Source organism: Arvicanthis niloticus, chromosome 15, assembly GCF_011762505.2.
Source record: "Arvicanthis niloticus isolate mArvNil1 chromosome 15, mArvNil1.pat.X, whole genome shotgun sequence".
In the NCBI taxonomy this organism is placed as follows: domain Eukaryota; kingdom Metazoa; phylum Chordata; class Mammalia; order Rodentia; family Muridae; genus Arvicanthis; species Arvicanthis niloticus.
Genome location: NC_047672.1, coordinates 71,552,645 through 71,621,494, shown reverse-complemented (window position 1 = coordinate 71,621,494; position 68,850 = coordinate 71,552,645). Strand labels below are relative to the sequence as shown.

At 41.9% G+C, this 68,850-nt stretch overlaps 1 long non-coding RNA gene across 2 annotated transcripts; it reads left to right on the top strand.

Annotated features, from left to right (window-relative positions):
- The first annotated feature begins 34,106 nt into the window (after window positions 1–34,106).
- Window positions 34,107–44,830, top strand: LOC143434443 (uncharacterized). 2 transcript variants are annotated; one of them, XR_013103915.1, is made up of 4 exons: window positions 34,107–34,337; window positions 34,914–35,102; window positions 35,439–39,989; window positions 40,163–44,830. It is a non-coding gene; the product is annotated as an uncharacterized LOC143434443 (long non-coding RNA). The 2 variants fall into 2 exon arrangements; XR_013103916.1 differs by having other exon boundaries at window positions 35,439–40,241; window positions 42,091–44,830.
- Window positions 44,831–68,850: the final 24,020 nt, after the last annotated feature.

The following is a 68,850-nucleotide window of genomic DNA, read 5'->3' as shown; positions in this document are numbered from 1 at the left end:
TACTTTAGTTTTTTTGTTGTTTTATTTATTTTATTTTATTTTATTTTTGTTTTCAAGACAGGGTTTCTCTGGCTGTCCTGGAACTCATTATGTCCACTAAGGTGGCCTTTAACTTAGAGATCTACCCTGCCTCTCAAGTGCTGGGATTAAAGGTGTGCACCACCATACTTAGTATCTCTGTGTATATTTTAAGGAAAATCACATTGATGGTTTTGATTAATAAAGTGTATATTTCTGTCTTATTTTTCTGTTATGCTAAAATGCTCTGACAAAAGCAACTTAAGAAAGGAAGGATTTATTTTGCCTCACAGTTCCAAGTTCAAATCCATCTTGCCAGGGAAAGTCAGCAGCGGGAAGCACAGAGTGGTGAATGTTTCTGCTCAGCTAGCTCACTCCACCTACAGGTCCAAGACCCTAACCCTAGAAGTGGTGCCACCTGGTGGACAGATGTTCACATTGCAATTAACCTGATCAACATAGTTCCCCACAGATGTGCCCAGAGGCCCAGATGATTTTCGTCCTCCTCAAGTTGACAGCTTGAGTTCGGCACCATAAAGACTCTGTTTTTCATATTACCACAGTACTGATGATGAAGGAGTATAAATATCACCGCCCCCCAGACACTGGGAGACAGGCCTTGAGCATTGGTTTGGTTTGCTCTGCTTTGCTATTCTTCAATAACAACACACACATGTATTGGTTCTCCTTACATAGCTTTGTTGAACTCAACTTGTGGTAATGCTTCCAGAGAGAAAGTCACCCAAGAACTGCTCGTGAAGTTCCGGTGGCAGCTTGCTACTTCTGCGTCCTTGCCTCAGGCTGATTGACAAGCCTGGTGGCTTCTTCAGGATAGGACTACAGCTGCCCGGGGTCTGCCTGCCCAGAGGACTGACCAGTCTGCAGCTGCTGAGTCATGTTTGGTGTTTACTATGGGACTGAGCTGCTGCCAAAGATCAACCTCTCCCCTCAAAGAACTATTGCTGAACAGGTCCACCTCCCCACATCCTAATAACTTTTCTCTTCACCACCTCTGATAGGTAGTGGGCTAGAGGAGAGGTTGAACCCTTATTAAAAGTAGGTTGAACCCTTATTAAAAGTAAGTTGAAAAAAACTCATGCCTACAAACCTCAATTGAGAAAATGCCTCCATAATATTGGGTTGGTGGTCCTGGGATTAACATTAGCTTCCTTTCTAAATTATCGACTCCTTGGAATTGAAAATATTGGTTGCTTATCTCGCCAAGGTTGGCTTAGTTATTATTCTTTTCATCTTCCCAGCATTCCCATGACATCTGTACTATTGTGCCCATTTTCCAGGGGAAGAGAGTGACGTTCAGTCTCAAGCACTCACCTGGAGCTAGACAGTCCCCAGACTCTGCCACCCACGAGCCCTCTCCCTGTTACACTGAGCTACAGGCACCGAGAGGCCATGTTTGATTTGGGGGTTGGGGTGTGAAGGTGCCCACAAAGTCAATGGACAGCAGCAGGGCTCCAATAGTGTGGGGGCAGGGAATGGAGCGTGGGGAGAACATGGCATGGGAGCAGAGCGGCAGGCTGGGGACCCTTTGCTTAGGAAAAGGTAGACAGAAAGCAATGGACACAAGACCTTTATTACTTGATCAGTCAAAGAGGAGGAAGCTAGGGAATTGGCTCAGCAACTCCATGATCTGATTTTTTTTTCCCCTAAATACTCTGTGGTCAGGAACTCCAGGTTGCCCACAGTGTCCTGGTGGCTCATCTCAGCCTCCTCTTCAGTTCAGTTACATGAAGCACCTCATCTCCTCATCCAACTTTCTCTCCAGGGAACTGACCCTACCCACCCCCACACCAGTCCCCACAATGCTCTTCCAGGGTCTTTCTTGGTACACAAACATGGATGTGGTGGGCAGCCTTTGAGGGCACATGTGCTATGTGGCGGATGTCAATTCTTTCATAGACTGGGCTTGGGTGGCACCTGTCCCTGCCTTCTGCACTCACCTTAGTACCTGTTTATCTGATGATGTGGTTTTGAGAGATAGGAACACGAATTTGGTTGATTAAAAAAAGAAGAATGTTTGCAGTTCTGAGGTCCTGACTAGCATTCTCCAGGTGGTCTACTTGCAGGGATGGCTCTGGCTACCGGCAGGAAGTCTCAGTTTATGGATCCAGAGCTTCAGAGTGTTTGCTGCTAAGCCAGAGTTGCTTCAACATTTTCCACTTTCAACAAGTTTCTCGTACGACCTCGGTCTGACATTTACTGTCAGGAAGAAATCAATTTAAAAACAGTTCTTTGAAGAACTGTGTGGTGGTGCACACCTGTACACCTGGAGGTGGGGGCAGAAGAATTAGGAGTTCACTAACATCCTTGGCTGCATGGGGAGGTCAGGGCCAGACTGAGATACAGGACCTGCCCTAGAAAACCAAAGCAAAGCATTACAGTGTTCATTAACAATGAAAGCAAACTTGTGTACTGATGCATATGCATATGCTTGGTAATTTTACCTAAGGAATTAAATGCCAGCTGAATACTTGCTACTGCAAAACACAGTATCTTCTATATTTTTCAGAGTTGGCTGGTATTTTGATTTTATAATGGTCAAAGCTGAGAATGCTACTTTACCAAAAGAAAAGAAAAGAAAAGAAAAGAAAAGAAAAGAAAAGAAAAAGAAAAGCAATACAAAACAGCTGGAGTATGTTTAGAACCATTCCCAGTAATTGAAAATTCTTTTTGCCTTGAGTCAAAAAATTCGCTTACCAATTTTATTTTATTCTTATGGAATTTAAGGCAGCAAATTAAACATTTGGGACTAGGACATAGCTCAATAGTTTAGCACTTGCCCAACCTGTCAAGATACTAAGTTAGATCCTCATCACTGCAGTAACAGGAACAGCATCCAACAAATCTAAACAAAACCGGAAGACTATTTAAAAGAGCAGTGTGGGTTGATCAGTGACTGAGGCCTGGTGTGAGAGAAGCTATAGATTTAATCTCAGCACCAGTGAACAAAACATCAACCCATCATTTACAGCAGGATGTGAATGTGTACACCTGCAAGGAGTGTACACACTTACACTGGAGGGAAGGGGCAGACCAGTAAAATAAATAACTCAATGTATAAAGTAATGAATTCTTTGACTATAATCTAATACACAGGTTTGACTCAAGCTGAGGAATGACAGCAGGAAAACATTGAAAGTCTTTGTTTTCTGTAATTAACCCATTTTATTTCTATATAATAAGCAAATTTATATATGCAGTTAAACACTGCAACTCATTACCTGTAAGTCTGGACTCCGAGCTTTGATTTGAGACAGCATTTGCTGGCACTTTAGGATGTGCTTCATGGGAAGTTAGAGTGTGCCTGTTGTGTGTTCAGAACCAAGGCTGCAGTGAAGTCGGGTGATCCAGCGCTGCCAGAGACACTTTTGATTCACTGAGTGATTCTGAAGATTTTTGCTGTTGTAGGCTCAGAAACTCCACTGTTGCCAAATGGTTTGAGATCACCACATTCTATTAGTAACCTGGGCTCAGGACCTATAGTGGAGTAGCTGTGACCTGGACTTCCAGAACATTGTTATCAGGAGACAGAGAACATCTTTCAGTTATTTTTTTTTTTTTTAAATAAATCAGAAGACGTAAGTAAGGTGGCTGAGAGTTCCTATAAGTCAGTTCAAAAATCAGATTATATGAAATAATCATGGTGTTGTCAGATTTTCAAGAGTCCCTTAATATAGTAACTGACTCTCAATATGCAGAAAGGGTTGTTTTACACATAGAGACTGCTGAACTTATTCAGAATGATTCTGAATTGATCTCACTATTTATTCAACTACAACAAATGATCAGAAATAGGAGTTATGCACTATATATAAAACACATAAGATTCCATACAGGTCTTCCAGGCCCTCTGGTGCAAGGCAATGATGAAATCGACCAGCTATGTATATGAAGCGTACTAGAGGTTTCAGAATTCCATAAAAAACACCATGTTAATGGAAATTGTATTTTGACTTCCACCGAGTGCTGTGCTGTGTACACCACTCTTGTGCAACATAAATAAAAATTTAATAAAAATTTAAAACATAACATGGAAAGCACCTGAGGAATGAGGAATGTGCACATAGTGTGAATAGTGTGCATAATGTACATAGTGTGCATAGTGTTGAGAGTGTGCACAGCATGCATAGTGTACATAGTGTGCATAGTGTACATACTATGTATAGTGTGCAGAGTATACATAGTGTGCATAGTGAGCATAATGTACATAGTGTGCATAGTGTACATATTGTGCATAGTGTACATAGTGAGCATAGTGTACATAGTGAGCATAGTGTGCATAGTGAGCATAGTGTGCATAGTGTGCATAGTGTGCATAGTGAGCATAGTGTGCACAGTGTGCATAGTGTACCTTGTGTGCAGAGTGTACATAATGTATATAGTGTGCATAGTGCACATAATGTACATAGTGTGCATAGTGTGCATAGTGTACATAGTGTGCATAGTGTACCTTGTGTGCAGAGTGTACATAATGTATATAGTGTGCATAGTGCACATAATGTGCATAGTGTGCATAGTGTGCATAGTGTGCATAGTGAGCATAGGTGTACCTAGTGTGCATGGTATGCATGGTGTGCATAGTGTGCATAGTGTGCATAGTGAGCATAGTGTACCTCATGTACATAGTGTACCTAGTGTGCAGAGTGTACATAGTGTGCAGAGTGTACATAGTGGGCATAGTGAGCATAGGTGTACCTAGGTGCAGAGCGTGCATAGTGTACCTAATGTGCAGAGTGTGCATAGAGCACACAGTGTGCAGAATGTGACAGTGTGCATGTACTACATTCTCATTCTGTCACAGGTCATTTAGTTTGTTCCTATCTCCTGGTTATGATGAACAGAGCTGCAATGATCACAACTGAGCATGGATTTGTGGTTAGGACATCAGGGTTCTGGGTCACACAAAGGAATGGTATATCTGAGTCATGTGACATATTTATTTTTAGAATTTTGAGAATTATCTCCACTTCTTTCTAGAGTAGCGGGACCACTTTGCAATTCCAACCACAGTTAGTAAGTGTTCTTCCTTGCTCATTCCCTCTAGTATTTGCTGTAGATTGTTAACTGATTTCTGACTAGAGTAAGATGAAATCTTGAGATCTTTGATTTGCATATGCATCTCCCTAATGATGAACATTTTTTTGAGTTATTTCTTAATCATGTTTTCCTTCTTTTGAGAACTTTGTTACAAGTACCAGCCCTGTTTTATGAATGAGCAATTTTTAAAAAATATTAATTAATTATTTTAGTTTGCATACCAGTCTCAGGTGCCCCTTCCTCTGCTCCTTCCAGTCTTCCCTCCCCCGCCTCCCACCCTCCATCCCATCTACTCCTCTTCTGTTTCTCTTCAGAAAAGGAGAGGCCTTGGATGGGTAATTGTTCATTCATTGTTTATATAGTCCAGATGTTAATCCTCTGCCAGTTAGTAAACGTTCTCCCCGTTGTTCTGTGGCCTTCCTTTTCACCCAGGTGAGTTTCTTACCGGGTCAGAAGCTTTTCAGTTTTATTAAGTCTCTCTTCTCTAATGTTGGCCTTGATTCTTGGGCAGATGGAATCCTATCAGAAAGTGTTTTTCCTATATCTATATTAGGTAGGGTACTGACTATGTTTTCTTCTGTCTTTTTCAGTGCGTCAGGTTTCACATTTACGTTTTTAATCCAATTGAAGTTAGTTTTTGTGTAACATATATGAATCTAATTTCATTTTTCTGCACCCTTTTTAATATATTTTTTATTTTTCTAGCTTATATTTTTTCTAGCACACATTTTTGGCATCTTTGTCAAATATCAAATGTCTGAATTCATATGTACTCTGGGTCTCTGATTTGTGGTCTGTTTGTTTTTGTGCCCATTGCTTATTGTCTTGCTTACAGTGGCGCTGTAAGATCAGGAATTGTAATCCATTCAGCCCTGTTCTTTTTGCTTAGGATTGTCTTGGACTCACAGGGTCTTTTATGGTTGTATATGAATCTTAAGTTAGTGCTTTTCTATTTTTGTAAAGAATGAGGTGGGGATTTTGATTTGAATTGTGTTGAATCTATAAATAGCTTCCAATAGAACAGTCATGTCTATCGTCTTAAATCGACCACTCCCTGACCAGGGATCTGTCTATTCTCTACTGCCTTTCGCTAGCTCTTTCTTTGCTGGCTTAAAGCTTTGGTTGTAGAGGTTCTTTACTTCCGTGGTTAGGTTTATTCTTAGATATATTTCTTTCTTTGAAGCTATAGTTAATAAAAATATGTCACAATTTCTTTTTTTAATATGTATGCTGTTGTATAGAAAAGCTATTGATATGTGCAAGTTGATTCTGTATCCTGCCACACTTAAGTGTAGGATAGTAATGCATTCTGAGTTAACTGTTGCATTGATTAGAATGGAGCGTTCCTTTTTATATTTTCTGATGAGTTTTAGTTTGCTGTCTATTTTGTCAGATGTTAGGATGAAGACACTTTCTAGCTTTCTGGTTTTATTTTATTGGAGTACTTTTCTCCACCCTTATACTCTTAGCTGATACTATCTTTAAAGCTTAGATGTGTTTCTTGTAGCCAATGACAGATAGTATTTGTTTCTTGATCCAGTCACCGGTCCCTTATGACTGGAGAACTGAGGTCATTAACTTTACATTTACTATTAAGATGTGTGCATTGTTACAGTCCTGTTGTTGGGTTGGCTGTTGTCACTTGTGTTTTCTGAGGTATTTTATTCTTTAGGGATTTTGGCTTCATATTTCTTTCTACATTTTCTTGGCTGTGTTCATTTCTTCATTCTGTCCAATATTTTGCTTTCTGTATTCTTTTACATTTTGGTTGAAGTTTTTTGGGGGAGCTGTTTATGTCATGAGAAGCTTTTCTTTCACCTTTAAATATGGTACAAGCTTTACTAGGTATATTAGTCTAAGCTTTTCATGGTCTTTTAGGATGTGGAATGCATTGCTACAGGCTCTTTTGACTTTCAAAGTTCCATTGAGAAATTGTGTGTTTTCCCAAAGGGTGTTTTATATGTGACTTGTATTTTTTTTCTCTTGCAGCTTTCAATACTCAGTATTATAAATACTTAGTGTTTTAATCTTGGTAGTCTGTGCCAATATTTTTTTCGGTCCTGACTATTTGTTGTCCTGTGTGCATTTTGTATCTATATGGGTATGTCTTGCCTTCATTTGGAAATCTGTTTTTCCTATGATCTGTTGAATATCTAGTCTCTTCCTTTCATTTGGGATTCTTCTTCATCTAAGCCTATAATTCTACGTTTTGGTTTTATTAGTAATTTCCTACACACCTCATGTCCTAGCTGTACCATTCCTCTACTTTATTTTTAGGTTCACATATTGACTGCTTGGTGTATTCTACCTGTAAAGCTTTCCTTTAAGATTTTTAGAAATGTTTTTTGTTTTGTCTTTTTTCAAAATTGTATCTTCATCTCAGCTTCAGGCCTCTTTCATGTTTCTATCTCTGTACTGATTTCTGTTTCCAAGTCCTGGATCATCATTTCCTGATGTTTGGTTTTTTGGGTATGACCTGGGCCTTTACATTTCCCTTAAATTGTTTCTTCTTAAGTTCTTGGAGCTGTTTTTCTGTGTCTTTTCTAAGCTCCTTAAATTCTTTGAGGGATTTTATGATTGCTAAATGTAAATTCTTTTGCCGGGGTTCATCTAGATAATTCTCAAGGTAAACATTTCTACAAGGATGACAGGTTTCCCAAGGAGATACTGGCTTTAGTTTTCATGTTGTCTCTTTTGCTGTGATGATATCTATGCATGTAATTTCTTTTACTAGTTTTGTGTCTGATTTGTACAGAAGTTGGAGTAGAAGAGAGAATATGAAGGAAGGTTGGGACTAGAGGTGGACTGAAGAGGTTGGGCTGGTGTGCAGTGTTGGAGGCATGGAGGTTGTCCTGTGCACAGAATAAGCACTGGGGAAACCGGAAATGTTAAACACACAGAGTTGTTCTCTTAGTTAGGGTTTCCATTGTTGTATAGAGACAACATGACCATGGCAACTCTTACAAAGGACAACATTTAATTAGGGCTGGCTTACGTTCAGAGGTTTAGTCCATTATCATGGTGGGAAGCATGGCAGCATGCAGGCTGACTTGGTGCAGAGAGTTCTACATCTGGATCTACAGGCAGCAAAGGGGAAACTGAGCCATGCTGTGTGTAGCTTGAGTGGAAGAGACCTCAAAACCTGCCTCCACAGTGACACACTTTTTCCAATTGGCCCACACCTACTCCAACAAGGCCACACATTCTAATAGTGCCACTCCCTGTAGGACAAGCATTAAAATGCATGAATCTATGGGGGTTGTCTTAGGTAGGGTTTCATTGCCATGAAGAGACACCATGACCACAACAACTCTTACAAAGGAAAACATTTAGTTGGAGCTTACTTACAGGTTCAGAGGTTCAGTCTATTATCATTATGGTGGGAAGCATGGCAACATTTATGCAGGCATACAGCTGGAGGAGCTGAGAGTTCTACATCTTACTCTGAAAAAGCTAGGAGAAGACTGGCTTCCAGGCAGCTAGGATGAGGGTCTTAAAGACCACCCCCACAGTGACACACTTCCTCCAACAAGTCCACACACTTCCTAATAGTTCTACTCCCTGGGCCAAACATATTCATTCCAGCACAGATGGTCACTCCCACAAACTTTACACCTGCATTGCTATAGCATGTCTTGCAGGCAAGATGGTGTGTAGGTGAAAGATTTTGTAACTGGGTTGGATACTTGATATGGAGGGGGAAAAACAACCCACAAAACCCAGGATAGCTAAAACAATCTTGAGTAATACTATAGAACTTCCAGAGGTATCATCATTCCATATTTCAAGTTGTCCTACAAAGCCACAGTGATAAAAAAAAAAAACATCATGAACTTGACATAAAAATAGACATGTCAACCAATGGAACGGAATGGAAAGCCCAAACATAAATCCTCATACCTATGCACATTGATGTTTTATTAAGAAACTAAACATACACACTGGAAAAAAGACACCACTGACAACAAATGGTATCAGTCAAACTGGATGTCTGCATGTAGAAAAACATAGATAGATTCATATCTATCACTCTGCAGAAAACTCAATTCCAAATGGAATAAAGATCTTTAGATAAACCCAGATATACTAAACCTGAAAGAAGTGAAAATAGGGAATAGCCTCTAATTCCTTGGCACAGGAATCAACTTTCTGAACACAGGCACTAAGATCAACAATCTTAATAAATGGGACCTCATGAAACTGCAAAGCTCTGTAAGGGAAAGGACAGCACTGTGCAGATAAAGTGGGAGCCCACAGAATGGAAACAATTTTTATCAACTCGACATTTGACAGAGGACTACTATCCAAAGTATGTAAGGAAATCAAGAAAATATGTATCAAAACAGATAATTCAATTAAAAATAGGGTACAGATCTAAACAGAGGATTCTCTATAGGGGAAACTCAAATTGAAAGCAAGCAAAGAAGAAACAAAGGAAGGAAGAAAGAAAGAAAAAGAAAAGAAAAAAGAGAAACACTTAAAACAATGTTCAGCATCCTTAGTCATCAGGGAAAGGCTGTCGTGAGAATTTGAGTTTCGTAAAAAACCCAGTTACGGGAATATGCTTTTGTTTTCATCTCAGCTGTGGGGTATGGAGCTGCTTCAGGTTGTCCACAGCTATTAACTATGATTGTCTTGTACTCTAAGAGGAGTGTGATTTTTTTTTTTTTTGCCACCTGAAAAAATCATTTACATTTGGAATTCTGGGGACTCTTGAGAGGGTATAAATTTGTGAGACCCAAGAGGGCCTGTGGAGGCTGCTGCTGCTGGCTCTTGTTGTTGCTTTTGCTATTGCCGGATTGCCGGATTGCTGAATTGCTGGTTGCTGGCTGTAGATAGTTCAATGACAAAGATTGGATTTGCCCCAAGGAACTCAATGCCCTAATCAGCAGGAAGTAGTCTGAAGAGACCTGTGCTCCCTTTCCCCTCTAACCTTCTTTTTCACCAACCTAGTATTGTGGGGTTTGAAGGGACTGGGGTAGTGAAAGGTGGTAGGTAAAAGAACCCAATAAAGTAGCCCCAAAAATATGCCTACAAAAGAAAATGAAAACTCCTTTGAGATTCAGTCTTACACCTGTCAGACTGGCTAAGATCAATAACATAAGTGACAGCTCATGCTAGTGAGAATGTGGAGAAGGGGAAGACTTCCCCTCCATTGCTGGTGGGAGTGCAAACTTGTACAGCCACTGTGGAAATCAATGTGGTGTTTTTTCAGAAAGTTAGGAATTGATCTACTTTAAAATCCAGCAATGCCCCAAGAAATGCTACATCATCCCTGAGTTTGACTATTTCCTGGCATCTAGTCCTCTGGGGAGTGTTTGCTTCTTTTTTGTTTTAGAGCTTTCAGCTGTGCAGTTAAATCGCTAGTTTGAGGTCTCGCTAATTTCTTCATGGAGTCACTTTGTCCTATGAACTTTCTGCTCAGCACTGCTTTCATTGCAGAAGTTTGGGATTACTTTAACTTTCTTGTATCTGTTTAGATTTTCTTTGTGACCAAGTATATGGTCAGTTTTGAAGAAGGTTGCATGAGGTACGGAGCAGAAGGTGCATTCTTCCGTGTTTGGGTGAAATGTCATGTAGATGTCTGTTAGGTCTATTTGAGTCATCATGTCTGTTAGTACTTCTGACTGCTGGGGCCGGTACCTGAGCAGCTGGAGTCTGCCGGAATTGGGGGCAGGGGCCTATCCACAGGGCTGTCAGTGAGGTAGGGGAAGGTAGGGCAGTAGAGTGGTGTGGGACGGTGGGCTATGAGAAGCAGCTGGGTGCTTGATCGAGCATGAGCTTGGAACCCCGGACCCTTATTGGATGGCAGGAGTTCGGCTTTGCTCCCAGGCTCTGGTTCTTTTCATTTGGCTTCAGCCCTCCACAGCCCCTCCCATAGAGAGGTCTATAGCCAACAGTCACAAGGAACAGGCCTCAGGTCCTAGAGAGATTTACATACCAATGAGATGCCTGAAGGCCAAAGGGTGGAGTCAATTAAACATTCTTCCCTAGCCCCTCCCCCTCTCTCCCTCTCTATTTAACTCAGGTCTGCCCTGGGTTTCCAGGGGGTGAACATCCAGATCCATCTACATCCGCCATGAAAATAAAGCCTGTAAAACTCATGTGTTCCGCGCACCTCCCGAGCCGCTTTTCGCCCACGAATAAGGACACGAGAGACAATAATCGGGTATCATTGCAGACGAGGATTTACTTCTTGTAACAGTAAAGCGGAAAGACGGAAAAAGCCGGAAGCAGCACCGCTTAAATACGTGTTCACTTCTGATTGACTGTTCACTCATCACCCAATATTACGCCTCGGGATTGGCCAGTGACTTGGTGGGCTTTCTGCCTCTGCAGCTGCGCAATTAATTGTTTACCAGTGGGAAGACACGAGGCCAGCGCCATCTTGGAATGGAACCACTGACCACGGCTTCCTACATCTCTCCTGTTTAAATTATTAATATGAAACAGCCTTTTGCCCATTAAGCGCAGCACCAACTCAGTGAGGGAAAGCAGAGGCCTGATCCCCTGTGCAAAATGAGATATTGTAATGGATTTAATTCCCATACCCAATCTCAATGCCTTTTGACGGGGAAAGGGAGTGTCCACCCTGGGGCGCCACCAGGGGAGGTTTCTTGGCATCAAACATTTGTGCAATCAGGCATACTTTCGGGAAATCTATCCAAACTCGTGGAATATTCCCTGTCGAGTACCCACTCGCAAACACCTCTAAATGTTCAGGTACTGGTTATTCAGGCAAGGGCTGGCTGGACTTATACCTCTCATCGACCCAGTGCAATGGGCTGAACCCTTGGGGTGCATCGACTGAGGGTCTCAGTCATCGGCTACTTTCTCAGCCTGGATAGTCAAATTTCAGGGAGAGATGCTTGCTCCAAGGCTGTGAGTGCTTGGCCTAAAGCGGCCTTGTCACGTTTTTGTTGGGCTCTGAGCTTACAGACAAACCATACATGAACAATAATCCACAACATAGGGCTGCATCAAACAGGCCTACCCCCACTCTTAAGAAAGAAAGAGGCAGAAGAAATTCAAGAAGTAAAATCTCCAGGGGTAACAGGGTCCACTCATGTTCCATCAAGGCTCGAAATCCGGATCTGCAATTGGTGTTGCACCTGGTCCAACTCCCCATTCCACTTTCCTTTTAAATAAGCAGAAAGATTATGGCTTTGAATAAATGTATCATTCACAAATCTCAGAGGTGTAATAACTGGATGTGGGGTTGCTGACACGCAGCTTATTTGAAACACATCCGTGAGCTGCTCCACATGGGCTTGGAGCAAATTAACTCTCTGATTGACCAACAGGATGCCTGAAACACATCCACTTTCTGTGGGAGGGTCAAAGCCTCAGAGGTCTTTTCTGAAATTTGATTAACAACAGTAGCTGTTGTAACTTGATTAACCATGTCTGTGTCAGCTGTCACAGCTGTAGTTGTAGGGATGATAATAGCAGCGATAAGGGCTGCAGTTATATCAAAATCTCTCTTCTGTCGAAATAAAATCAAGGTCCCAGATGTCTGAACGGGGATAGGGATCAGAGTGGTATACTGGCTATCAGGCCTGCTTATAGAAAAAGCAGACCAGCACTGGGACATAAAGCGAGTTACATTGGTACAAGTTAGCAGAAGCAACGCCTTTTAAGAAGGCAAGGGCATAGGTTTTGGAAAAGTAGATAGGATAGCCATCTAAATTCATTATATATACTAGGAACCCGATTTAGGAGAGTCCAAATGGGAACTGAGAGCGTCTGCAGATGAATCCTTCGAGGGGTCATTTTCAGGAACCTCGAGTCGCCGCGTCAGTCGCTCTGGCAGCCAAAATGGATTGTCTTCTTCCTGTGGAAAAACACAAACCGCTCCCCGGGATCTTATTAAAATAGGATCCGGGCCTTTCCATTGACCAGTCAAAACATCTTTCCATTTTATCATTTCTTTTGGCCTAGTTGGTTCCAGGCAATGGTGATCAGCCTCTGTATTGCCCTGACTGTCCAAATTCAGAAAGTTGAGGGTAAAAAGTGCCAGAGAAACAGTAACTCATGGCACTGTGGGCAGAGCTTCCTCAACTTCTCCTTTTTGTTTTATCAAATAAGTTTTAAGGGTACGATGAGCACGCTCAATGATGCCCTGTCCCTGAGGGTTGTAAGGAAGACCCGTCAGGTGTGTCACCTCCATATGGCGACAAAATTGTCCAAAGTTTTGAGAAGTGTAGGCTGGTCCATTGTCAGTTTTAAGGATTTCAGGCTTTCCCCAGACACTCCAAGCCTCAAGGCAATGTTGAATAACATGGGCCGCCTTTTCTCTGGTCAATGGAGAGGCGAACATAACTCCAGAACAGGTATCAATAGAGACATGCAAATATTGTAATTTGCCAAAGGATGGGATGTGAGTAACATCCATTTGCCAGATCTGTAATGGCCTGATTCCCCAAGGGTTAATTCCTGTATGGGGAACAGGTAGGAATTGACAGCAGTTTTGGCATTGAGTCACGATATCTCTGGCCTCCCTTCTAGAGATGTTAAATCGACATCGTAATATCTCAGCTGTCACATGAAACCTTTTGTGAAAGGCTTTAGCCAAATCCAATTTTGGCGAAAGGGCAATTGCAATCAACTTTGTGGCTCGATCTGCCAGGTCATTTCCACGGGACATAGGTCCCGGTAAGCCTGAGTGAGCCCTAATATGAGTTATAAAGACAGGGAATCTTCGCTTAGCCAGGGTAAGCTGAATCTTTTGAAAAACTTCTACAAGTCTGCTAGATGTCTTAATTAACCCAGCAACTTCTAATGCTTTTACTGCATTAACCACATAGAAGGAATCTGAAACAATATTTAAGGGACCTGGAAAGATTTCCAGAACCTCTGACACCACTAAGCATTCCACAATTTGAGGTGAGGTTTCATGATATTGTTTGGATGTAACCTTATCATTAACCACATAGGCACCCACTCCTGTTTTTGACCCATCCGTATAAACTAGCATTCCATCTGGGAGTGGCTCCTGAGACACAATATGTGGAAATATGATAGCTTGAGTTAAGGCAAATTGTAAGATGGGATGCTTAGGATAATGATTATCTATTTGACCATTGAAGGAAGTAACCAGCACTGCCCAAACATCAGAGGTCGCCGTTAATATCTGGACTTGATGGGCAGTATAAGGCACTATCAAAACCTTAGGCTCTCTTCCAAAATGAGTAATGGCTGCTTTTAGTCCATGAAGGGCAAGTTGAGCAATTGCATCTGGATACCTTTCAATGATCTTTGCGGGAGAAGCATTGGGATGAACCCATAACAAGGGCCCCTCCTGCCATAATACAGCAGTTGGTAAGTGTCTAGTTTTAAAAACACATAAGTCAAAGGTTTTGGTTTCGTCTATGCGTTTCAACTGGGCATCTTGTAAAGCATTTTCTACTACTTGCAGAGCACGGCTCGCAGCTGGTGTTAAGGCCCTCGGTGAGGAAATATGAGCATCCCCTTCTAAAATATCAAATAAAGGTTTCAGCTCGGCCAAGGGAATTTTTAAAAATGGTCTTAACCAATTTATATCACCTAATAATTTCTGAAAATCATTCAAAGTATGTAAATGGTCTCTACAAATCTCTAATTTCTGAGGAATTATCTTTTCTGGATAGATAACTGTCCCTAAAAAGGAACCAATTTCTGAAAATTGAACTTTCTCAGTAGCAACATGTAGACCCCACTGTTCCAAGGTTTTTAATAATAAAGGGTATGAGGTCTGTAAAGTACTTAAATCCTTATGACACATAATAATGTCATCTGTGTAATGGGCCAGGAACAGCGAAGGAAATTGTTTCTTAATTGGCTCGAGGGCCATTTGCACATACAGCTGACATATAGTGGGGCTGTTGGCCATGCCCTGAGGCAGAACTTTCCACTGATATCTCTTATCAGGTTCAAAACGATTAATAGTAGGTAGTGTAAATGCAAATCTTGGTCTATCTTGTGGACACAAAGGAATAGAGAAAAAACAATCTTTAATATCTATAATTATAATTATCCACTGCTTAGGCAAGGCAGAGAGTAAAGGCAAGCCTCGTTGCACAGAGCCAAATAGTTGCATCTGTGCATTGACGGCTCTTAAATCATGTAAAAGCCTCCACTTTCTGGATTTCTTTTTAATGACAAATATGGGTGTATTCCAGGGAGAGGTAGAAGGTTCTAAATGACCGAGCTGCACTTGTTCTTTAATTAGTTTTGTAGCAGCTTTCAATTTTTCAGAGGATAGGGGCCACTGAGGAACCCACACGGCCTCCTCTGTGAGCCAGGGTATGGGCATAGAACCCTCAGTGGCAACTAGGAAAAACCCAGGCCTTGTCTTCCTGTGTTTGATTCTTGTGAGACAGGATCTAACCTTCCTTGTTTGTTCCTGCCAAGACCCTTCCCTTCTTTAAATCCCATCCTCTTCATAATGTTTATAGCTTGTGGGGAGTATTCACTAGTCAGAACTAGCCCTAGGCCTTGTAAAATGTCCTTTCCCCAGAGATTGACAGGGAGAGGAAGCACATAAGGTATAAAACTTCCTGTTTGACCCTCTGGTGCCTGCCAAGTCAGCGATCGAGAACTGACTGCGGGACTGGCCTCGTATCCCAATCCTTGTAGGGAGTGGGACAATCTCTTTACAGGCCATGCCTTAGGCCACCAATTAGAAGAAATAATACTTTTATCTGCTCCTGAGTCCAAAATTCCAGTAAATTTCTTCCCCTCTATTGCTAACTGTAAGGTGGGTCTAGTTTTAAAATCAACCACCAGATGAGCGAAGTCAGTTCCTGAGGAACCAAGCCCTTGAGCACCTCTAAGCTTCTCAGTGGATGGAAAACAATCATGTAAGCTTGGAAGAACAACCAATTGAGCAATCCTGTCCCCAGGGGAGATGGAGAATACACCTTGTGGGCTAGAACAGAGAACTTGAAGTTCTCCGGTATAATCCTGATCTATTACACCGGGGTGTACCACGAGCCCTTTTAAGGTAAGAGAGGAGCGGCCTAAAATAAGCCCAACACTTCTCTCTGGCAGGGGGCCTCTATAATCAACTGGGATCAGCTGCACCCCCATGTGTGGCATTAGTAAGACTCGGGAGATGGAGCGGAGGTCTACTCCTGCAGGAACCCCTTGTGGCTCTGCAGCAAAAAGAGTCCTCTGAGTGTTCCTCAGTGTCCCATATCTTTTGGGGCCCTGGGATCTTGGGCCCGCATATCCATTTTTTGAAAAATTTTCTTCCTTAATGGCTGAGGGATTTGGAGGGAGGATCTGACCTCTTATATCCCTAACAGAGCGGCAATCCTGAGCCAGATGATAGCCCTTTCCGCACCTAGTGCACAGCTTTGATGGTATTTGATTATTTGGGCACTCTTTCTTCATATGTCCCGCCTTCCCACAGGCATAGCATCGGGCCATATGTTTTGAAGGGAATTTTCCACGATTCTGACCCTTAAGCAGGATTGCAGCCATTTCTAAATTCGCCGCTGCGAGTCCGGCATTAGTAAGGGGAACTCCCAAGCCACGGCAGACTCTTAACCAATCTTGTAGCCCCTTGGCTCTCTGAGGAGCAATGGCTGCACGGCATTCAGCTGTGGCATTTTCAAAGATCATCTGTTCTATCAATGGCATCGCGTGCTCTGTTTCCCCAAAGATTCTACCAGCTGCCTCGTTCATTCGAGCCACAAAGTCAGAGAAAGACTCATTAGATGTCTGAATTATCTTGGACAAATAAAGGTTACTGCCTTCCTTCCTAGGGAGGGACTTCCATGCCTTTACTGCAGCTGATGCTATCTGTGCGTAGACCTGCCAAGGATGAGCGGTCTGGTCATTTGCGTGTACGCCAACTCCCGCCAGCATGTCAAAAGTCCATAATTGTTGTCCCTCAGTATTTGCATTAATCCTACCTTGTGCTTGCAATGCCTCATGCCACAAGGCCTTCCACTCTAGGTATTGGCCCATATTGTTAAGTACCGCCTTCACTGTGTCCTGCCAGTCTCCTGGCGTCATAGCAGCTGTACTTAACCTCTCCACTTGGGCTACAGTAAAATTAGCTCCAATTCCATATGCATGCACTGCCTCAGCTAATTCTTTGACCTGTCTATAGTCTACGGGGGCATGAACGCGGGCGCCTTCTGCCGCTTCAAAGACAGGAAATGTGAGCTGTAGCTGTCTCCAATCTCCTGGGCTGAGAAATGAATTAGGGGCACTGCCCGAGGCATAGGCTGGAGGCAAGGGTGGGGCTGAGGAATTCAAAGTCTTTCTTAGTCTTATCTCAGAACAGCTACCCTTTGTATAGGCAGCTGCTTCCTGCCCCAGGCTCTCTTCCTCTCCTTGCGTTAGGTCTTCCTCGGAGCTGCTAAGGTTTATGGAAGCAGGCTCCTTAATTGGGTGTGGGGGGCTCCCCCCAAACTCCCGTTTCTCTTCACCAGCCGGTGAAGATTTCTTAGCTTTAATAGGCCCTGCAGTGGCCCCTATTCCTCCTGAATATTCTTTCCTATAACCAGGCTCTTTGACCTGCCTCTGTTGTCCAGACTTTTTTGCCCGTTTCTCCTTTCTAAGCTCTATGGCTGGATGCAGGTTACCACACCCTGGTTCTGATGGCTTGGAGCAGACCTTTTTTGAAACCTCTTGACTTGCCCTACTAGCTGTGCTTCCGGGCTGGATCCTCACAACACAAGTAGACTAAAAGCGAAAACCACACGAGCAAGAAGCCAGCTGCTGCAGCAGCGGCAGTGAATGAAAATTCGGTCACAACGAAGGTTTCCACCCCAAGCATACCTTCCAGAGATGTACCTCGACTCCTTCAGTCTGTTAACCCGCCCCAAAACTTGGGTGGTCTTCCGCAGCGCCTTGAAATTCCCGGGTTCTCGGCGCCAGATGTTCCGTGCACCTCCCGAGCCCCTTTTTGCCCGCGAATAAGGACACGAGAGACAATAATCGGGTATCACTGCAGACGAGGATTTACTTCTTGTAACAGTAAAGCGGAAAGACGGAAAAAGCCGGAAGCGGCACCACTTAAATACGCCCTAGAGTGACGTGTTCACTTCTGATTGAGTGTTCACTCATCACCCAATATTACGCCTTGGGATTGGCCAGTGACTTGGCGGGCTTTCTGCCTCTGCAGCTGCGCAATTAATTGTTTACCAGTGGGAAGACACGAGGCCAGCGCCATCTTGGAATGGAACCACTGACCACGGCTTCCTACCCTCATGGACTTTCTCGTGTCATTGGGGCCACACCATTAGGAACCATGGAGCCACAGCTTAACTGACTTCCCGCCTGGAGGAACCCTCAGCATTCCCAGCCACCCTACCTGCAGAGTGGTTTTTGGGTAACTGAGTCTAGGGAGTGAGCATAATCAATGTTCTTAATGTGCCTTTTTTTGTATAAAAGAGGAATTCTTTTTTTTCTTTGTCAAATTGTAGTTTTTACTTTTTTACACAGGGGTTATAAACACAAAAAGGCAGGATGTGGGGAATAGGATGGCACAGGAATGTAGTGAAGACCTTCAAACTCGGGAGACCCTTACTCAAGTCTCAGGAAGTCATGGCCACCCAAAAATCTCAAGACACCACACCTGGATGCAATCAGCAGAGGTTTATTAGGGAGAGTTGGCCAGCCAACGGTCAAATTGCTTGCTCATGCAGGAGCTAATTTGACAAAAGACCAGCAAGCTGAGGGGCTTTTTAAAGGGGAAAACTACAAACCAGGGGAGTGTGTGTGTGTGGGTAAGGAGTTGTCAAGGATACATAACATAAAAATAGCGGAACATTCCAGAGGAACCCAACCTAAATGATTCAGGGTCATGTGAAAAACACTCTGCACACCCATTCCTCTCAAAAATGTGGTCTTGCCATGTCACTTGCTCAACTATTTCTCAGTTGCTGCCCTGTCACTTGCTCAACTATTTCTCAGTTGCTGCCCTGTCACTTGCTCAACTATTTCTCGGTTGTTGCCTTGTCATCGTGGTTACTAGTTTCTCAGCCCCACCTAGATGATTTGCATTCCTCTCTTCCAGTTTCTGAAACCAGCCAGTCCACATTTTTTAGCTTGCTTCAGAGAAAAATTTCTATGTCCTTTAAAGAAAAACCTAAAGAAAAGCCTGTATATATTTTATAAAATGATTTTTATAATTTTTCACTCTACATCCCCCACTTCTTCTAATTGACAGTTTTAAAAACTTAGATTTTATAAACCCCGCCCCACTACTCCTAATGTAAGCTTTAATTAGAAAACTTCACAACTTTCATTTTCTTGACCTAATGTTCAATGTTGTTGGCGTAGCATTAAAATCTGAACAGCATTTACTCTTTCTCTAATGAAAGCCACTAATCTATTTAAAATACAAAGACCTATGGTCAAAAGCAAAATTACAAGGGATCCAGCAAGGGAGGATAACAGGGTCGTCATCCAAGGAGACCTATTGAACCAACTCTCAAACCAGTTTTGCTGCGCCTCTCTATCTTTCTGTCTCTGGTCTAACTTCTCTCTGAGTTTATTCATAGAGTCTCTAATCACTCCTGAATGGTCTACATAGAAGCAACGTTCTTCTCTTAGAGCAGCACACAGGCCTCCTTCTTTAAGGAACAGCAAGTCTAATCCTCTTCTGTTCTGCAGAACAACCTCTGAGAGGGAAGTCAATGACTCTTCTAACTTTGATACTGACTGTTCTAGGGCTCTCAAATCTACATCAGTGGCTGCTCTCAACTGATGAAAATAATGAGGTGTCTGTATCAATGCAGTGACACCTGTCCCCACACCTGCAGCTACTCCTAGTCCCAATATAACAGCTAGAGTCAAGGAAATAGGCTCTCTGTGGAAGTGTCTAGGGTGTATCTCAAACTCACATTCAAGAGTACCTGCAGGGTGGTAGTAGACCCGGGGGACCAGCTGGACAAGTATATAATAATCTTTGTTCTCATCAAAAATAGCAGTGGAGACACATGGTGTTAGCCCAGAGCTGCAAGCTCACCATTTATCAATTTCAGGTACTAGAAATCTGTTAACAGAGGTCTTTGGGCTCTTAAGAGTCTGGTTACATAGATGTCTATAAGACTCTGGTGGGTTTCCTATGCAGACCCCTTGTCCTGAAACTTCAGTAAGAGTGAATCTATTTTTACTGTTCCATACACAGGCGTTATGGCTAGTGTTGTTAAAAGTCCCAGTTGCTGCAATGCCTTCATAATAAGGGGGTCCTGAGGAGAGGCAGAGCCAACAAGATTTAGTCATGTTAGGTTGAGATCCATTCAACACAGTAAAAGCTCCTTAAATTAAATTTAACAGTCTCTGTCCAGTGCTTGGGATAGATGTGGCTGAAGTGAGAGGGGAACTCTGGGGACATACAGTGAGGATGCTATCTTCTGTGGGCCTAAAAGGTGCTACCGGGACAGCTGGTGGGAGCGGTTTCTGTTCAGGTAACACTTTATTAGGGCCTATAGGTTGGGCAGGTGGGCTCTCTATCTTTAGCCGAATGGTGAAGGCAGCACCGTAATCTTTTTTGACATTCTATCAGGAAAATACCATCGTAGGCCCCATGTCCTTCCTTTTAACCACTGTGCTGTATTCTCCGCTCATCCCCTATCAGTAAAGGTTATGTTTAGGGGTATGCAGGTGTGGGTTTTGCCACAATACTGTTATCTTTGTCATAATAAATCCCATATCCACACTCTCTGGTCTTGGACATATAGTTCTTATGCACTGTGATCCAATCCCAAGAAGAGCTGGGATTCCAGTAAGCATCTCCTATAGTCTCACATCCCCAAGCCGCACAGTACCAGCTCTCTATGTTCCACAACATCGAGCTGTGGCTTGGTCTCGGCCGTCTCAGGGACAGACATAGAAATCTAGTTTTGCCAACATACACCTGTGCCTTGGATCTCCACATACGATCAGTGCCCTGGGGTCATACATTCTTCCAGCATCTAAGGGCAATTTTAAAGGATCTGCATCAGGGATATCCCAATAGTACATCCCAGCAGCTAGTTGACAGAAGTCGGGAGTGAGAGTGGGCCACTAAGTGTATGGCGGGGCCACTTTGGAGGTGGACCATATTATTTCTCCAGCCTCTGAAAAAACCTGCCAAGTTAGTTTTTGAGGGGTGTGGGGATTATTTCCCATCACCTGAGGGGCACCTGCAATGCAGGCGAAGCTTAAGAGGATTATCAATCTTTTCCAAGGTCCATCCATCTTGTTGAGAATATGGAGGCACCCTTTTTACATGGGAAGTGTAGATCCACGTGGCTATGCTGCCCTCCTTCACTGCCGTAGGGGTGGTCAACAGGACCAGGTACAGGCCTTTCCACCGTGGCTCAAGGGTGCCTGTCCGATGTCTCCTTATCAGCACAGCATCTCCAACCTCAAACTGGTGTGGCACTGGGTCTTTTGGAGTGTAAGAGTTCTTCAAAGCTCCCCAGATCTTCTTTTTTACAGTCTCTAAGGCCTTTAGTTGGGCTAGAACAGGCAGAGGGGGAATATAGCCATCATCAGGGTGTGCTACACTCTCAAGGGTCTCATAGATAGGAGGTAGGGATCCATAAAGAATCTCAAAAGGAGTAAGACTCCGGGCATATTTGGAATTCGGAATATGGCAAGAGGGAGCAGGGCTGTCCAGTCATTCCCGTCAGTCTCTATGGTCAATTTAGTTAGGGCCTCCTTAATGGTTCTATTCATCCTCTCTACCTGTCCTGAATTCTGGGTTCGGTAAGAGCAATGTAATTTCCAATCAAACCCCAATTGTTTGGCCAATCCCTGACTTACCTGGGCGATGAGGGCAGGCCCATTGTCTGACCCAATTACCGTTGGTACTCCAAACCTGGGTAGAATCTCCTCCAGTATCTTCTTGGCCACCACAGTAGCAGTTTCCTTTTTGGTGGGAAAAACCTCAACCCATCCCGAGAAAGTGTCTATAAACACTAAGAGATATTTATTACCATATCTGGCCGGTCTTATTTCAGTGAAATCAACCTCCCAATATGAACCAGGTTGGTCTCCCCACAGCCTGGTTCCTTTTACCTCTTGATGGTTCAAAATCTCTTCTTTGTTCTTAATTTCTTTACCTGCTGAAGTCAATAACCCTCTCTGTTGGTAGATGGCACCATGTACATGAGCAGTAGCAAACGCATATCTGCTGTCTGTGTAGATATTGATTCTCTGTCCCTCTGCCAGTTTCAGGGCTTGGGTCAAAGCCACTAGTTCTGCTTTTTGTGTTGAAGTTCCTTCCAGCAGAGCCAAGGCCCACACTGTCTTTTTCACATCTACCACTGCTGCCCCCTCTTTTCGCTTACCCTCAACCACGAAGCTGCTCCCATCAGTGAACCAGGTCTTCACCCCTGGCCAGGGCTTATCAGTCAAGTCCGGTCTGTTAGACGTTTCTTCAGCCAGTATTTCTTCACACTGCGAATTACAGAGCTATCAGCCTCGGGTAGCAGGGTGGGGGGGAGGTTTAGGATGGCTGGTGGGGTGAAGGTGATACGCTCAGTCAAAAGGAGGCTCTGGTAATGTGTCATTCTGGCATTGGTCATCCAGCAATTGGGAGGTTGTCTGGCTATGCTCTCCAAAGCGTGGTAGGTCACTGTTGACAGTTGTTGGCCCAGGCTTAGTTTACCAGCATCTCTCACTAGTAGAGCCATAACTGCTATGCCCTTAGACAGGCAGGCCAACCACTGGCTACCGGGTCTAGCTTCTTTGAGAGATACGCCACTGGGTGCTTCCATGGTCCCAGAGTCTGAGTCAAAACTCCCCTAGCGACCCCCTTCCTCTCATCTATATAGAGGGTGAAAGGCTTGGTCTAGTCTGGTAAGGCCAAGGCTGGGGTTTCCAGCAGAGCCTTTTTCAAAGCATCAAAGGCTTTTTGATGTTCCTCTGTCCAGACAAACTCCCCTTGTTCTTTAGTCAGGGAGTATAACGGTGCCTCCAAGGTGGCAAACCCTGGGATCCACAGTCTGCAGAACCCAGCCGTCCCGAGAAATTCTCTTACCTGGTGAGGGGTGGTTGAGGTTGGGATCTGCATAACGGTCTGCTTTCTGGCTTCTGTCAGCCAGTGCTGTCCATCTTTCAAGGTGTAGCCCAAGTAGGTCACCCCAGTCCTGCACAGCTGGGCCTTTTTAATAGATGCCCGATACCCCATCTTACCCAACTCAGTCAGGAGGTGTTCTGTACCTCTCTCACACTCTCGAGCATTCTCAGCGGCAATCAGAAGGTCATCTACATAAATTAAGAGAGTCACTTGAGGATTGTTAGCCCTGAAAGGGGCTAGGTCCCAGTGGAGCGCTTCATTGAATAGGGTGGGAGAGTTCTTGAATCCTTGGGGCAGCTGGCGGCTACAATGATCAAGTGATTTTGGAGTCACAGTCTTAGATTTTTATTTTATCATTGAATGAATTTGTTGATTTTGGGCCTGTGAGAAGAAGCACATTATAGAATAAGTGTAACACCCCCACCCAATCTGTTCCATTTATTGTGAGGAATCAAAGAAAGAGCAAGAAAAATTGGAATTCACAGTATCATGAAATAGCAGATAGTTTTGCACAATTGTCTTTACTAGACCTTATTTCTTAATATAACCCCCCCCGATATAATGATGCTGGAAATCTAGGCTCCATGACAGGGTTCTCCATAGAATTGAAAAATTTAACTTGAGTAAATTCCACCTTGGCTATTGAAACAGGAATCCAAGGATAAGAGGGTCCTTATTTAAGTACAAATGGCTTAACAAATTAACAGAAATCGTCCTAGACAACAAAGCTGAAACAACAATGCATATAGGGACTATGGTTAGAAATCTACAGAGTGTCTAAATAAGCCTCCTTCCTTCTCTTCCTTCTGAGAGAAGCTGTACTTCCAAAGTTAAAGATGTTTAACTTAAAAAGTAGGTTTTCCACATTTTTGTCTAATTTCGTGACTAATACAACTGAAAACTACATATCCTATATAGTTATATTTGTTACTCTTCTAACTGATGGGGTATGTAGATGGAAAACTAAAAGAAAGAAGGGGATGTTTAAAGAACAGTTCTAGAAAACAGAGTCCTCAGTGGCAGAATGTGTGGTAGGACCATGAGACAGACTTTCACATTCCATGTGCATTGGGGATGAGATTGAGATGAATGCTGCTGCACACACAGCTTTTCCTGCCTGGTTATTTTGATTGGGTCAGGGAGAGCCGTCAGTACCCACATTCAGGGAGGCTTCCCCTCCATCGTGGCTTCCTTCAAGCATTCTCACAAACACTCTCAGAGATGTGTGACAACTGACACAGATTTGGGAAGTTGAAAATAAGCACTAACCATCACACAGAGAAATTTTCCTGTTACATTTTATTGTTCTGTGTTGACTATACTTTAATATCAGTTCCTCAAATAATTCTAATAACAATCATTTCTAAGAGAAAACTGGTTCATATGTATTTTATACATAAATTTTCTCAGAATTTTTAGTTAGAACTTTTTAACCATTAAAACTCATAAGTAAATGTGATTTATGACCATGCCAAAGAGATTCCCTGTGTTTTCTCCATGACATCATAGGAAAGAGAGCCCTTGTGTTTTCCTCATGTCATCATAGATATCTCTTATACAATAAATCATTGAAAACTATATGAAATATTTGGAGAAGATGTAATTTCATTTGGGGGTAAGAGCTTAATGTCTTGTCTTGACGGTGAGAAGGCTTTGTGTCCTTGAACAATTTAACTGGCTTTGGTAAGATGAGGTGTGTAGAACGTCCGTCACAGTAGCTGTCGCAGTGAGAGGACATGTCCCACAGGCAATGATACACAGCCCAGGAGTCCATTTTCTTCTCCTCACACTGTGGGGCTCATAGGTAAGTAAAGGAGTTGAATAGTCAAATAATGAACTCATGGTAAGATGGGGACCTTGCTTTTAGAATGCTATCAATTCAATCACTGTCATTAAAACCCATCACTTACAACATACAGTTTAAGGGCACTGTGGTGATTTGAATATGCTTGGCCCATGGAAAGTGGCATTATTAGGAGGTGTGGCCTTAATGGAGGAGGTGTGGTCTTGTTAGAGGAAGTGTGTCACTGTAGAGGCGGGGCTTTGAAGTTATACATATGCGCAAGCTCTGCCCAGTGTGAGACAGACTGTCTATCCTGACTTTGGTTGGATCACAATGCAGACTAGCTTCTCCTCCAGGACCATGCCTGTCAGGATGCTGCCATGGTTCTCTTCATGATGATAATGGACTGAACCCTGAACCTGTAAGCCAGCCCCTGTAAAATGTTTTCTTTTTATAAGAGTTACCTAGGTCATGGTGTCTTTTCACAGCAATGGAAACTTAAAGACAAGCACTTTACAAAAAATATTTTGAACTGAATCTTCACCTGTACACATGTGTTCTTCAGTTGAAACCTGTAAGATACTGTCTTTAGTGTTTCATTTCTATATTCCCAGTGGCCCTGAGTTCCTACAAGGAGTAAATCAGAATTTATTAAGTGAGCAAGTAATTAATGATATTTGGAAATGTCACTGTTTTGATATCTAAATTACTTGATACTTGCAATTTAATTAAATATATGTTTATATACTGTCTTAGGGTTTTTAGTGCTGTGAAGTGATACCATGACCACCCCAACTCTTATAAAGAAACCATTTAATTGGGACTTACAGTTCAGAGGTTTAGTTCATCGTTGTCATGGCAGGCAGGCATGCTAGCTGGGAGTCCTGCATCTGGATCATCAGGCAGCATGAAGACAATGAAATACTGGGCCTGAATTGAGGATCTGAGACCTCAAAATCCACCCCCAGTGACATGCTTCCTTCAACAAAGCCACACCTCCTAATAGTGCCACCTTTTTAATGGCCTATGTGAGCTATTTTCATCCAAATCACCATATTCCACTCCCTGGCCCCCATAGGCTCATAGTCATATCATAATGCAAAATGCATTTAGTTCAACTTTAAAAGCCCCCAAAGTCCATCACAGTATCAGCATTGTTTAACAGTTTAAAGTTCAAGAATCTCTCCTGAGACTCAGACAATCTTTTAACTGTAATACTTTGTAAAATCAAAATGAAAAATCAGATCATGCACCTCCAATGTACATGATATACATTACACACAGGATATATATTACCTTTCTAGAAGAAAGTAAAGGGACCACAGTGAGGAAATACTGGAGCAAAGCAAGACCCAAAACAAGCTGAGCAAACTCCAAACTCTACATTTCCATGTCTCATATCAAAACACTCTTCAGATCTCCAATTCCAAGTGAGCTTTGTTAACTACAACACACTTCTCCCTCTTGGTCTGGTTCTACTCCCTGTTAGCAGCTCTCCTTGACAGAGATCCTACTACTCTGATATCTCCAACATTTTGTGAGCCTCTAAGTTAATCCAGGCTTCACCTTTACAGCTTTATGCAATGGCTTCTCTAGGCCTTCATGCAGTGACACCCCTGGCCTCAGTGGCTTTCCTTTGTTGTCGCGGCCCGAGCAAAATGTTGAGGCCCGGACTGCCCCGCATTTGGCGGCCACTGTATCCAGGCCCAAGCTGCTGCTCTGGTCCGCGGGTCAGGGTTCAGCAAGAGAGCGAGTGAGGACGGACTGGAAGAATGGAGACCAGACAGAGTATGTTTCAATCCCATTTATTCTTCAGTCTCTCTTCCTAGTTCAAGTCCCAAGTCTTGAGTTCCTAGTTCCTAGTTCCTAGTTATACTCAATCTGTTCTCTTCCAAGTGTCTAATGTGTACTCCTACTCCTAGTGTCTGAGTCTCTGTTACTTCAAATTGTTCTCCCTAGAGTGTCTGATTCTCTGATCTCTCTGCTGTCTGCCTCTCGCCTTTATATGTCTCACTTCTAAGCCATGCCTTTTGGTCACACCTTTAATCATGCCCTTAGGTCTTGTCTCTAAATCTGATCTCTATACTTCTAAGTCACACTCCAAGTTATACACCTTTAATCTCACTCACCTTTAATCTCACATGCCCAAGGTATCTAAACCAAGATTATCAGAGTGTGCTCAGCTGTTGTAGGCTATTGAAATCCAAGTCTCATGTCAGGGTATATGGCTCAAGATGGCTGCAAAGCTGATAGCCGCTTTCTGCTAAAAGTCGGCCCCCAACACTTTGTTGTAGAGAAGATTCTACAACCCCTTTCTTATATCCTTGTCTTGTAATCCAGAGCCATATGGCTAAAGCTGCCAAGTTTTGCTGCTTGCTGGGACTGGAACATGGCCTCCTTTTGCAAATACATGTTCACTAGCTCTCTGTTTTCAATTGTTTCTTTCACAGCCTTGTTAGGCCCTGCTAACCAAGGTGGAAGTCTACCATTGTCCCGATAGGCTTCTGAGCTCACATAAAATGGGGGACTTCCTTTACCAGCAGGGCTTCCTCTTCTCTGACCTTGTCACTTAGCCTTGGTGAGATTACAGGTTCAGTTTCCTTTCTCCAAAATAGAACCTATCCAGCAAGCACCTGAGTTTCCTGGAATGCCTCCCCATCAAATGAGCTATTCAGAGAACTTTAAACTCTAGCCAATGATTTTCATTTACCCTGAAAACTCCTTCCCACTCTCCAAGGTCCACATATACCCCTGGTACACGCTGAATGAAGTGTATGCATATAAGCCCACCCCAAATAAAATTATGTGCACAAGCTAAGATTGTCTCAGAGAGCTGTTTCATTGAAGATCTGAAGATTGTCAGAGAAAGCTTTCACCTAAAAGAGCTATAACACTAAGATCCTGAGAGAAGTCCTTCTCTCTTCTCTGCCTAGTACTCATTCCCAGCCAGACGGAGATCCTACAGAAATTCACCTGTTCCAGACTCTGGTTTATCTTTCTTTGAAAGGTTACATGACAGATGAGTGGTTTTTTTCCTCTCAAATTTTAAATGTCTTTCAAACCTCAATTGTGTCAAACTACCACATATTATATATGTATTATTATAACCTCCCTTCTTCAGAGTCACAGCTGCTCATCTGTGGAATAGATGTTCAGTCAAGGCTCTGTCATCTGCCAGTCACAGTCCTGTGACTATGTGCACAGGACTCTACCAGCCAAACACAAGTCACTTCTCTGGAAGTGCCCTCTTGGGTGTATGTGAGGATGGCAATTGGTTGACCATGGTAAGCCTCATTATGGTTTTCTCAAGTGAACTGATGTACAAAGTCTCTGGGTATCCTGTGTTCTCAATCAGTAAATCCTCTTTCTAAATTAATAAATATTTTGGTAATTGGTTTGTCTGCTTGGGAGACTTTTAAATATAACCTCAAAAATTCCACTGAGCATTGACTGGGTCATATGAAACAATCAATGGGAAAACGTGTCCCTCAGAGGTTTCAGCAACTATCCTAGCTCCCTAGCTACCTGGATGAAGTACAGTCTGTGGACCAAGCCCTCTCACACCGCTGTCCTCAGGCTCTACTTGAGATTCTTTCCTAAGCTCTGCACTGCTCTAAGGTCTCCTTTAATAATCACCGAGTCTGAGACTATTCTGTCTCATAATTCAAGATATCTGAAATGTTTGTGTTTGTATCTCAAGTGATTAAACATAAAACCGTTTCTCTGGCTTTTCTCAATTCAGTCATTCTTATAGTATATTTACTAAAATCTGCAAAAATTTGGTCTGCATTATTTAAAATCTATTACTTAATTATTAGTAGACATGTTTCTTAAATGCCTGACACCTCTGGAAGCAGTGTATCCAGTGCTGGGTATTTGTGCTGCTTGTGAACATGTTTGTTATGTCATGTGCAGTATCAAGTAAGTGCCCACGCCTTGCAAGATTTATGGTAAACATAAGTGATGGCTATGTCTGTCATGATCCTAAATTAGTGCATGAAATAAAAAATCCTCAGTAAGGTTGTGTGTAGCACACAATTAAATCAGTGCCAGGATACATTGCAAGTCCCTTGGATACCTCAGTCTCACAGTGTTAAACACTGAAGGCTGAAAACAAAAGTCAGAGCAGATGGAATGACTCATCTGGAAGAACTATAATCAGTGTAGGCTCCTTGATGAGACAGGTTCACACCTTCCTTCAAGGTGCCTAACATAGAGAAAAGGTAAGAATAGGGGTGTGGTCACTTACAAGATGGAATGGGAACGAGAATGACATGCTGAGGAGCAAAGTACTGGGAGAGATCCAACACCGGAAGCCTTGAGAAAGAGAAGGCTGATTAAATTATCACCTATTGCAAAGGAAAATCTTATTCAAATATATACCCACAGTTGTAGAAAACACAACAGATGTGTGTGTGTGTGTGTGTGTGTGTAACTCAGAGATAAATAACTGCTCACAGCATCTCCTTTATCTCTCCAGCTCTAGTTCTGCGCCCTTGTGTGCCACTCAATGTCTCAAGAAGGCTCAGCCGTGTGTGGCTTTGTTAGTTGCTTGTCTTTCTATCACAGAAGATGCTCTCTCTCATGAATAGAAAAGGGCCAGAAATAGAAGAAATTTTCATAAAGACAGCCAATGTAGCATCATGTCAAGTCAACTCTAGAATTTATTTAAGCCACATTCTTGGATTCCTTTGAATTCTCAATAGACTATGAGATGTTCTACAAAAAATATTGCTTCTCCTTTTCATCATATTTACAGTTACCAAGGAAAAGTTTATACACACACACACATAGACACACACACACACACACACAAAATTTTCTTGTGTGTGTTTAGTCTTTTGTAACAGCTGCCCAAAACCAATGTTACCTTCTTTAAACACCATTTTCAAGTGTTAACAACATTGAGAGGTGTTCTTTAACTAAATGCATGATGGCATACAACTTATCATTGTGCATGCCCCTGCCCCCCCCCCCCCCAGGATTTTGTGGTCACTTAACTCCTGCAACATGGATCTATGAAAAAAAAAATCTCAAGAAAAGTAATGCTTTTTCCTCCCTGTGTTTGGGAGTAGAGTCCTCAGGATGATCCAGAAATTTGTGGTAACTTTGACATAGCATTAATGTTAAGGCTATCTTTTGATTACATTCCAAGGAAGGAGAAGAGGCACTGAGCCTCTTCTCAGAGGTTTGGGATCACAGATTGTTAAGGTGGGCTTAGGTCACTAAATCACCTCCTCGTTTACTTTTTTTTTAATTTTAAAAATAAAAAAATTTTTTTTCGAGATAGGGTTTCTCTGTGTAGCCCTGGCTGTCCTGGAACTCACTCTGTAGATCAGGCTGGCCTCGAACTCGGAAATCCGCCTGTCTCTGCCTCCCAAGTGCTGGGATTAAAGGCGTGCACCACCACCACCCGGCCTCGTTTGCTTTTTAAAATCTAGATTGACTAAACCAAAGGGAGGAAGAGGTATGAGACAACAGAAAAGAAGATGGGTTCTTGGACTTCAACAGAAGATCAAGTCTCTGCCACCACAGACAGGCACATAAACTTGTACAAATCTTCCAAGGAAGTTTCTTCATCTAACATGGTGGGGGCAGCTTTCCCCAACTTGACTGACCACCAGTCAGTCACTCTTACTGTGTGGCTTGAGATATATTGGCAACAGGATCCATAAACATGGTATTCTATCTACAATTTATGAATCATTCTGAGAACAAAACAAAACAAAACAAAAATAGTTTGTCAGATCCTATGCTGTGCAGCTTCTTATTAATATGCCATAACATTCACAGTAATTCTTCTACATAAATGAAAAATTTATTATCTTAAATGATGATGTATGGGTGTTTTGACTTCACTACATGCTTTTCTGGTGCCTGTGGAGATTGGAAGACAGCATAGATTTCCATAAAACAAGTTATAGGTGTTTATGAGTCTCCATGTGGGTGCTGCAAATGGAGTGCTTGTCTTGTAGAAGAGCAGCCTTAATTGCTGAGCCATGTTCCAGTACTGATAAATGTATTCTTCTTGACTGTCTTCAATTTCTCATTGGTATGATTCTTTTTTACTGGCCTGGGGAAGCACTTTACAGGGGAAAGAAACTCCTGATCAAAAAAACATACTTACAGTGAGGAAACAGTGATGGACAGGGGAAAGAGATGACCTCTTAAAATTCCCTGTAATGGCACACCCCCATGATCCAATAACTTTCCATTAGCCCTTGTAACTTAAAGGGTAATTCCCAGAATAAGGACCCAGAACACTAAACCGTTAACACTTGGTCCTTCCGTAGAACTTGTATAATTTCTATCCTACTTTCTGGAAAAAGAAAGTAAGTATTGGACACAACCACCAAGTCCTCACAAAGGAGGTGGTGATAACAGCTTCCTCAGTCTTCTACAGGCAGCAAGGTTGAAGCACATTAATGAATGAATACATGGAGAGATTGCAGTGAGATACCCAGAAATGTTCCCCAAGAGCCTTTTCCCCTCACCAAGATCCAAGAGATGCTTTGCTAATGAAGTTTAAGCATTTTGTATTGGGATATTAGTTTCTGGGTTACAGTCTACAGGAGGGAAGGCATTGTAATGGGGATAGATGCAATTTGCTCATCATGAAATTGTAAAGCATGGGGAATAGCTTAGCAACCTGGGACTCTACTGGGTTTGGACTAATCTTGGCAGCCTAAGATTCCTATCTACATCCATCTTCAAGTTACCTGAAAACCAAGTGGTGTAATACATATTTCTACCTGTGACTACTATTAATAATTCTCCTTCTTTGGACAATTTTTATTCAAACTTAATCTCCTTTATGTCTGGGTATGAGAATAATGAGGCCAGTCCAGTCAGGACTGTGCATGTGCAGTGAGAAAATAGTTCTCTGAGTATGTGAGAACAGGATCCATCCTTCTGCTGGATACAAAAAAAAAATAAACCTCAACATCAAAGATAGTCATTACCTCAGATTAAAGGGTTGGAAAGAGGTTTCCCAAGCAAATGGAACCAAGAAACAATCTGGTATAGCCATTCTAATATCTAAGAAAACAAACTTCTGACAAAAATTAATTTAAAAAGACAAGCAAGAACACTTCATGCTCATCAAAGGAAAAATTCACCAAGATGATGTTGTGCTGAGAGCCAAGACTCCCCTCTGCCCGGGAGCAAATGTCAGTTAGGTAAATAGCCTGAGTTAGGAATACTTTATTGTGCTCCTGCCAGGAGAAAATATTAATCAGATAAGCAAATTGCGCCAAGAAATGTTTTAATTGCCTTGCTTGTGAGAAAATATTTAGATAAGTAATTTGGGCTAGGAATTCTTGTGGGCTTAGAGAATTTTGCAATTACGGGATGACCCTGGACCCTGAATGTTAGATGACTCTCCTGCCTGCTTGCCATTATAACTGCAGCTTGAACAATAAAGTTTAAGCACTGGAGCAGACATTCAGACCTGTGCCGCTTCTTTGTGTCTCTTGTCCTATCATTCTTTTGTCCCCTTCCCTAAGGTCTTGTCGAACCCCCTTGGGCTGGGACATATTGGCACCCAATGTGTGGCCCTTTGGGTTGGGATCTTCCTCAAGCATAGGATCGACACTTCTCCAGCTTCTCCTCTGGAGAGAAGAGAGAATATCTGCATTGTGATCGCCACAGTCACCCGCCTGCGAGATTGATCCGGTGAAGGTAAGAAAAAGCAATGCAATTATGAGACAAGCATTGAGCAAACATGATTTGTTCTTACAGGGTCTCAAAGAGAGCCTCATGGCATGAGGAGTAAGAGTTAAGAAAAAGGATCTTAAAAGATTCTTTGAATTCATTGGTGATGTTTGTTCATGGTTTCTCCAAGAGGGAACTATTGACAAAATGCTACACCTCCTAAGGAGGAGATGGAAAGTTAGACCTTAAAAATGAGAGAGAGAAAGGACTAAACCAGTTGTCCACTCTCAGGTGTGTTAGCAAAAGAAAAGGAAAAGCCTATTTCAGAGCCCTCTTGGGAGAAGGAAAGAATTAGGAGGTCTCTTTCTGGCTCCTACCGGAGAGATTCTTAGTCTGTCTATTGTCTGTTTTTGGTGTGCCAAATTTGTCTACATGTGTCATTGTCTGTCTTTGTTTTGTTTCAATGATTGTTTTTCTATGTTTCATGTTAAAAAAAAATGGTTAAAACTTCTGGCTTGATTTAGCTTAAAACTTGCTTAAAAGGCAATCTCAATTTACACAACAGAAGCGGATAGATAAGTTACCCTGCTCTAGGGCTGGAAGTAAGGCACAGCAGGAGGAGCCCTGGCAGGAGTGATTATTTGCATAAGCTGCTCTTGGAGGAGCCAACAGCTTTTTGACTTCTATGGTAAAGAAACTGATTTTTTTCCCTAGAAACATCTCTGTGACAGTGTTTATTGGTTTATTGGGTTCAACAAATGACAAGGTGCTTTTCTCTTGATATTACAGCTAGAAAAAGTAAAACAAATTTGTTTAGATAAAATATGTAAGATGTGCATCTAATTCATTTTTGTTTCTGACTGCTTTTAAAAGTATTAAAATATTCTACATGTCTTGGTTATACATTATTAGCCTATAAGTTATTTGGTATGATTAAAAGCTTGCAACTTTTGGTAACAAAAAGCTAGATTAAAACTGGTAACTCAGGGTTGGAGTCATTCAGAAACTAGATGTATAAAGGATAAGATTAAAAATGCCTTTTTAATGAGATATTAAAAGCTGTACTATCATACATTTATATATAAGAACTGGCAGCCAAATTTTGTAAGAGTAATAAACTTGGTGTTAATTTTAGAAAAAAAATAGATTGTTTGCATTGTTAAAAAATTGGTTTTGTTTCCCAAAGTTATGGTTATACTTTAATATTGCAAAATAAAAGAAAATTTAATGGGTCCCATGAAAAAACTAATAAAAAAGGGCCCTGTAGATTCCTTCTCCCTAACCTGAGTAGCTGAAGCCTCCGCCTTCAGGGTTTGCTAACCAGAGGCCCAGTTAATCAGTTAACAAAGAATGCAGAGTTACAGGACAAAGGGCTGCTGAGTCATCCCAGAAATGGGCCGGCCATGGAGATAAGAGAGATAAACATCTGCCTGCAGGAACTGCACCCTTCCCCCATGGACCAGTTCGGCCTGCTGATGTTCAAAGATTGTAAAACAACCAATCATGTGCAACCACGTGAAAGTTTCTCCTTTCCCCACCCCGAGCTTATATAAACCCTAAATCCCTGAGCCGGGAGGTCGACGCCCCTGTCTCCTACATTGAGACACGTGTCAGCCTGGAGCACTCCACCATTAACTACCTCATGTACTTGCAGCAAGTTGGTCTCTCGAGTGTGTTCTTTGGGTGCGTGTGTCATCCTGAGACTTGAGTGAGGTCCCCTGGGGGGGGGGGTTCATGAGCCCTTCATTTTGGTGCATGGGCTGGGAAACTCGTCCAGGATTTGCATGACCACCCAGGACCTCCGAAGACCCCTTGGAGGTAGGTTTAAGTCTGTGTGATGTCTGTGTGAGTGGGGTGTGTTTGGATGCAGCGCCGCTTCTGGTTTATGGCTTTTGGTTTCTGGTTTCTGGCAGCTGCTGTTGTGAGACCATGAGGTCCAACGGCCTCGGAAGCAAATGTGGGCCCGCAGGCTGCAAAATCTGGGGGACACCCCAGTGGAAGGGGGTCAGGATAGCCTGACTGCCCATTTTTTGAATGAAGGAGACAGAGTGCTCCTCCTACAGGGGAAGGTACAAGGACCTGCCCCATCGGAACTTGCATTTGGCTGGCTATATAAGACTAAACGTGGGCGAGTGAGTTTGGAGGTGATAGCATCATGTGTTCTTATCCTGTTCTTGTGCTTTCTGTTTGTAGAGATGGGATAGGCCGTGATGGCCCCTTTGTCTTTGTCTATGGACCATTGGTCGGACGTTAGGGATAGAGGACATAATTTGTCAGTATTTGTGAAAAAGGGGCCTTGGCGGACCCTTTGCACCGCTGAGTGGCTGACTTTCAATGTGGGATGGCCATCTTGGGGGACTTTTGATTTACCCACGATTAGAGCTGTTAGGACAGTTGTTTTTCAGGAAGGACCAGGGTCACATCCAGATTAACAACCTTACATCACCATGTGGGAAGACGTGGCTCGTTACCCACCTAAGTGGGTCGAGCCTTTCATCCCATCTCACCAACCAAGCTCCCAGGTCTTGGCTGTGTGAGAGGGCTCCACAGAAGGAAGACTGAAACCACGATAGAATGAAGAAGGTAAGCCCAGTACCCCACCGGTGTCCGTTTCAAAGATATACCCTGATATAGAAGAACCCCCTGAATGGCCCACTCTCCTGCCCCCAGCTCCCCAACCTGCACCCCAGCCCTCAGCCCCAGCACTGGCCCCAGCCTCCAGGGCTGCAGGAGGGCCCTCAGTGGGTACTAGGAGCCTACATGGAGCCACTCCTGAAGGACCTGACTCCACTGTGGTGCTGCCCCTTAGGGCTGTTGGGCTGCCCCCAACTGGTGAGAAAGAGCTGCAGCTCTTGCAGTATTGGCCTTTTTCTTCCTCTGATCTCTATAATTGGAAAGTTAACCATCCTCCTTTTTCAGAAAATCCTGTGGGACTCACAGTCCTGATAGAGTCTCTGATGTTCTCCCACCAACCCACGTGGGATGACTGTCAGCAGCTCCTACAGACACTGTTCACTACCAAAGAGAGAGAGAGGATTCTCCTCGAGGATCAGAAAAATATCTGAGATAATGATGGACACCCCGCCACTCAGGCTGCAATACACGAAGGATTTCCCTTGACCCGTCCTCCGTGGGATTACAACATGGTAGCAGGTAGGGAATGGCTGTCCATTTACTGCCGTGCTCTCGTGGCAGGTCTCAGAGGGGCAGCAAGGAAGCCCACCAATTTGGCAAAGGTAAGAGAAGTCATGCAAGGACCAACTGAACCTCCCTTGGTGTTCCTAGAAAGGCTCATGGAGGCTTACCGGAGGTACACTCCTTTTGACCCTATGTCAGAGGGACAGCGAGCTTTCGTAATCATGGCTTTCATTGTCTGCCCTGGACATTAGAAGGAGGTTACAGCGTATTGAGGGATTTCAAGATTATACAATCAGAGACGTGGTGAAGGAAGCTGAGAAAGTGTATCATAAGAGAGAGAGAGAGAGAGGAAGAAAAACAAGAGAGAGAAAAGAAAGAAAGGGCTGAGGATGAAGATAGAAGGGAAAAGAGACAAGAAGAGAACCTAACAAGGATACTGGCTGCAGTGGTAGGAGAAGGAAGGCGTCAGGGGACTGGTAGGGCTAGACAGACTGGGAACCTGGGTGACAGCAGAAGGCAGGGGCCAAGGAGACCCAAAAGAGATGAATTACTACTAGAGAGAGACCAGTGTGCATACTGCAAAGAGAAGGGCCATTGGGCCTGAGAGTGTCCTAAGAAGAAAGAGACCAAAGTGCTGTCCTTAGATAATGAAGATTAGGGAAGTCGGGGTTCGGTTCCCATCTCCAAGCCCAGGGTAACTCTAAAAATAGAGGGGACCCCTATAGATTTCTTGGTGGACACGGGAGCAGAATATTCTGTGCTTAAAAAAACCTCTGGGAAAGATACAAGATAAAAAGACGCTGGTGATTGGGGCGACAGGACAAAAACCGTATCCGTGGACGACTTCTCGTACAGTGGATCTTGGAAGAAACCAGGTATCCCACTCATTTTTAGTAACACCAGAGTGACCAACGCCCTTACTGGGCAGAGACTTGTTAACCAAACTAAAGGCCCAGATAACATTTGCCCCCTCTGGACCGGAACTGTCATGGGGGAACTGAGACACCCCAAATGTTAATATTGTCCCTGCAGTTAGAAGAAGAATACCAGCTATACTGAGAGAGAGAGAGAGAGAGAGAGAGAGAGAGAGAGAGAGAGAGAGAGAGAGAGAAGCCCCCGGGGGAGCTTCAGGACTGGTTACTTCGATTTCCTCAGGTGTGGGCTAAGACGGGGGCAGGGGGACGGGAATGGCTAGACAGGCCCCCCTGTGGTGATTGAGCTCAATTCTGGAGCCTCCCCAATTGGGGTCTGACAGTACCCCATGAGCAAGGAAGCAAGAGAGGGCATATGCCCCCACATTAAGAGACTGTTAGAACAGGGGATTTTAGTCCTTTGCAGGTCCCCTTGGAACACCCTCTTATTGCCAGTAAGAAAACCGGGGACAAACGACTATCATCTGGTACAGGATCTCAGAGAAGTCAACAAGAGGGTACAAAATGTCCGCCCTACAGTGTCCAACCCCTACAACTTGCTCAGCACACTGCCGCCCTCTCGAACCTGGTATACTGTCTTAGATTTAAAAGATGCCTTCTTCTGTCTGAGGTTACATCCAAACAGCCAGCCCCTGTTTGCTTTCAAGTGGCGGGACCCTGAGAGCAGAAGAACCGGACAACTCACGTGGACGAGGTTACTTCAAGGATTCAAAAACTCCCCAACACTATTCGATGAAGCTCTACACCGGGACCTTGCCCCCTTCCGTGCTAATAACCCCCAGGTGACTCTCCTTCTTTATATTGATGACATTTTGCTGACCACAGAGACCTGAGAAGACTGCGAACTGGGGACTCAGAAGATCCTGGCTGAGTTAGGTGAGTTGGGGTATTGGGTTTCCACTAAGAAGGCACAGCTATGTCAAACTGAGGTGACATATTTGGGATATACCCTAAAAAATGGACAGCGGTGGCTCACAGAAGCCAGAAAACGAACAGTCACACAAATCCCAACCCCAACCACCCCTCACCAGGTAAGAGAATTCCTGGGGACCGTGGGATTTTGTAGGCTTTGGATTCCAGGATTCGCCACCTTGGCAGCCCCCCCCATTATATCCCTTGACAAAAGAAAAAAGGGAGTTCATCTGGACAAGAGAACACCAAGTGGCTTTCGAAACTCTTAAAAAGGCACTGCTACAAGCCCCTGCCCTAGCACTGCCAGATCTAAACAAGCCTTTTGCCCTATATATTGATGAGAAAAAGGGGGTTGCCAGAGGGGTCCTCACCCAAGCTCTAGGACCTTGGAAGCGCCCAGTGGTTTATCTGTCAAAAAAAAACTAGATCCTGTGGCTAGTGGACGGCCCTCTTGCCTGCAATCAATAGCTGCAACAGCCACACGGATAAAAGATGCTGATAAGCTAACTCTGTGCCAGAAACTGACAGTCGTGGCCTCCCACACCCTCGAAAGCATCATCAGACAACTGCCAGACTGCTGGATAACCAACACTAGAATGACCCACTATCAGAGCTTGTTACTAATAGAGCGAGTAACTTTCATGCCACCTGCCATCCTCAACCCCGCTACCTTGCTACCTGAAGCCGATGAGACCCCAGTACAACAGTGCAAAGAGATACTGGCTGAAAAACAGGGACCCGGTCAGATTTGACTGACCAGCCGTGGCCCGGGGTGGAGACTTGGTTCACTGACGGAAGTAGCTTCATGATAGAAGGTAAGCGAAGGGCTGGGGCAGCGGTAGTAGATGGAAGGACTGTCATTTGGGCTAGCAGCCTGCCGAAGGAACTTCGGCACAAAAAGCAGAACTTATTGCTCTGATCCAAGCCCTAAAACTGGCAGAAGGGAAGTCTGTAAACATTTATACTGATAGCCGATACGCTTTTGCAACAGCCCATGTTCATGGGACAATTTACAGACAGCGTGGGTTGCTGACGTCTGCAGGCAGAGATATTAAAAATAAAGAAGAGATTCTTAATTTACTAGAGGCTGTCCACTTGCCACGAAAGGTGGCAATCATCCACTGCCCAGGACACCAGAAGGGGACTGGCCCTATCGAAAAGGGAAATCAGATGGCAGATCAGATGCCTAAAGAGGCGGCACAAGGACCAATGACTCTAATAGCTAAGGTGGGGCCCCGGCAGGATGAGAGGGCCTTTGAAAAGAGAGTCCTCACAGAAGAAGAGGGGCTAGAATACCTGACCAGTATGCACCGCCTCACCCATCTAGGGGTCAGAAAAATGATAGAGTTAACCAACAAATCCCCTTACCACATTCATAGGCTCCAAAAGACAGCCGAAGATCTGGTAAGAAACTTCAGGGCGTGTGCCCTCACTAATGCTGGATCCAGCAGGCATAGTGTGGGAAAGCGCCTACAGGGAGATCGACCAGAAACTTATTGGGAGGTCGATTTCACAGAAGTCAAACCAGCCCGATATGGCAATAAATATCTCCTAGTTTTCATAGACACTTTTTCAGGATGGGTTGAGGCATTCCCACCAAGAAAGAAACAGCAAACGTAGTGGCCAAGAAGATACTGGAAGACATCCTCCCCCGATTTGGAGTACCTAAGGTAATTGGGTCAGACAACGGGCCTGCCTTCATCACCCAGGTAAGTCAGGGACTGGCCAGACAGCTGGGGATAAATTGGAAACTACATTGTGCTTACTGACCCCAGAGCACAGGACAGGTAGAGAGAATGAATAGAACCATTAAAGAGACCCTGAGAAAATTGACCATAGAGACCGGTGGGGGTGACTAGACAGCCCTTCTCTCCCTAGCCCTGTTCTGGGTAAGGAACACACCTGGACCTTTGGGACTAACACCCTTTGAGATATTGTTTGGTGCACTGCTGCCTCTGTTTGAAACCCTAGAAAGTGTGGCACATCCTGATGACAATAATTTTATACCTTCCACCCACCTTTTAGCCCGATTAAAGGCTCTTGAGATGATCAGGAGAGATATTTGGGAACAGCTAAAAGACACTTACATGGTTGGAGACCCTGCAGTTCCTCATCAGTTTGAGATTGGAGATGCTGTCCTGGTACAGAGACACTGGACGGGAAATCTCAAGCCACAGTGGAAAGGATCCTACCTGGTACTGTTGACAACCCCAACCGCCATTAAGGTAGAAGGGATCCCCACCTGGGTTCATGCTTCACATGTCAAAAGGGCCCCTCCCAAAACTAGTCCAGATGAGTGGATTTTGGAAAAGACTAATAATCCTCTTAAGTTGTGTTTATGTCGTAAACGCAATCCTGAGTCAGGACAGCAACCCCCACGCCCCAATGCGACAAACCTGGGAGGTAATTAATGAAGAAGGAAACACTGTGTGGTCAATTGCTATGCATCCTCCATGGACTTGGTGGCAAGATCTTACACCTGATATCTGTAAGTTAGCAGCTGGATCACTTACCTGGGATCTTCCAGACCACACAGACCTATCTAAACCACCCGCTGAAAGACAGTGTGTTCTGGGCAGGATAGGGAGCATGTTTGGGTGCTCAGGGCAGTTCTACCGGGCTAATCTCTGGTCCTCAGAATTTTATGTTTACCCCGGTCAGGGCCACAATCGGAAGCTTTGACACAAGTGTGTGGGGACCTCTGATTTTTATTGTGCTGCATGGGGATGTGAAACCACTGGTAAGGCTTACTGGAACGCTAGTTCTACATGGGACCTGATTACGGTAAAGAGGAACAGCAGCTATGATAAGTCCAACCAAGGAGAGAGAGATAGTTCTAAATATCCTGAGAATGGGTGTGGATACAGAAATAGTCCCATTGGAGCCTGTAAAAACAGCTACTGCAATCCCATAGTTATAAGATTCACTAATGCAGGGAAATGAGACCATCAGAGTTGGCTTAAGGGAAACAACTGGGGATTGCGTATAGATGCTGCTGGAAAAGACCCTGGGTTAATCTTTAAAATTAAGTTGACTCTAGAAAACCCCTCTCCAATACCTATGGGACCTAACAAAGTCCTTCCTGAACAAGGCCCCCCTACCAGGTCCCTTACTCTAACACCGGTCCAACCTGTGCCAGTGACTGCTGGTCCTTATGATTTTACCCCCTCACAAGGCCCCTGGATCTTGACCACACCACCTGATCCTTCGACGGGACAGAGACTATTTAATTTGGTCGTTGGAGCCTTCCACACTTTAAATAATACAAGTCCAGACTCTACTAAATCTTACTGACTGTGTTTAGTAACAACACTTCCATACTATGAGGGAATCGCTATGAATGGTGCCTTTAATAACACCACTTCCCATCACTCCTGCACTTGGGGAACTGAGAGAAAACTAACTCTAACTGAAGTATCGGGGTCAGGTTCAGGACTCTGCCTAGGTACCCCACCTGCCTCCCACAGACATCTGTGTAATCAGACAGTCTCTCGTCCTAAAACATCTATCACCTATTATTTGGTACCAGGGCCCAACCGTTGGTGGGCTTGCGGTACAGGACTCACCCCTTGTGTGTCTACAAGTGTATTCAAACCAACTACAGACTTTTGTGTACTTGTGCAGCTGGTACCCAGAATCTACTACCATGCTGCGAGTAATTTCAAAGATGAATTCGATATTAGGCCAAAAATATACAAGAGAGAGCCAGTTTCCCTCACTTTAGCCATCTTACTGGGTGCAGGCATTACTGCTGGTATAGGAACAGGAGCTGCCACACTGGCCACTGGACAGCAAGGCCTTAATGCTCTCAGTACTGCTATTGATGGAGACCTAAAAATACTAGAAAAATCTATTTCCAACTTAGAGAAATCTTTGACATCTCTATCAGAAGTAGTGCCCAAAACAGGCAAGGGCTTGATTTGTTGTTTTTAAAGGATGGCGGACCGTGTTAAAGCAACACTCTTCTTTAACACCCTCAAAGAAGAGTGTTCCTTTTTTGCTGATCATACTGGAGTAGTCAGAGACTCGATGCAGAGGCTTAGGGAAAGACTAGATAAGAGACAAAAAGATTGGGATGCCCAACAGGGCTGGTTCGAGTCCTGGTTCTCACAAAATCTCCCTGGATGACTACCTTGTTTTATGCCCTGGCTGGACTGGTGATGATAATTTGTTTAATTTTTTTAATTTGATGTGTGATAAATAGACTTATGACCATTATCAAAAATAGAGTTGATGCTGTTCAATTAATGGTGTTGAGACTATATTTTATACCAACCACTCGAGGATCCTGATAAGGTGAGAAATGATTCCAGAGCCTAGGCTAGATATTTTAAGGTTAAAATTATTCAGGAAAGGAAGAGGGGAAATAAAAGAAAATTTAATGGGTCCCACAAAAAACTAATAAAAAAGGGCCCTGTAGATTTCTTCTCCCTAACCTGAGTAGCTGAAGCCTCTGCCTTCAGGGTTTGCTAACCAGAGGCCCAGTTAATCAGTTAACAAAGAATGCAGAGTTACAGGACAAAGGGTTGCTGAGTCATCCCAGGAATGGGCCGGCCATGGAGATAAGAGAGATAAACATCTGCCTGCAGGAACTGCTCCCCGCCCCCATGGACCGGTTCAGCCTGCTGATGTTCAAAAATTGTAAAACAACCAATCATGTGCACCCACGTGAAAGTTTCTCCTTTCCCCACCCCGAGCTTATATAAACCCTAAATCCCTGAGCCGGGAGGTCGAAGCCCCGTCTCCTACATTGAGACACGTGTCGGCCCGGAGCGCTGCCATTAAACTACCTCATGTACTTGCAGCAAGTTGGTCTCTCGAGTGTCCTTTGGGTGCGTGCCATCCTGAGACTCAAGTGGGGTCCCCTTGGGGGGGGGGGGTTCATGAGCCTTTCACAAAAGAAACCTAAAAATATAGTTAAACTGCCAGTATTCCATTGGCTGCAGTTGGCAGTTTAATTACAAGCTTGAGAATTTTTGACTCACCCATGTTTATGGTTGAGAAGAAGATTGAGCAGGTGGAGATGATTGCAAGAGTAATAAGAGTTAAAAACAGCTGTGGCACAGTATAGCCCTGCTGCCACTTTTATTAGATACAGTGGCAAATTTATTAGATATAGTAGAGGCAAATTTAGCCCCAAGATTGAAAAGGAGATATCATTGGAAAGTTTTGCCTCAAGGAATGGCTAATAGCCCTTCATTATATAAAAATTTGTTGTTGCTTTAATACAAAAAATTAGGAGTTTGAATCTTTCAGTGTATATTATTCATTGTATGGTATTTTATTAGCTGATCCCACTGAAGGAGTTTTAATACAAGCCTTTGCTCTCATACAATGAGCTTTAAAATTTTGGGGAGTGCTTGTTGCTCCAGAAAACATTCAAAGGCTATATCTTTTCAACATCTGAGACACCAGTTATATTCCTAAACAAATTGTGGCACAGAAAATTCAAAAAATAAGATAGTTTACTTACTTTAAATTATTTTCAAAAGCTTCTAGGAGATGCTAAGTGAATAACACCTCACCTTAAGCTCATCAGAGGAAGACTTAAACCTCTGTTTGATATTCTTAAGGGAGATGAAAATCCTAATTCCCCTTGACAATTAACTGATGAAGAAGGAATAGCTTTGCAGAAAGTAAAGGAAGCTGTTATCAATAGTTTCATTATACAGACTGATTAATTGTTGACTGTTTCACAGCAGTTCTTTGGCAAAAGGGATCATTAATGTAGATTCATAATTCTTTATCTCCAAAGAAAGTTTTAACACCCTGTTCTGAAGCTGTTGCTGGGTTAAGACAGAATTGTAGGTTAGGATCACAAAAGTATTTTGAGAAGAACTTAATGAAATATTCCTTATTCCAAACAGCAATTAAATTGGTTATTAAAGAATTCTGATATTTGGCCTATTACATGACTTACTTTTTAGACAAATTTGATAATCATTATCCAAAAGACAAGTTGTTACAATTTTCCTCTATACATGCTTTTGTATTTCTTATAAATTTACATATGTAGCCCGTAGAAAATGTGTTTACTGTATTTACAGACAGCTCATTTAATGGGAAGACAGTAAATGTAATTGGATCACATGCTCATTCTCTTGAGTTTCCCCCTGCTTCAGCACAAATAATTAAATTACGTGCTATAGCCACTGTTTGAAATGCTGAAAAATCAAGCTTTCAAATTGTATACTCATAGCTAGTATATAGTTTATGGTTTATAATTGCTTGAAATTGTTCCCTTTTTAGATATTGCTAATTCTCAAATTTTACAAATACAGATTAATTTAAGAAACATACTTTCCTTTAAATTTATAAGACATTTAAGAGCTCATACTAGATTCCCTGGACCCCAGGAAAATGCCATAACAAATTTGTATATTAGATAGACTACAGACCTTACAAAAACAATTGGCCATACAATTTTATTCTTTACATTGGGGTTGTTTATCTAGATTGCTGTGCCACTGTGGCTAATCTGCTTTTTGTGATCCTTGAGACCAAGGGCTGCAGTTTTTTGGCACTTAGCACCTCATTCTAAAATCAGCCAAAGATTAAGTAAACAACTTTTGTTTTGTTTCAACAAGCACTGCTGGGCTCTAACTTATGCCTGCTAGTCTGAGGCCACTTAAAAAGTTATTAAAAAGTTTATTATTAAGAGTAAAAAGTTTCCTATAAAAGCTATCTAAAAAAACTACAAAGAAAAACTTCTATTTTATTTGAGAAAAAGAATAAAAACTTTATATAAGTCGGAAAAGGCACAGAGTTCTGTTTATCTCTCCATTATACTTGCCTCTTATCCTTTTGTCCTCAGTATTCATATAGTTTTTAAAGTATGCAATCACATGTTACAAAGTTTGTTACAAGCTTCTACCAAAAATTAAACTATAAATTAAAATAAAAGTTTAAAATAGAAAATGTTGTATACATATTTATTAAGGGTGATTATCTGGCTAAACATCCAATACCTGTGTAACTCCACAGGTTCACTGAGGGTTTAAAACTATAACTAAGATTATCAGTGAAAATTTGTATAGATAAGCCCAGACAGTATTTATCTTCTGTCCTGGCACCTATAGTAAATCTTTGGTTCTCTTTTAATGACTTTTGGCTAATTGTTTTTACAACTTCTTGAAATGTGCTCTGAGTAGGAAAAAGTCTGGTTACTATCTAAGAGCAATTGACTTATGACACTTGGGAGGCTGGCAGAGTCCTCATTGCAGTTTTGACTATCAGAGAAGGGCCTAATAGCAGTCCAGTTATAAAAGAGCTTGATAATCATTGATATAATTTTAGGAGTTCTAGTAGGATCATCATTAGGACTTAAGAAGTCATCTGTTTGTCTATATAGCATTACCACAAGATAGTACATCTTTGTGGATCTGCAGAGATCTGCTCCAAAGGGGTGTGCTATTGATTGGTGATTGTTACATACATTCATATATATATATATATATATATATATATATATATATATATATATATATATATGTTGTTGTTGTTTTGTTTTCCCATGAGACTCGGGCAGAGTCACACAGGGAAAGCGGGATTCGAACCAGGAGAGAGCAAAGGGCGCAGGGCCGCCCTCTGGAGGTCGGCGCCTAAGCCGCTGCACCACCGCTCATTCGCTGATTGTTACATATATTTAATAATAATAGCTTGAGACACTAATTTTGTATTTCTAGAGAGTGTACAAGTCAAATTGCAAAAACTTGTTCTCAGTGTCCTCAATTTTTTCCGTAATGGTGTTAATACTTGAGGACTTACACCTAATCAAATTATGACAAGTGGATGTTACTCATTTCTGATTGTGGAAAATTAAAACATGTACATGTGACTTGATACCTTTTCAGTCTTTCTAGTTGCAACTGCTTTAACAGGAGAAACAACTAAAAATATAATTAGTTATTGCCTACATTATCTTTCTATGCTTGGTGTTCCATATCAGATTAAGATAGATGGAACTGGCTATTGCAGTCAGACAATTGAGATGTTTTGTTGACAATTTAATATTACCCATATTACTGGAATTTCTTATAATCCTCAAGGACAAGGTATTGTGAAACAAATATTATGGAACTTTAAAATAATATCGCCATAACTCTCTGAGTGTGGGAGGAGCAGCTACTGGTGTTTTGGCCTTGGTTTAACAAGAAACACTGAAAAATTTTGAAAAATAAAAGAGGGGGAGTTATATACCCAGAAGGGGTCCCCTAAAAATATTCTTCATCATGCCTTGTTTATTCTCAATTTTTAAAATCTGGACGCTCATGGCAAACCTGCTGCTGATCACCTCTGGTATCCTGAGACCAATAAAAACTATGCCACCTTTATGTGGAAGGACCCTCTTACCTTTAAATGGAATGACCCAGACCCAGTTCTCATATGGGGCTGAGGATTGATATGTCTGTTTGATACCAAAGAAGGCATGGCTAGATGACTGCCAGAAAGATTAGTGAAACAAATAGATACTTCCACAAAGCCAGACCCAATTATAGATAAGATAAATAACAATTGACATCCAGGGAAGAGATATCTCCCTGACAATTCCCTTCTTTTTTCCTTTCCATATAAAAAGGGGCCATCTATGGTGTTTGCTGTTGGAAGTTCTAATCTTGATGCCAGCCTATTTGCACTACTCAGAACTTTGAGGGGCCAATGACAAGGACATTGAACAGCTAAAGACGGCATCACTAATCTGGAAAAATCCCTCGCTTTGTTGTCTGAAGCGGTCCCCCCAAAATGCACAGGGCTAGATCGGCTTTTCCTTCAACAAGGGACTATGTGTTGCCCTCAAGGAGGAATGTTGTTTTTATACTGACCACACCAGGGTAGTTAGAGATAGTATAGCCGAGATCAGAGAGAGAGATTAAAATGGCAAGAAGAAGAATGACTTAAAAACTGGTTCTCTGCTTCTCCTTGGCTTACCACCCTTCTCCCTTTCATCCTGGGTCCTGTGGTCAGTCTCCTTCTCCTTTTGACTTTCAGCCCTTGGGCCTTTAACAGACTCACTGGCTTTATAAAACAACAAATTGACTCCCTGGCATCTAAACCTCCACAAGTATATTATCACAGACTTGATCTGGTTGATAGAGGCTTGGCTGAGACTTGCATTGACACATCGCCTTTAGGAGCTGCATAGAACTCAGATCTATGCACTGGTTCGCATGGCAGAAACACAGCGTGGGTACCTGCAAGCAGTGTGTGATGAGGTACTGCAGGGGTAGGACCCAAATTGCATCTGAGTCCCTCGTGAAGCAAAACCTATTGCATAGAGGTTGGTGTTGATTTCTTGTGTCTCAAAGAGGCTGACTAGGACCCTCGATATCCTATGAAGCCCATGAGACATTTAAACCTCTCCTCCCCCAAAAGGCATCATTTCTAATGATAATGGGAAGATCAGGTCAGTCTTTCCCCCTCTGGTCAATGCACAGTCATTTATCAATGGGATTTCCAAATGTCCGCTTTCTCAGACCAGTCTCTTTAAAATATGTTAAATGGGAGGAAACGCTGGGAGCCAAGACTCCCTTCTTCCTGAGAGCAAATGTCAGTTAGGTAAACATCCTGAGTTTGGAATACTTTATTGTGCTCCTGCCAGGAGAAAATATTAATCAGATAAGCAACTCAAGCCAAGAAATGTTTTAATTGCCTTCTTGCTTGTGAGAAAATATTTAGATAAGTAATTTGGGCTAGGAATTCTTGTGGGCTCAGAGAACTTTGTAATTATGAGATGACCCTGGACCCTGGCTGTCAGATGACTCTCCTGCCTGCTTGCCTTTATAACTGCAGCCTGAACAATAAAGTTTAAGCACTGGAGCAGACATTCAGACCTGTGCTGCTTCTTTGTGTCTCTTGTCCTATGATTCTTTTGTCCCCTTCCCTAGGGTCTCGTCGAATCCTTGTGGGCTGAGGCAATGTTGTAATTCTGAATATCTATACCCCAAATGCAAGGGCACCCACATTTGTAAAAGAAACATTACTAAAGTGTAAATCACATATTAAACCCTACACATTAATAGTGGGAGACTTCAATACCCTACTCTCATCAATAGACAAGTTATTCACACAAAAAAATTAACAGAGAAATAATATTATGACTCAAGTAGACTTAACAGATGTCTACAGAACATTTCAGCCAAACACAAAAGAATACATCTTCTTAGAACCTTATAAAACTTTCTCCAATATTGATCACATACTCCATCACAAAGTAAGTCTCAACAGATAAAAGAAAATTTAAATAACCCTCTGTATCCTAACAGACCACCACAGATGATAGGTGGATTTAAACAACAACAGCAACAACAACAACAGCAGCAGCAGCAGCAGCAACAACAGAAAAAACAGAAAGCCTATAGACCCATGGAAACTGAACAACTCCTTACTGAATGGCTACTGGGTTGAAGCAGAAATAAGAAAGAATTGAATGCATATATACCCCAACTATTGGGACACAATGAAAGCAGTGCTATGAGGAAAGTTCATAGAACTAAATACCTTCATAAAGAAATTAGATACATCTCATACTACCAACTTAACAGAACATCTGAAAGCTCAAAAACAACAACAACAAAAAAAGTAAACACACCCAAGAGCAGTAGATGGTAGGAAATAATGAAACTCAGGGCTGGAGTCAATAAAATAGAAACAAAGAGAACAATGCAAAGAATCAGTGAAACAAAGTGTTGGTTCTCTAAGAAAATCAACAAGATTGACAAAACCTTATTCAAACTAACTAAAAGACACAGAGAGACTATCCAGATTAACAAAATCAGAAATGAAAAGGGGGATATAACAACAGAAACTGAGGAAATCCAAAGATTCATTACATCTTACTTCAAAAACCACTACTGGACAAAATTGGAAAATCTAAATGAAATGAATAATTTTCTTAATAGAATCCACTTACAAAAGTTAAATCAAGATCAGGTAAACAATTTAAATAGACAAAACCCCTAAGGAAATGGAAGCAGTCATTAAAAGTCTCTTAACGAACGCCCACCCCCGGGCCTCCCAGAAATCAGGGCCAGATGGTTTTAGTGAAGAATTCTACCAGACTTTTAAAGAGCTAATACCAATACTCCTCAAATAATTCCACAAAATAGACACAGAAGCGACATTGCCAAACTCATCTTATGAGGCCACAGTCACCCTGATGCCTAAACCACAGAAAGAGAATTACAGACCAATCTCCCTCATAAACATTGATAAATAAATAAAATACTTGCAAACCAAGTCTAAGAACACATCAAAGACATCATCCACCACGATCAACTAGGCTTCATCCCAGGGATGTAGGGAAAATATCATCCTGAGTGAAGTAACCCAATCACAAAAGAACGCACATGGTATTCACTCACCGATAAGTGGATTTTAGCCCAAAAGCTTGAAATAGCCAAGATTCAACTCACAGACCACATAAAGCTCATGAAAAAGGAAGACCAAAGTGTGGGTACTTTGGTCCTTCTTAGAAGGAGTAACAAAATACTCAAGGGAGCAACTATGGAGACAAAGCGTGGGACAGAAAATGAAGGAGGGGCAGTCCAGAGACCGTTTCACCTAGGTATCCATCTCATGTTCAGTCACCAAAGGTAGATGCTGATGCGAATGTCAGAAAGTACATGCTGACAAGAGCCTGATCTAGCTGTCTCCTTAGAGTCCTTAGAGCATATGCCAGAGTCTGACATATTCAGAGGCAGATGCTCATAGCTAACCATTGATCTGATCAAGGGGTTCCCAATGGAGGAGTTAGAGAGAAGACTGAAGGAGCAGAAAGGGTTTGTGACCCCATGAGGAGAGCAACAATACTAACCAACCAGAGCTCCCCAGGGTCTAAACCACCAGCCTGGGAGCACATAAGGAGGGAACCATGACCCCAGCTGTATATGTAGCAGAGGATGGCCTTGTCGGGCATAGGTGAGAGAGGAGATCCTTGGTTCCCTGAAGGCTGGACACTGAGTGTGGGGGAATTTGAGAGTGGGGAGATGTGAGGGGGGGTGTAGGTGGGAGCACATTCTCATAGAAGCAGGAGGAGGGGGAATGAGATAGGGGGTTCCTGGGTGGGTGGGGGGCAAAACAGGGTAAGGGGATAACATCAGAAATATAAATATAATATTCAATAAAAATAGAAACAAAAAAGAAAATCTGTCAATGTGATCTACCATCTAAACAAACTGAAAGAAAAAAAAATATGATCATCTCATTCGATGCTGAAAAAAGCCTTTGACAAAATCCAGCACCCATTCATGATAAAAGTCAAGGATACAAGGCACATCCTAAACATAATAATGGTAATTTACAGCAAGCCTATATAGCCAACATCAAATTAAAAAGAAAGAAACTCAAAGCAGTTCCACTAAAATCAGAAACAAGCCAAGGCTTTACACTTTCACGACATCTATTCAACATAGCACTTGAAGTTCTAACGAGAGCAATAAGACAACTAAAAGAGATCAAGGGACACAAATTGAAAAAGAAGAAGTCAAAGTATCACTATTTGCAGATGATATGATAGTATATATAAGCCACTGCAAAAAAAATCTTCCAGAGAATTTCTGCAGCTAATAAACACCTTCAGTTATATACGTGTATGTGTGTGTATGTGTGTGTGTATCTCACTCCCATAAATAAATGATAAGTGGGCTGAGAAGAAACTAGGGAAACAACACCCTTCACAATAGCCACAAATAATGTAACATATGTTTATGTAACTAAGCAAACAAGTGAAAGACAGTCCTGTATGAAAAGAACTTCAGTCTTTGAAGAAAAAATGGAAGAAGATCTCAGAAGATAGAAAGATCTCCCATGCTCATGGATGTGTAGGATTAACATAGTAAAAATGACAATCTTACCAAAAGCAATCTACAGATTATGCAATCCCCATCAAAATTTCAACACAATTCTTTTCAGACCTTGAATGAATAATACTCAACTTCATATGGAAAAACAAAAAATCCAGGATAACTGAAACAATACTGTACAGTAAAAGAAGTATCACCATTTCTGTCCTCAAGCTCTAGTACAAAGCAATAGTAATAACAATTGCATGGTACTGGCATAAAAACAGACTGGTAATTCAATGGAATCAAATGAAAGACCCACAGATACATCCACACATCTATAGACACCTGGTTTTTGCAAAAAAAAAAAAAAAAGAAAGAAAGAAAGAAAGAAAGAAAAGAAAAAGAAAAAACAAAAAGAACTGTCAGAATTAAACAATGAAGAAAAAAAGCATCTTCAGTAAATGGTGCTGGTCTAACTAGATGTCAGCATATAGAAGAATGCAAATAGATTTATATCTATCATTACACACAAAACTGAAGTCCAGCCCCCCTCTTGGTCTCTTCTGCTGGGGCAGACACCTAGCTGGTCTGCTCCTGTGAAGACACCATATGAGCCATCCAAGAGGAGCCACTGCACTCAGAGCAGCAGGATTTCAGGATCCCAGAGGTGGCCTGTGTCCCAGGAGTTCTTCCACCCAGGAGCTCAGGATCACAGGACCACAGAGACATCTGGACTCTGAGGAGTTCTGACACAAGCAAGATAACTGGAAAGACAGGCTCCAGTCAGACACAGTGAGTGCAGGTAGCATTAGAGTTAACCAGATGGTAAAAGGCAAGCATAAGAACATAAGCAACAGAAACCAAAGTTACTTGGCATCATCAGAACCCAGTTCTCCCACCATAGCCCTGGACACCCCATCACACTGGAAAAGCAGGATTCAGATTTAAAATCACTTCTCATGAGGATGATAGAGGACTTTAAGAAGAACACAAATAACTCCCTCAAAGAAATACAGGAGAACACAGATAAACAGGTAGAAGCCCTTAAAGAAGAAACATAAAAATCCCTTAAAGAATTGCAAGAAAACACAACCAAACAGGTGAAGGAATTAAACAAAACCATCCAGGATATAAAAATGGAAGTAGAAACAATAAAGAAATCTCAAAGGGAGACTACCCTGGAGATAGAAAAAAAAACCTAGGAAAGAGATCAGGAGTCAGACACAAGCATCACCAACAGAATACAAAAGATAGAAGAGAGAATATCATGTGCAGAAGATACTATGAAAAACATTAACACAACTGTCAAAGAAAATGCAAAATGCAAAAAAAGCTCATAACCCAAAACATCCAGGAAATCCAGGACATAAACCTAAGGCTAATAGGTATAAATGAGGGGGAAGACTCACAACTTAAAGGACCAGTAAATATCTCCAACAAAATTATAGAGGAAAACATCTTTAACCTAAAGAAAGAGATGCCCATAAACATACAAGAAGCCTACAGTACTCCAAATAGACTAGACCAGAAAAGAAATTCCTCCCGTCACATAATAATCAAAACAATAAATGCACAAAACAAAGAAAAAATACTAAAAGCAGTAAGGGAAAAAGGTAACGTAACATATAAAGGCAGACCTATAAGAAATACACCAAACTTTTCACCAGAGACTATAAAAGCCAGAAGATCCTGGACTGATATCATACAGACCCTAAGAGAACCCAAATGCCAGCCCAAACTACTATACCCAGCAAAACTCTCAATCACTACAGATGGAGAAATCAAGATATTCCATGACAAAACCAAATTTACACAATATCTTACCACAAATCCAGCACTTCAAAGGATAATTGATGGAAAACTCCAACATAATGAGGGAAAGTATAACCTAGAAAAAGCAAGGAAGTAATCTTCCAACAACCCCAAAAGAAGATAGTGACACAACCATAACTCCACCTCTAATAACAAAAATAACAGGAAGCAACATTCATTTTTTCTTAATATCCCTTAACATCAATGGACTCAATTTCCCAATAAAAAGATGTAGACTATCAGACTGGATATATAAACAAGACCCAGAATTTTGCTGCATACAGGAAACACACCCCAGTGACAAAGACAGACACTACCTCAGATGAAAAGGATGGAAAACAATTTTCCAAGCAAATGGTCCCAAGAAACAAGCTGGAGTAGCTATTATAATATCAAATAAAATCGACTTTGAACCAAAAGTAATCAAAAAAGATAAGGAAGGACACTTCATACTTATCAAAAAAAAAAATCTACCAAGATGAACTCTCAATTCTGAACATCTATGCTCCAAATGCAAGGGCACCCACATACATAAAAGAAACTTTACTAAAGCTCAAAGCACACATTGCACCTCACACAATAATAGTGGGGGATTTCAACACCCCACTCTCAGCAATGGACAGATCATGGAAACAGAAACTAAACAGAGATACAATGAAATTAACAGAAGTTATGAACCAAATGAATTTAACAGATTCTAGAGAATATTTCATCCTAAAACAAAAGAATATACCTTTTTCTCAGCACCTCATGGTACCTTCTCCAAAATAGATCATATAATTGGTCACAAAACAGGCCTCAACAGATACAAAAAGATTGAAATAATCCCTTGCATCCTATCAGATCACCAGGGACTAAGACTGGCCTTTATTTGGTTTTTTGTTTTTTTGAAGCCCATATACATGTGGAAACTGAACAATACTCTACTCAATGATGACTTGATCAAGGAAGAAATAAAGAAAGAAATTAAAGACTTTTTAGAATTTAATGAAAATGAGAACATGTCATACCAAAACTTGTGGGACTCCATGAAAGCAGTGCTAAGAGAAAACCTCATAGCTCTAAATGCCTACAAAAAAAAAAAAAAAAAAAAAAAAAAAAAAAAAAAAAACCTGGAGAGAGCATACACTAACAACTTGACAGCACACCTAGAATCTCTAGAACAAAAAGAAGCAAATACTCCCAAGAGGAGTAGACGGCAGGAAATAATCAAATTCAGGGCTGAAATCAATCAAGCAGAAACAAACAGAACTATACAAAGTATCAACAAAACCAGGAGCTGGTTCTTTGAGAAAATCAACAAGATAGACAAACCCTTAGCCAGACTAACCAGAGGGCACAGAGACAGTATTCAAATTAATAAAATCAGAACTGAAAAGTGAGACATAACAACAGAAACTGACGAAATTTACAAAAATCAACAGATCCTAGTACAAAGGCCTATACTCAACAAAACTGGAAAATCTAGATGAAATGGACAATTTTCTAGACAGATACCAGGTACCAAAGTTAAATCAGGAGAAAATAAACCATCTAAACAGTCTTATAGCCCCTAAAAAAATAGCAGAAGTCATTAATAGTCTCCCCACCAAAAAAAAAAAAAAAAAAAAAAGCCCAGGACCAGATGGTTTTGGTGCAAAATTCTATCAGACCTTCCAAGAAGACGTAATACCAATTCTCTTCAAACTAGTCCACAAAATAGAAACAGAAGGAACACTACCCAATCTGTTCTATGAAGCCACAATTATACTTATACCTAAAGCACAGAAAGAGAGAACAAAGAAAACTTAAGACCAATCTCCTTTATGAATATCGATGCAAAAATACTTAATAAAATTCTTGCTAACTGAATCCAAAAAACCATCAAAACAACTACCCATCATTATCAAGTAGGATTTATCCCAGGAATACAAGAATGTTTTAATATTTGGAAATCTATCAATGTAATCCACTATATAAACAAACTCAAAAAAAAAAAAAAAAAAAGAAAAGAAAAAAGAAAACTGCACAATCATTTACTAGATGCTGAGAAAGCATTTCACAAAATTCAACATCCCTTCATGGTAAAAGTCTTGGAAAGATCAGGAATTCAAGGCTCATACCTAAACATAGTAGAAGCAATATACAACAAGCCAGTAGCCAACATCAAACTAAATGGAGAGAAACTTGAAGCAATCCCACTAAAATCAGGCACCAGACAAGGCTGCCTACTCTCTCTCTGCCTATTCAATATTGTACTGGAAGTCCTAGCCAGAGCAATTAGACAACAAAAGGAAGTCAAAGGTATACAAATAGGAAAGGAAGAAGTCAAAATTTCACTATTTGCAGATGATATGATAGTATACTTAAGTGACCCCAAAACTTCCACCAGAGAACTCCCAAACCTGATAAACAACTTCAGCAAAGTGGCTGGATATAAAATCAACTCAAATCAGTAGCCTTCCTCTACTGAAAAGATAAACAGGCTAAGAAAGAAATGAGAAACGACACCCTTCACAATAGTCACAAATAATATAAAATACCTTGGAGTGAATCTAACCAAGCAAGTAAAAGTATGACAAGAACCTCAAATCTCTGAAGACAGAAATTGAAGAAAATCTCAGAAGATGGAAAGATCTCCCATGCTCATGTATTTGCAGGATTAATATAGTAAAAATGGCCACCTTGCCAAAAGCAATCTACAGATTCAAGGCAATCCCCATCAAAATTCCAAATCAATTCTTCACAGAGATAGAAAGAGCAATTTGAAAATCCATTTGGAATAACAAAAAACCAAGGACAGCGAGAACTATTCTCAACATTAAAAGAACTTCTTGGGGAATCACTATCCCTGACCTCAATAGAGCAATAGTGATAAAAACTGCATGCTATTGGTACAGAGACAGACAGGAAGATCAGTGGAGTAGAATTGAACACCCAGAAATGAATTCATTCACTTGATCTTTGACAAAGTAGCTAAAATTGTCCAGTGAAAAAAGGACAGCATTTTCAACAAATGGTGGTGTTTCAACTGGCGGTCAGCATGTAGAAAAATGTAAATTCATCCATTCTTATCTCCTTGTACAAAGCTCAAGTCCAAGTGGATAAAAGACCTTCACATAAAACCAGACACACTGAAACTAATAGAAAAGAAGGTGGGGAAGCCACCTTGAATGCCTGTCACAGGGGGAAAGTTCCTGAACAGAACACCAATGGCTTATGCGCTAAGATCAAGAATTGACAAATGGGACCTCATAAAATTGCAAAGCTTCTTTAAGGCAAAGGACACTGTCAATAGGACAAAACAGGAACCAACAGATTGGGAAAAGATCTTTACCAATCCTACATCTGATAGAGGGCTAATATCTAATATATACAAAGAACTCAAGAAATTAGACTCTGGACAACCAAACAACCCTATTAAAAAATGGAGTAGAGAGCTAAACAAAGAATTCTCAACTGAGGAAACTCGAATGGCCAAGAAGCACCTAAAGGAATGTTCAACATCCTTAGTCATCAGGGAAATGCAAATCAAAACAACACTGAGATTCCACCTCACACCAGTCAGAATGGCCACAGACTCAGATTAAGTAGCAAGCAGGGCTCAGGGGGGTAGGGTGATGTATGGATTTCTCTGGGAAGGGAAATTAGAATAAATGTTGTGCATAGACTGGGGATGAGTAGGGACACAATAGGAGGGATTGTGTTTGGGGAGTGAGGATGGAGAGAGAGACAACTGGAATGGAGAGACATCTCAGGGAGGAGCTAAAAACCTAGTGCAATGGAAACTCTCAGGAATCTATGCAGGTGACCCTAGCTAAGACTCCTGGAAGTTGGTGATAAGGAGCCTAAACCACCGTCTCTTGGCAAGACTTCCAGTGGAGGGACTGGGACATCAATTCAGACACAAAACATTAAACCTACAGTTCGTCCTGCTTGCAAGATGTGCTGGGGTAAAGGTGGTTAGAAATTGTGGAACTGTCTGATTAATGACTAGTCCAGCTTGAGACCCAAAAAATGAGAAGAAGCCCATCGCTGACACTGCCTGGAGGGCCAGGAACCAAAGGCTGGAGAGCCCAGAGATCTAGGATAGAGCCAAATGGGACTAGAAAAAAACTAGAAAAAACAAATAACTCAGTGAAATGATTCCTAGTGATATTCTGCTAGACTAGTAGACAGGAGTCTAGCATAATCATCATCAGAGAGGCTTCATCCAGCAACTGATGCAAACAGAGGCAGAGACGCACAGCTAAACCTGAGGTGGAGCTCAGGGATCCTGAGGAAGAGGAGGCAGGATAGTAGGAGCCAGAGTAGTCAAGGACACCACAAGAAAACCCGAAGAATCAACTAACCTGGGCTCCTGGGGGCTCTTAAAGACTGAACTGACAATTGGGGAGCCTGCCTGGGGCTAACCTAAGCCCTTTGCATATAATGTTATGGTTGTGTAGTTGGTCTTTTTGAGGGACTCCTAACAGTGGGAATGAGGGCTGTCCCTGACTCTTCTGCCTGTTTAGGGACTCTTCTACTGGGTTGCCCTGTCTGTCAAGTGCTCTGTACTACTGAGCCACCTTCCCACCACCGAGGAACTGTTTTCTCTTCAGTAAAATGCTAACATTAACTTTTCCACAACTCATCGGCTTTATCTTCCACAATAAATAATTAAGCTTATCCATTCAAAATATTTAGAAGCAGATAAGTTCTTTATAATTATTTTGACTGAAAAATACAACTGAATGGTCAGATTCTTTCTATGGCCAACATGTTCACAATGTAACAACTATCCTTGTGTTATTACAGGAAGTGTTATAAAAACAAAGGAGTTGAGTAAGTAAAAAAATTGAAAAGATACTACCACATACAACCATACAGCAGAGTGAAATAAAAGCCATATTGTAAACAATATTTCATATATATATATATATATATATATATATATATATATATATATATATTATAAATTCTTGGTTCCTCATTAGGAACTCAGCAGAAGTATTTGTTTCTTAGGACTGCTGTAAATTCTAGCACTGGCATATGCTATAGAACGAAGATGGGAAATTATGCCTACAAATAAGTGAAAATTCTGGGCATACTCTTACAGTGGGCCCATTATACACATTTGTTTTTTAGTTTTTCAAGTATCAGAAGTAGTTTAAATAAAGCATGAAAAAGCCTTATCAAAATATTTTATTTGGCTAAGTTTATTTGCAAAATGAAATGCTGATTTCTTCAAAAATAAATTCCACATAATTGCCTATTGTTCACAGAAAGTAAGACCCCAGGGGACCGTAACTTAACCATCATTTTAATGATGATGCTAAATCATATATAAATAAATTCATACTTTCTTTTACATACTATATAAAATCACTAGTCACTTGTTTACAGCAGAAATATTTTCTAAGATGTTCTTTGTTCTAAAAGATAATAATTTGGGCAAGAGTTCCATTTCAGCACAGACAGGGTGCTCAAAGCCATCTGAAACTTCAGTTCCAGGGATCTATTGCCCTCTTCTGGTCATTGTGGACACTGCATGACTGTGGTGTGCAGACACCCATTTAGGCAAAACACCCCACACACCTAAAATAAATAAAATAATAAAATGAAATAGAAAATGAAATATAATTATGTAAAATGTATATATGTATATATCAAATGCATTACCTTTTATGTATTCAAATATTTCAATTCAATGGCCTGTTGGGATAATCTATACAATGTATATATTCTTGGTATTATCTGTAATATTTAGACTGAGTAAACAAAGTTCAAGCATTCATTGACTTAAGCACTGCATGTTTTTCAACATATTGATGTTTTAAAATTTATAAGTAGGTTATTTGTTTTGGGTTTGGTTTCTTTAAGGAATTTTAAAAAACCTAATATTTTGTAAGTCACACAATACTCAAAAGAAAATATCACTGTGTATTCGAAGGAGTTCATCCTCTCCTACACCTGATCCCAGATCCATGACCACTTCTCTCCTATACACAATATTGTCTCCTCCTCCTCCTTCTTCTTTAACATACATCGAGTCCAGTTTTGCTGCCCATATACCCATAGCTGAGTGGCCTTCTGCTCCAGTGTGGTCAACCTATCAGAGGCAATAGTCATAGAAAATCAATTCTTCCTCTTTTCCAGTTATAGTAGTCAATAGCTCCTTGTCTACCCCCCTCTCCATAGTGACATTTGGTCTGCACTGACCTTATAAAGGGAGTGTATTCACAAACACTGTGAGTTCATGTGTGCAGCTGTCCTATTGTGTCTGGAGGCCATGTTTATTTCATTCATTCTCTACCTCTGGCTCTTACACATTTCTGCCCCACCATTCATGATTCCTGGGCCTTGGCAGGAGACATATGATAGACCCGTGTCAGTCAGGGTTGAGCATTCTGTAGTCTCTTACTCTCTGCATCTTGGCCTTGTGCTTTCTTGTGTCAACTGCTATACTTCTCTGAAGACTGCTGAGAGATGCATTAATCATCTCTCAAAGGTAGGGCAAGGTTAACCACTTGGTATTAGAGCACCAGTTCCTGTGCTCTTCCCTGGGGAAGACTATTTCTTAGACAGCATTCCATAGTTACCTGTAATCCTTTGTGTAGGGTTGAGGCCTCATGAACTTTCCCACACCCATTTTAGCATGTCTATTGTTGTCTTTGTTCAGCTCATATGTAGATGTACAGGTTGGTGAGAGTTTAGGGAATGTATGTATGTATGTATATAGGCATGTGGGTAGGTATCACTAATTAATGAAAACAAAGGCCATGAATTTGAAAGCCAGCAAGGAGTTTGAAGGTAGGAATGGGAAGTGGAAAATAATGTCATTATATTATAATCTTTAAAAAAAGAAAAAAAGTTAAGAAGGTAGAACAATATATGTTAGGCAAAACAGGTAAAAAATATCCTTCATTAGATTATCTGAAGATAGCTCGAGTTTCTTCCTGTGGAACCAGGGGGCAAAGTCCCTCCAAGAGAAACGAACAGCAGCAGTGAGCAGGGGGAGGCAGGACAAGGTAGAGACATTATCACAAAGATCCCTACCATTCTCACATCTTAGTTTCCTTATTCCAAGTGTGTGTTCACTGTTTTCAAGAGTTCTTACAAAGTTCTTTCTCATACAAAGTTTGTTTGATATCTGACAGTGCTATAGAAAGCTAGCTTTTGAAGCCAAATATCTTGCCATTTTAACTGATGTCCTCAGTGGCTCTTTTGTTAGATGATTTAATTCATCTTTCCTTGTGTCAGAGGAAATGTTTGGAATGTAGGCCAACAGAATTTAGCATGCTTTAAACCTTCCATCACTTTCTGTCCTGCACATACAGAACTAGAGCAAGAAGCTGTACATAGAGGAGAACTGGATGGGAACACAGACATGATATATCTCTTCCTGTACCTGGAGAAAGCTCCCTTAACTCACTGCTATCTTCTTACAGCCCATCCTCTTGAGGTCATGTGAGAAGTCACATGAAAGGGTCTGGGAGCAAATGATGAGTAGCATTGCTCTGCGCATTGGCACAGGAAGCTCTGTTCTTCCTGGACACTCTGTGGGTGAGATGATGGGGCAATGAGCTTTGCAGAGTATAAACATGCAGACATAGACCCTGAGAGGACAACAGGAAATGTCATGGAAAAATCACTTCTCTGTGTGCTTTATGGGAGTTTTTGAAAAATATACTTGCAATCCTGTTAAAATACTTTCCGTGTATTTCTATCAACTTGCAAAATCTTTTCTTGAAGTGTACTCTAAGTGCCCTTATAATCGTCGTGCTGCTGTCCCACGGTGCTCTGTGTTCTCCTGGGCTTGTCCCCCTAATGCTGACTGTGGAAGCCTTGATGATTGATGATGTGTGTGGTCATAATGAAGGCAATTCTTGCCCAAAGCGTTAGATGTATAGACCATTTGGGTCTTGTCCCTCATTCTAAAACTAAGCATTCCATTCTTGCAAAATGCATGACAAATACAACTTTATCTGGTTACATCCACATTTGTAAAGTTGTTCTTCACATCAGATGGGCATTGGTACAGACTGCACCATTTTGCTGTGTATCACTTGAAAGAAACCACAAGTGCTGGATCACAACTCTTGGTGGCAAAGCATTTAGTGCAGCCATGTAACAGTGACTGACGAAGCAATGTCCTGAAGACCAAGCCTGCTGGAACTGCACTAGTATTCTGAAACTCAGGGCTAAAACACATTTAGCAGTGTTTGCGTTCTCTGTGGCACTTTCTCCAAATCTTGGCAACCTGTTACAGTCCTGCATGGAATTTATTCTTCCTGCATGAAATTTATTATGTAGTCAGTACTTGACACCCTTCAGAGTTTCATTTCAGTGTATTGAATCTCTTGGACTCAGTGATCTCTTCCTGGTGCAAAATTCTTTAAGGACAACAGCACATTGAATATTAGAAAATATTTTTCATATTTAGTTCCATGGTTTTAATGGTCTGCTTTACACTGAAGAATGTGAAATGACTGCGATTATTTGAATTTCTCTTTTATTTACTATGTTAAGCCAAGCAGCTCTTATGAAGCAATTATGTAAGATAAAGACTAAAACTGAGGAATGAGAAACTAGGTACATTTATTGAGATTTCTTTTCAAAAAATAAGTACCAAGGCCAGGCGGTGGTGGCGCACGCCTTTAATCCCAGCACTTGGGAGGCAGAGGCAGGTGGATTTCTGAGTTCGAGGCCAGCCTGGTCTACAGAGTGAGTTCCAGGACAGCCAGGACTACACAGAGAAACCCTGACTCAAAAACAAAAACAAAAAACAAAAACAAAAAACAAAAAAATAAGTATCAAAAACAAAGAAGTGAGACCCATTCAACCATTTAGAGGTATTAGCCACCATCCGATGTTGCTTCTACAACAAGTACACATAGATATTTAAGTGCACAGAATAGGTATTTACTGCTTCTCCACAACAGGAAGACCTGCAACACGGTTCCTGTTTTTCAAGCAAAAATTTTAAATGTTTCCTTTTCTCTCTAACAGGAACACCTAAAGCAACAATGTTTGTGCTTTTCAACCAAAATTTTTCTTGTTTTTTGTTTAAATGTCTCCTTTTCTCTATATGCCCAACATTTTTTCAATTTTTAAGATTTCTTTAAGGTTCAAAAGTTATCTACTCTACTTCCACAGGTTAAATCAACATCTGATCAACACTTTTCAGCTTTTAATTAACAACTAGTTCCCTTTTACAGACAAACTGTTGCTGCCTACCCCAGATACATAACTAACATGATGTTTTCTTCCTCAGCCATCCAAAGCAAATGCAAAGGTGCCTTCTAAGACTAAATTTCCTCAAACACCTTTGCTTTTCTAGGATCTCAATGACAGACCATGACATGCTTGCTCCCAAGTAGCCTAATGCTTGCTACACACCCTTTGCAGACATCCCCCTGCCGGGGTGCTGCTTCCCTGTTGTGATTATCCTATAGGTGCTCCCACAAGTCCAGCAGAGACAACGCCATCTCCTGAAACCTGCCTGTGATGCAGCCTTCTTCCGGCCACCTCTTCTGACTGAAGACCCCAGAGATGCACGCTGAGACCCAGACCTGCATGCTAAGACACACGCTGAAGACTCCAGGGACACATGCCAGACCCAGAGACGCTCACTACAGAAGACAGATCCAGACCTTCCAGCTACAGATGAACTCTTTTGCCAAAGCCACATAGCTAAAGTTACATATTAGTAAGGAAAACATAATGTCTGTGTAGATCAATCAGATGTTATTACCCTCAAACTGTACCACCTGTGTTCAATTGTTTCAATGATCCCTTGCCTTCCTAACCCCCATCCCCAGCTTCCCATACCCTGTGACTTAATTGTGCCACACCCTATGGCCTTCATAGTGTCTTCTTTTAACCCCCTCATCCAAAATTTTCACTAAAAAAGAGTGAGATTTGGGCCATAAAGAGGTGGTTTGGTCTTCCCGGTAGAGCACTGGGTTTGAGATAGCCGGGGACCCAACAGGACATTGCCTGTCAGGGACGGCATATATCTCCCCATGCTCCCGGATTCCAGACTACTCCATGTGGTCCACATCTCTCATTAACACAGAGTTGCCCCTCCTTTTATGAAAGAAAAGAGAGTGAGATGTAGGGCCTACACAAAGTCTAATCTCCATTCAACCTACGCCCTTCAGTCACATACACAGGTGGAGGGCATGATGAACAGGCCCCAGGCCCTAGAGAGATTTACATACTAATAAGGTACCTGACAGCCAGAGGGTGGAGCCAATTAAACATTCCTCCCCAGCCCCTCCCCCTCTTCCCCTCCCTATTTAACTCAGGTCCACCCTGGGTTTTGGGGGGGTGTGCATCCAGATCCATCCACCATCTGTCATGCCAATAAACTGGTTTTGGAAACACAAGGACTTCCTCATGTGTTGGGGCTGCGCTGTGAGGAACCGTGGAGAGGCGTTCAGTGAGCAGCCAGGCCTAACTTCCAGCTGGAGGAACCCAGGGCGTTCCCAGCCAACTACACAGAGCCTGTCCTCTCTGTGTTCCGCAGCAGCCATTTTTTACCTACAGTGTTTTGTTTTTCTAATGGAGAAACTTCAAGCTATACATTTCACTCATAGACACCAGAGGAAGGTGTGTGTGTGTGTGTGTGTGTGTGTGTGTGTGTGTGTGTTATCTTCATTTTCATTTAGTTCCAGCAAAGGTTTTCTTCCTTGATTCCTTCTTTAACCCATTCACCAGTGGGTTAAAGAAGCTTTCAAATTTCCATTAGTTTGTATATTTACTAAATATTTATTTGTTAGCAATTTTAATGTTTATTACATTATGGTCAGATAGGATATATGAATTTGTTTTATTCTTTCTGAATTTGTAAAGATTTGTTTTATGTGTCAACAAGATGCTTCTGTATATTACTGAGTACAGTGTGTGTATGTGTGTGTATATGTATGTACGTATATATACACATACATATATTGGTGTTTAAGTAGACTATTCTGTACATATGTAGATAAATCCATATGATATATATACTTTTTTTTTTTTTTTTGGTTTTTCGAGACAGGGTTTCTCTGTGTAGCCCTGGCTGCTCTGGAACTCACCCTGTAGACCAGGCTGGCCCTGAACTCAGAAATCTGCCTGCGTCTGCCTCCCAAGTGCTGGGATTAAAGGAGTGCATGATATATATATATATATATATATATATATATATATATATATATATATCTTATAGATATAATTCTGATGTTTCTCTGAGTCATTCCCACCGCCCCCAAGCCCCCACAGAAGGCCAGACTATTGGTAGAGTGTTGTGGACCACTCTGCCCCATGCTTGGGGGTCATAAATGTTACAGCCCAAGCTGCCCCACGTTTGGGGGCCCAAGTGTCTTGGACCGTTCTGTCAATGTTGGAAACCGCACTGCCAAAAGCCTTGGGGGCTCAATTGTTCTGCACTGCCCCAAGCTGCCCTGGTCCACGTGTTGGGGTTCAGCAAGAGAGAGAGTGAGGACAGACGTGAGAAATGGAGACCAGACAGAGTGTTTATTCTTCAGTTTCTCTTCTTCTCTCCAAGTCCCAAGTCTTCAGTTCCTAGTCCCTAGTTCCTAGTCCCTAGTGCCTCCAAGTTCCAAGTTTCTTCCTCCAATTGCTAAGTGCCTAATGTCTAATTCCAAGTTCTTCCTCCAAGTGCCAAGTGCCTAATTCTCTGTTGCAAGTGTCTAACCTAATTCCTAGTTCCAAGCTGTACTCTAAGTTGTTTTCTTCCGAGTGTCTAATCTCCTACTCCTAGTGTCTGAATCTCTGTTACTCCAAATTGTTCTAAACTCTTCTGTCTGCCTCTCACCTTTTATATGTCTCACTTCTAAGCCACGCCTTTAATCATGCCCTTAGGTCTTGTCTCTAAATCTGATCTCTAAGTCATACCCTTAAGTCACACACCTTTAAGTCTCACACACCCAAGGGAAAATCCTGGGTATCTAAAACAAGATGTTATCAGAGTGTGTTCAGCTGTTGTAGGCTAATGCAATCAAATCTCTGGTCAGGGTATATGGCTCAAAATGGCTGCAAGGATGCTATCCGCCTTCTGTTGGCTCCCCACAGGTCCCCCCTTTTAATTTTTTTTTCAAAAGGGAAGGCTGGGAAAACTTACGGAAACCGTGACTGTCTTAGGTTGGAACAAATGACCCCAGTCTCCCTTTCCTGTCTTTGGATAACTCAACAGCCATCGGTTGAGCTCCTGTCTTAGGATGGTGAGGCCTCCCTTTTCAGGGGCAAGGGTCTTGAAGGGTTCTCTTACCCGTCATTGACTAACCAGCTTAGCACGTAAGTTAGGGGATATACCTCGTTAATCTCGATGACAGAGGTTTTACAATCCCCTACTTCCAGCCTGTAATAACTGACCTGTGTGGGTTTTGTATAAAAGCCATCAGTTTGTTGAACAGCATGGACCCGAGAGACAAGAGACTTAACAATGGCTAAATAGTTAGTATAAGAGCAACACTCTATTTAAGGGCAACACATAACTCCCTCTATCAGAGAAGTAAAAAGTATAAGCCTCTTCTATTCTGTTTATAAATGTATTATAGCAGAATCTAAATCTATAGAAATACACAACTGATTATAGCTTTGATTTTAACAAAACAAGTAAGGAAATCCCTGTTCCTGCTCTAGTCAATCTCAAACCCCAAAACCAACTATAGTAACTGTGGTATTGGGTTTTCTCCTGGGTCTAAACAATGTTCCCCTCTAAATCATAAGTTGGGGAACCAAGCGTTTAATAGAGCCACCCTGGAGGTACAGGTGGTGATGTCTCCTTCCACACTGGGGACTTCCCAAGTCAGGTTCGCTGGTTGATCTCTTCCAGTTTGAAGGCAATTGAGAAGCATCTTCATGTTTCCTGTGAAGAAAAAATACGCTTCTCAGGGGGTTTCTTCTCCCTGAATTTGTTACTGTTGTCTATTTGTTTAATCAGTCTCTCTGGCAGCCAGCATTAGGCATCTGCAATTTGGGAATATATGCAGACAGAACCTCTTCCCCAGATAAGCACTGGGTCTGGCCCATTCCAGGTTCCAGTTAGTGGGTCTTTCCAGAGGACTGTTGCAAAATTCTTTTTGGTATCAGGATGCCAGAATCTATCTGCAGCAGATTTTCCTTCAGAATCCAAAGTCAAAAAATTTAAAATAAAGAGCGTGTGATGAAGGATATTTCTGGGGGATCCCTTGGTAGGGTACTATTCCCCCTTTTTAATTTTTTCACATTGACATTTAATGGTTTGATGTGCCCTTTCTACCATACCTTGGCCCTGTAGATTATATGGAATACCCGTTTTATGTAGTATTCCCAATTTTTCACAGAATTGGCGGAAACTAGAGCTTGTATAACCTGGGCCATTGTCAGTTTTTATCTGCTTAGGCACACCCAATACAGCTATTGTAGCAAGCATATGAGTGATCACATGCTTGCTTGTTTCTCCAGATTGTAATGTCGCATAAATGAAACCACTGTATGTATCTACACATACATGTATATGTTTTTGATCGCCAAATTCATTATAATGAGTAACATCCATTTGCCAGATACTGTTTGGTATCAGTCCCTTTGGATTTACTCCCAAATGAGGAACTGGTAAAAGTGTAACATATGATTGACATTGTTTAACAATTTGTCTAGCTTGTTCTCTGGTAATTTTAAACATAATTTTTAAAGTTTCAGAATTAAGGTGATGTAACTCATGAGCCTTTGTGGCCTGATCCAAGTTAGATAATCCCTTCTTCACTCTTTCCTAATCCTTTCCCTGGGGGAAAATCCAGAGTTTATCATTTGAGCTGTGATTACTTCATTAGGGCTGTACATAATCAATCCCAACTTGGATAACAGATCTCTGCCCCAGAGATTAATAGAGAGGCCCAGGATGACATAGGGTTGTATATTCCCTATATTTCCTTTTTTATCTTTCCATGTCAGTACTTTAAAGCTTTGTTGTGGATTTTGACTTTGGCCAATACCCCTTAGATTGGTTAAGGTTGGGGTCAGAGGCCAGGTGGCAGGTCAATCGCCTTGTTTGAGGATAGTCACATCAGCTCCTGTGTCAACCAAGCCTTGGAATGTCTTTCCATCCAGCCATAGTGTCATCATAGGTTTTTGTTTAACTATAGGCTGTACCCAGTATGCATCAGAGGAACCATAGCCTTGATCCCCTCTCTTAGAATTCTTATATTTGTGATTAGTAGGGTACAATTGAAGTAACAATAGTTGAGCTATCCTCATTCCTGTAGTAATGGTGACTATATTCTGAATTGCCTGTGCCATTACCTTAATCTCACCTTGATAACCATTGTCTATTACTCCAGGAAAAATTTGTAGTCCCTGCATAGTAGTACTGCTTCTTCCCACTATCAGGCCAAACACATTTGGATAGAGTGGTTCAAACACTCCAGTGGGTAAGGCCTGAGATCCCATTTCTGGGGTTAATACTATGTGGGTGGCAGAACTGAGGTCTAGTCCTGTGCTTCCTGGTGTTGCTCAACTAAGTTCTGAAAGGGATTGTTGTCTATTGGTATGGCACTGACTGCTCCATAAGCCTGTCTTGGCTTGTGTTGGTTCGGGGCCTGGAGCTGGCCCCTGTTCCCGTTTTCCTGATTATGGGAAAAGGTGTTTCCTTGTGCGTTTCTTTTAAACCTACATTCACTAGCCCAATGTCTTCCATGCTTTCAAAGTGGGCAGAGTCCAGGCTGTTTTCTGGGCTGTCTTTGAGTTAACTCATTTTCTGCCTCACAATCTCTTGCAAAGTGTCTAGGCTTGCTACATTTAAAACAAGCCTTTTGGTTTCTACTAGCCAAAAAATCTCTTACTGATTGTCCTTGCATGGCAGCCACCATAGCTAAGCCCTGTAGGTTGGAGGGACCTATATCAGAACAGAGTCTGATATACCCTGTAAGGTCTGTCTTTTTCCTGTAGGGTCTAATGGCTGCTTGGCAGGCAGGATTGACATTTTCATATGCAAGGTGTTTCACATAATCTACTCCTGCCTCTGCATTACCAAAAATCTCCCTGCTATTGTCATTAATCGATGAACAAAATCAGAAAATCGTTCATCATGACCTTGTCTGACTGCTGTTAAGGACACACTAGGGTCCCCTTTTGCTGGGAGTTTACTCCAAGCCTTCATGGCTGCATTTTGTATTTGAGTGAATAAGCCTGGGTCATATTGCATCTGGTTATCACTAGAAGCAAATTGCCCCTCTCCTACTAAGGCATCAAAGGACCAACCATTGCCTGCCTGAATGTTTCTCCTAGCTGTTTCCTTATAATTCTCATGATACTCTGATTTCCAAATAAGATAGTCACCACTGCTAATAACTGTTCTCACTAATATATTCCAATCACTAGGAGTCAGCCACTCTTCTGCATCAGACTCTAAAATTGCAAGAGTAAAGGGAGCAGTGGCACCATATTGTGATGCTGCATTTTTAAAATTCCTTAATAATTTGAAAATTAAACCCTGTGTGATGTCTCCAAGTAACCCCTTGAGTGTCTCTGGTCTCCGATACAGGGAAAGCCTCAGTGTCTCCCTTCTCTGCACGATCTGTGGCTAATCTTAAGCTAGGTGATAGAGACTGTCTTTGGACTCCTGGTTGGGGAATGCAAGGAGCTGGGGGATTTTCAGTTTACCTCTCGAGACATCTTTCCTGTCTTTAATTTTTGTAGTGGATTAATTAAGTCTTGATACTCTTTTTCTAACTCTATTTGTAGTTTAAGAAGAGATATTTTTTCCTGTAACTTCCTTATGGGATCTATAACCACCATCTCGATTGGGAGAGCACTTGGAGGCTGAGGCGCACTGGGAGAGGGGCTTTGGGAAGAATGCCATTCAGGGTCTTAATGTTCAGCTGCCTCTTCCTCTAGGTTAGCACAATCTAGCTCTGACAAACCATCATCAACCTTTGGTTGTATTTTAGATTCTAATTTTGGATAAATATGGTTTTTTTTTGTTTGTTTGTTTTTGTTTTTTTTTTTTTTTTTACTTTGAACATGAAAGATAGCATTCAAACAATGAAACAAAAGCAGACAATTAACACACGTGAGCAGCAAACAACAAAAGAAAAACAGAGAGTTGACTTCAGGCTGACTTATTTCTTGCCTCATTTTCATTAACATGACTTAACTTTCTTGACACAGCAGATTCCCACAGTGATCACCTCTGTTTCACTTCTGAATTTTCGGCAGATCCTTCTTCCAGTAATGTCCTTCACTGGGTCTCTTGTTCTTATTGCCCCATGTTGGGCACCAAAAATGTTGCGAGCCGCTCTACTCTGCCCCACGCTTGGGGGCCAAAAATGTTGAGAATTGCACTACCCCACGTTTGGGGGCCAAAATGTCTCGGACCATGTTGGGACCCGCACTGCCAAAAGCCTTGGGGGCTAAACTGTTAGAGCCTGCACTGCCCCAAGTTGCTCCGGTCTGCAGGTCATGTTCAGCAAGAGAGTGAGAATGGATGTGAAGAATGGAGACCAAACAGAGTGTGATTCAATCCTGTTTATTCTTCAGTCTCTCTTCTTCTCTCCAAGTCCCAAGTCTTGAGTTCCTAGTCCATAGTTCCTAGTCCCTAGTGCCTCCAAGTTCCAAGTTCTTTCTCCAAGTATCAAGTGCCTAATAACTAATATTTTTTCTTCTGAGTTCTTTAGTCCAAGTGTCTTCTTCCTCAATGCCTAATTCCTACTCCAAGTTGCACTCTAAATTGTACTCTCTAACCTAATTCCTAGTTCCAAGTTGTACCTCCGAGTGCCTAATAATCTGTTGCTTTCTTCTGAGTTCTGT